This window comes from Ornithorhynchus anatinus, chromosome 1 (genome assembly GCF_004115215.2).
Source record: "Ornithorhynchus anatinus isolate Pmale09 chromosome 1, mOrnAna1.pri.v4, whole genome shotgun sequence".
Classification (NCBI taxonomy): Eukaryota; Metazoa; Chordata; class Mammalia; order Monotremata; family Ornithorhynchidae; genus Ornithorhynchus; species Ornithorhynchus anatinus.
Window position 1 is genome coordinate 144,173,288 of NC_041728.1, and position 71,668 is coordinate 144,244,955.

At 47.3% G+C, this 71,668-nt stretch overlaps 2 protein-coding genes across 3 annotated transcripts in view; one reads left to right on the forward strand and one right to left on the reverse strand.

Moving 5' to 3' along the window:
• Positions 1-441: 441 nt before the first annotated feature.
• On the reverse strand, positions 442-28,797 carry ZMAT3 (zinc finger matrin-type 3). 2 transcript variants are annotated; one of them, XM_029074349.2, is made up of 6 exons: positions 28,479-28,797; positions 20,209-20,534; positions 15,475-15,594; positions 7,404-7,570; positions 7,182-7,282; positions 442-688 (listed from the first exon to the last, which is right to left on the reverse strand). In XM_029074349.2, exons 2-6 carry the CDS (start codon positions 20,476-20,478, stop codon positions 477-479), a joined length of 870 nt encoding a protein of 289 aa, XP_028930182.1. In that variant the 5' UTR covers positions 20,479-20,534; positions 28,479-28,797; the 3' UTR covers positions 442-476. The 2 variants fall into 2 exon arrangements, with proteins under 2 accessions (XP_028930182.1, XP_028930183.1); XM_029074350.2 differs by having other exon boundaries at positions 442-685; positions 28,479-28,791.
• A 27,152-nt stretch (positions 28,798-55,949) lies between these two features.
• PIK3CA (phosphatidylinositol-4,5-bisphosphate 3-kinase catalytic subunit alpha) overlaps positions 55,950-71,668 on the forward strand; it is a 90,855-nt gene continuing 75,136 nt past the window's right edge. Inside the window, exon 1 of the mRNA XM_029060127.1 lies at positions 55,950-56,030. The gene's annotated coding sequence lies outside the window, so the exon portion shown is untranslated. The remainder of the gene's footprint in view (positions 56,031-71,668) is intronic.

Here is a 71,668-nt window from a genome sequence, read left to right on the forward strand (position 1 = left end):
TCATACTTTAGTATCTTGGATTTTGGTAAGAGCAGTACAGTACAGGAAGTAAATTTAAATGATGATTAAAATAAATGGTACGAGCAAGTACAATAACAAATAACTCTTTTCACTTTGTTCTAAAGTGCCTATAGGCTCTGGAGTGTGTGGTTCATAATGAAGGGAGGAATATTTAAAACTCTGCTTAGCTACTTGTTGAGCAATATCAATGGTCACATGCTCTTACTGTACAAACAGCCTGAAACCATTTTTTGAGAACAAAGTGGAATTGAAAATCCAGCCTGATTTACAGGGCACATTACCCTCAGTTTACATTTTAACACCTCACGGTACCATTCAGTTTGCGGGTACTGATTTTAAAGCGGAGGAATGTACTTATATCGAAATGACCACAAAGCAGGGCATAGTCACAGAAGGCAAACAGCAGGCAAGACAAGTTGCTTAACTGAAAACTACAATCAGAGGAATGTAATTCATTATACATAGCCAAGATTTTCCATCTCGCTCCTATACCGCTGTTCAGACACCTTGCTTTTGTGTTGCTTGCTTTCTAAGTGCTGCCGGAATTCCACCTCTTCGCTAGCCCCAACGTTACACATTGAGCAGTAAAACTGGCCGCTCGGTGTAACGCACATTGCAAGATCCCGGGGAATCCGCTGTCGAGAACGAGGATTGAAGTAGGGACCTGCTGAAACAAGAAATAAATAGTAACTACGTTATATTGTTATGACCGATTTAGGGAATATTCAATAGGAACCAAAAAAAATCAGTAAACAATGGAATATTAGTTATTACTATTCATTCATTCAATAGTATTTATTGAGCACTTACTCCGTGCAGAGCAATGTACTAAGCGCTTGGAATGTACAATTCGGCAACAGATAGAGACAATCCCTGCCCAATGACGGGCTCACAGTCTAATCTGTATTTATGAAGTCTATCTAATGTACATCATGGATTCTCACTAAAATCATTTTAAGATGCTGCATGAAATTGTTTGAAAGTACCTAACATTCTAATGCTGGAGAGATAATAAATTTTCCAAATAGCTCTCCAAAAGGTTACATTCGGCCAAAAACAATCCTCGCTCAATTAAGCTTTGAAACATCCAGCGATGTATTAATTTCTTTATTTTTTAAGAATGGCTCAAAGTATTCCTAATTTTAACAACAGACAGTTTGGGAGGCCATGTAACTCTGATATTATAACTACTGAATTTATTAAGTGCTTACTACGTGCTAAGCACTGGGGTAAGATCCTCATTATTGGCTTCAAAGCTCTCCATCACCTTGCCCCTTTTTACCTCACCTCCCTTCTCTCCTCCTTCATCCCAGCCTGCACACTATACTTCTCTGGTGCCGCTAACCTTATCACTGTGTTTCCATCTCGCCTGTCTTGCACCGACCCCTGGCCACATCCTACCTCAGGCCTGGAATGCTCTCTCTCCTCAAATCTGCCAATCACTTTTACCTCTTCAAAGTCCTACTGAAGGCACACCCCCTCCAAGAAGCCTTCCCAGACTAAGTCCCCCTTTTCCTCAGCTCACCCTCCTTTCTGCATTACTTCAACTCGCTCCCTTTTCTCTTGCCCCCCGGCCCCATCCGCATACTTATGTATATATGTAATTATCTGTAATTCTATGTCTTTATGTTGACGCCTGCTTATTTATTTTGATGTCTGTCTCTGACTCTAGACTGTAAGCCTGGTGGGGGCATTTCCCCACTGTACTTCAAGCACTAGGGACAGCTCTCTAGACTGCAAGCTCCTTTTGAAAATGTAAGCATCTTAATATTCATTCATTCATATTTAATGAATGCTTACTGTGTGCGGAGCACTGCATTAAGCAGTTGGGAGAATACAATACAACAATAAATGGACAAATTCCCTGCCCACAACGAGCTTACAGTCTTACAGAGGTGGGGAGAAAGATATTAACACACAAAAAAAATTACAGGTAAGTACATAAGTGCTGTGGGGCTGGGAGAGGGAAGAACAGAGGGAACAGGACAGGGCAATGTAGAAGGGAGTGAAAGAAGAGGAAAGCAGGGAGGGAGGCTTAGTTAGGGAAGGCCTCCTAGAGGAGATGTGATTTCAATAAGGCTTTGAAGAATGGCGAGAGTAACTGTCTGTTGGATTTGAGGAGAAAGGGTGTTCCAGGACAGAGGCAGAACATGGATGAAGGTTCGGTGGCGAGATAGGCGAGTGCGAGGCACAATGAGAAGGTCAGCATCAGAGGAGGGAAGTGTGCAGGCTGGGTTGTAGTAGGAGAGTAGCCAGGTGAGGTAGGAGGGGGCAAGGTGATGGAGTGCTTTAAAGCCAAATATGAGGAGTTTTTTGTTTGACGAGGAGGCAGATGGTCTACTGCTAGAAGTTTCTGAGGAGCGGGTAACATGTCCTAAACGTTTCTGTAGAAAAATTATCTGGGTAGCAGAGTGAAGTATAGACCGGGGTGGGGAGAGACAGGAGGCCGGGGGGTCAGCAAAGAGGCAGATGCAGTATTTACTGAGCACTTACTGTGTGCAGAGCACTGTACTAAGTGCTTCAGTCAAGGCAGGACTGGATAAGTGCTTGGATAAGCATTAGTAGTAGTTTGCATGGAGAGGAAAGAGAAGATTTTAGCAATGTTGGGAGATAGAACCAACAGGATTTGGTGACATATTGAATATGTGGGTAGAATGAGAGATGAGTTGAAGGCAATGCCAAGGTTATTGTGAGATACGCAGGATAGTGGTGTTGTTTTCAGTGATGGGAAAGACCGGGGAGGCCATAATTTGTGTGGGAAGGTAAGGAATTCAGTTTGGGATATGTTTAATTTGAGATTCTGGCATGACATCCAAATAGGTATGTCTTGCAGGCAGGAGGAAATGTGAGATCGCAGGGAAGAAGAGAGGTCGGGGCTGGAGATGCAGATTTGGGAACCATCTGCATAGAGATGGGAATTGAAGCCACAGGAGTGAATGAGTTCTCCAAGGGAGTGGGTGTATAGTTGGAGAATAGAAGAGGATCTAGAACTGAGCCTTGAGGCACCCCCACTGTCAGAGGGTGGGATGCAGTGGAGGAGCCAGCAAAAGAGAATGAGAAGGAGCAGTCAGAGAGACAGGAGAACCTAGAGAGGACAGTGTCAGTGAAGCCAAGGTAGGATAGCGTTTCAAGAAGAAGGGGGTGATCTACAGTGACAAAGGTGGCTGAGAGGGCTAGGTGAATTAGGATTGAGTAGAGGCTATCAGATTTGATGAGAAGGTCATTGGTTAGAAAAGGGGATTTCTGGGGAGTGAAGGGAGCAGAAGCCAGGTTGGAGGAGATCTAGGAGAGGACTGGAGGAGATCTAGGAGAGGAATGGAGGAAAGGAAGTGGAGCGGGTGACTGTAAACAACTCTCTCAAGAAGTTTAGAAAGAAATGGTAGGAGGGCGATGGAGCGATAACTAGAAGGAGCCATGGGGCCAAGGAAGAATTTTTTTAAGACAGGGGTTACATAAACAAGTTTGAAAGCAGTGGGGAAGAGGGCTTTAGAAAGTGAACAGTTGAAGATAGCAGTGAAGGAGGGAAGAAGGGAGAGGGTGAGTGTTTTAAAAAGGTATGAAGGGATGAGGTCAGAAGCACAGGTGTGGGGGGAAGATTTAGAGAGAGATTTCATCTTGAGTTACTATAGGGAATAGCGGGATAGTAGAAGAGGGTGGAAGAGGGGGGATTGGAAAGGAGCGGGGGAGATTTTAGGCTTTCAATTTCGTTGATAATGTAGGTGGTCAGGTAATTAGGGGAAAGAGATGGTGAGGGTGGGGCGAAAGGAGTTGAGAAGGGAGTTAAATGTCTGGAACAGCTGGCGGGAGCAGGGGTTATGGGAGTGAATTAGGAAGGGTAAATATTGTTGTTAGGCAGCTTGAGACAGCCGAATTGAGGCAAATAAGAATGAATTTAAGGTGGATAAAGCTCAGAGGAATGTCTGGATTTCCTCCAACAGCACTGTGCAGCAGAGGGGCACAGGAGCAGAGGAATTGGACTGTGGAGGTGATCCAGGGTTGAGGGTTAGTGGTAGGAGACTAACGGAGGGACAGGGGAGCCAGGGAGTTCAGTTCAGTGGAGGGGGTGGTGTTGAGTATGTCGATATGTGCGTCAGCAGACAGTAGTTTGGGTTTGGAGACCAAATGGGGTAAGGATGTCTACAGAATACTGCAGGGGGTCAAATGAACAGAGGTCTCTGTGGGATAAAAGGACAGATTTGCCTGATGTGGGTGTACGGGAAAGAGAGCAGGCGAGAGGTTGTGGAGGTTGTGGTCAGGTAGAGGAATTTCAGAATTAGTGATGGTGGAGACTGAACAGTTACTGGAGATTGTGTGTCCAAGTTGGTGAGTGTGTGAGGTGGGGTGGAGCAGGAGGTCACTGGAGTAGAGAGATGAGAGGAGGTGAACAGTGGAAGGACCATCGGGGACATCCACATGAATACTGAAGTCCCCAAGGATCAATGCAGGGAGGGAGTATAAGAAAAGGAATGTGAGAAAGGGATCAAAGTGGTTCAGAAAAGTGAAGGTGGGGCTGGGGGGGTGATAGATGACTGTGACTAGTAATTGGAGTGGGTGGTAAAGGCAGACAATACGGGCTTCAAAAGAAGCAAATGAGAGGAATGGTGGGGGGGGTGGGATAGTGCGAAAGTAGTACTGGTCCTGGGAGTCAGAAGGAGCTGGGTTCTAATCCCGGCTCCGCCACTTGTCTGCCATGTGACCTTGGGTAAATCACATCACTTCACTTCTCTGGGCCTCGGTTACCTCATCTGTAAAGAATGAGAAGCAGCGTGGCTCAGTGGAAAGAGCACGGGCTTTGGAGTCAGAGGTCATGAGTTCGAATCCCAGCTCTGCCACTTGTCAGCTGTGTGACTGTGGGCAAGTCACTTCACTTCTCTGTGCCTCAGTTACCTCATCTGGAAAATGGGGATTGACTGTGAGCCCCACGTGGGACATCCTGATTCCCCTCTGTCTACCCCAGAGCTTAGAACAGTGCTCGGCACATAGTAAGCGCTTAACAAATACCAAAATTATTATTATTATTATTAAAATGGGGATTACAACTGTGGGCCCCATTTGGGACATGGACTGTGTCCAACCTGACCAGCTTGTATCTAACCCAGTGCTCAGAACAGTGCCTGGGACATAGTAAGCACTAAACAAATACCATAAAGAAAAAATGGGGGAGTGAGAAGGAAGCTGACTTCTTCCCCTTTCCCAGTGAGTCTGAGGGAGTGAGAGAAGATGAGGCCCCCTCTAGAGAGAGCAGGAGAGGAGACTGTGTCGTCGGGGGAGAGTCAGGTTCAGTGGTGGCGAGGAGAAGCAGCGACTGGGTCAGGAGCAGGTCAATAATGAAGGGAAGATTCCTCATGATGGAATGAGGGGGGTCCTGGCTGAAGCGAGGATGTGTGTGGTGAGGACGGTGTGAGGGATAGGAAGGGGATGAATGGGGTGAGCCAGTGTGGGGGAAGGATGACAGAGATGGGAAGAGGGAGAACGGTGGGGGCGGTGCAAGGGGTGGGGAGGGGTTGGATGGCATTGCACTGAGGTGGGCCGGCCTGTGGGGAAGGGAATGAGGAGGGGTGCTGGGCGAGGAGGACTGAGAAGAGGTATTCAGAAGGAGGGAACTGAAGACAAAGAAAGTCCTGAGCTGCGTGGCAAGTTCCTCTAATAGGGGGCGACTCAGTAGCCTCCAGCTGGGGGGGAATCCACAAGTTTTGAGCTGCAATCAGTGAGTCATTAAAGCTAGAATACACAAAATAATACTCGCAAAGAGAAATCTGAAGCGAAAAAAAGAGAAGCAACGTGATTTAGAGAATAAACGAGATGCAGTTTGAACTAGTGGAAGGGAGCACGACCTGGGAATAAGAGAACCTGGGTTCTAATCCCAGCTCTGCCACTTATCTGCCGTGTGACCCAGGGCAAGTCACTTGACTCCCTCTGTGCCTCAGTTGCCTCATCTGTAAAATGGGGATTTAAATCCTTCTCCCTCCAACTTAGACTGTGAGCCCCTGATTATCCTATATCTACCCCAGTGCTTAGAACACTGCCTGACACATAGTAAAGTGCTTAACAAATACCATAAAAATATATATTTTCAAAGAAAAAACCCCAAAACATAAAATCAAAAAAACTTTCATTCAACTCTTTCTATTCACTAAAAAATTTGACAAACCAAATTCTTTATGGCTTTCTACTACTGTTACGGAAAAATGAAATGATAACCGTGGTATCGGTTATTTACTTACTATGAGTCAAGCCCTGCACTAAATGCTAGGGTCAATCCAAGATAATCAGGTCAGAGAAAGGAGAGTAAAATGCTCAATCCTGCAAATAGGCCCATTTTGACCGCATATAACCAAGGTACCTCCCCTCTCAGGGTCACACCTAGAGAGTTTCCAGTACTCTACCAATCTCGGCTGTGGGAGGCGGAGTCAAGCAGAGCCATACCCTCCCCCAAGAGGCCTTACCAGACTGAGCTCCCCTTCTCCTCTACTCCCTCCACCCCAACCCTTCACCTCTCCGCAGTTAAACCCTCTTTTCCCCCCATTTCCCTCTGCTCCTCTCCCTCTTCCGTCCCATCCCCTCAGCACTGTACTCGTCCGCTCAACTGTATATATTTTCATTACCCTATTTATTTTGTTAATGAAATGAACATCGCCTTGATTCCATTTATTTGCTATTGTTTCAATGAGACGTTCATCCCCTTGATTCTATTTATTGCTATTGTTCTTGTCTGTCCGTCTCCCCCGATTAGACTGTAAGCATGTCAAAGGGCAGGGACTGTCTCTGTTACCGATTTGTACATTCCAAGCGCTTAGAACAGTGCTCTGCACATAGTAAGCGCTCAATAAATACTATTGAATGAATACCCATTCCATTCTTAGCTTGGGCAGTGGCTAGCCAGTGGAAGGCAATCTGCTAAAGTCAAAACTCACCTGTGCTGGGCAGCAGCAATATAGGAGAGAGTCGAGGGTGGAGACTCAAGTTTACCGTGAGGAAGGAGGCAATGGGAAACCACTTCTGTATTTTTACCAAGAAAACTCTACGGATACGCTACCAGAGCGATTGCAGATGGAGGTGGGGTGTCTGAGGAGAGATGTTTCCATGGTACCGCTCTGGGTCGTAGACAACTCGACAGCATAAGACAAAAAAATAAAACAAAAAAAAAAAACCAAGGTTACCTGCATTATTCTGAACCGCATACGGAGTTCTCCTATTCTGCATCATCTTGTATTCATTCCCTTCTTTCCGGGGCCGCCGTTTGCCGACATCCGATGGATCTCTGCAGGTGAAGGAACGTGAGCATAAGAAACACTTCCCGTTAGAAGTCCTCTCTGAAGCCTTTTTCTCTCCAAAAGTTCCACCCGGCACATTAGCCTTATAGAAAGTCGGGCAATACCTACGGGAATGAGTTGCTCTGAGCCTCAGCGAGCCGCAGCCTTTTGGCGTGATTTTTCCCTTGATAGTGAGCCTGGGCCACAGCTGGGGAACTGAACGAGGCGTCACAGAGTTTACAGTAATCGTTCTCTGTGGCCATTATTATTCGGCCTCCCGGCTTGGAAGAGCCCATCTGATATCAAAGAAACAAAAACAACATGATAAATATCCTAATTTACTACAGAGCTTCTGAGAAGGTAATTAGGATCATTTAGCCTAAAAGATAGAGGACCACGGGATGTCACAACGATGGAGACATCTGTATAATGGTCCTAATAGTATTTATTGAGCGCTTACTGGGAGAAGAGCACTGTACTAAGCACTGGGAGAAAATACACAGGTGGGAATTGAACTCGGTCCCTGTCCCTCTTGGGGCTCACAATCTAAAATCTAAGGAGCAGCACGGCGCAGTGGATAGAGCACGAGCCTGGGAGTCAGAAGGTCATGGGTTCTAACCTCCACTCTGCCACTTGTCTGCTGTGTGACCTTAGGCAAGTCACTTAACTTCTCCGTGCCTCAATAACCTCATCTGTAAAATGGGGATTGACACTGTGAGCTCCACATGGGACAGGGAGAGTATCCAACCTGATTTGCTTGTATTCACCCCAGTGTTTAGTACAGTGCCTGGCACATAGCAAGCACCAGATACTATTATTTATTTTTTAACAATGACTTTCTTCGAACTATTATTGCGAATCCCTTTTCAGACCCAGCAATTTGTAATCATCTACCTGTCTCCTTGTAGGTGTACTTCTATAGCAGCTCCTCAGATTTTTCAATAATGCTCTTAGTCTGCTGAGATGGAAGAGTTTCCCAGAGGATTAAAATCATATTCTGACATCAGCTTCCAGAACTTTTATCATGTTCTCTTACACATGCCTCTGTAGAAGAGGTTAAATCTCAAGGGACCTGATTCACAGGTTGCTTTACTCTAATGGTAATGGAAAAAGATTAGTCAAGACCTGTAGAAGATAGCTTCGACTCTGATGGGGCCAGTGTATCATGAAGGAGTAATCAAAAGATTTTAATAAACTTCTTGAATAGCCAGATATGTTTAGCAATAGCCAACATCCAGGTCTCCTAATAATGCTAAATGCTTCTGCACGGTTTACAATAAAAGTACAGCTCTTTAAAGTTTTTCATAATTCTGAATCTGACATGCAAAGAAGATCACATCTGCTCTGCTCTGGTGTAGTTTGAAGCTACATGATTCTGGAAGGACACGGTTAAAGGCATTCTGCAGAACTCGGAATAGGAGGACCCTGGCAGGGATGATGATGATGATGATTATTATTACTATTACTGTTAATTATATTAGGCCATAGGGTAGTTGAAGAACAGAGTCTCTCTCCCATACGAGGCTCACAGTCTAAGTAGGAAGAAGTAATAATGATAATAATGTTGGTATTTGTTAAGCGCTTACTATGTGCCGAGCACTGTTCTAAGCGCTGGTGTAGATAGAGGGTAATCAGGTTGTCCCACTTGAGGCTCACACTCTTCATCCCCATTTTACAGATGAGGTAACCATGATTTCATCCCCATATTGCAGATGAGACAACTGAGGCCCAGAGAAGTTAAGTGACTTGCCCAAAGTCACAGAGCAGACGAGTGGCAGAGCTGGGATAAAAACCCTTGTCCTCTGACTCCCAGGCCCATCTCTTTCCACTAGGCCACGCTGCTTCCCTGATCTTGATGGCAGCAGAGAGTAAAATTTTGGGATAGCTGGCCGGAGACCCTTTCTACAGGAAAATGATGATAAAGACGGAACTTTTGAAATCGTCTGGCATTTTTCCACAATTCCTCATGCCGAGGAGTAGCCATATGGACACCTGAGCAGAATATGCCTTTCCCTCTTGTAGATTTCAGCAGGTAGTCTATCAGTTTGAGGTGTTTTGTGATTCTTCACGGCGCCATCTTCACTAACTTTTAATGAAAACACCACGGAACAGGCTATGACCTATTAGTAAGTACATCATGTTAAGATCTCATTTATAGTGCATAATCCTCACTAGTGGAAGACGTGTCAAGGAAATAGTTTAAGTGTTCATGCTAAGACTTTTCTCTTTGTCAGTGACAAATTTTTTAAATGGTGCTGTGATGATGGGCACGGGTTCAAATGCACTCTTCAGAGATGCTGAAAATGTCACAGAAACTGTTGAATCAATGGTATTTATTAAGTGCTTACTGTGTGCAGAGCACTATACTAAGGGTTTGAGAGTTGGAAGACAGGTTCCCTACGCACAACGAATTTAAAGTCTAAAGTTGAATTGTTGAAGTTTTCTTGCAACAATTTTTCTCTTTGCCAGTGACAAACTCTTCGATGGTTCTGTGATAATGGGTACAGGTTCAAACGCATTCTTCAGAGCGCTCGTTACGGACACGGACCCTGTCTGCTACTTCTGTTGTACTGTACTCTCCCAAGCCCTCAGTACAGTGTCCTGCACAAAGTAAGCTTTCAATAAATACCACTGTGATTGATTGCTGCTGGAAGGTTTTGGTCCGTGGCTGCACAGCCCTGTATCTTGTCAGCCTCAGCTTGTTCTTTCTGCTCCAACACAGACTTTGGTAAACATCCTCGTGTCAGCATCGCAAGGTTGCTAAGCTGCAAGAAAGTCTTTTATGCCAGAGTCTTTCTCGTCCAACAGTCCTAGTATGGTCAGCTAACACTGCCCACTGTCTTCGCCGCTTGGCAGGCAAATCTTGGACCTGATAGTTCACTAGGCACATTTAGCACTGGGACAGGAAAATGGGGCTTCTTGCATGGACCAGGCTTGCTTTGAGTTGACTACAAACCTCTCACTGATGTCTCCATCCTCTAATAAGAACAACTGTGATATTTGTTAAGCGCTTACTATGTGCCAGACACTGTACTAATCGCTGGGGTAACTGGGTTGGATACAGCCCTGTCCCACACAAGGCTCAGTCTTAATCCCCATTTTACAGATGATGGAACTGAAGCACAGAGAAGTGAAGTGACTTGCCCAAGGTCACACAGCAGACAGGTGGCAGAGCCAGGATTAGAACTCAGGTCCTTCTGACTCCCAGGCCCATGCTCTATCCACTAGGCCACACTACTCCTCTAGTTCTCCAGTGTTTGGATTTGGGACTCGAATGGTACATTGCGATGTACTGATTCTAATAATTTCCGAAAAACAGCAATGGGACAAGCAATAACCGGTCCAGTGCTTGGTGAAATGCAGAAGAGCAGGTACATGAGAATCCTTTAGGTCTCACTGTTGCATAATGTTGTAGTCAATAAAGTACCACTGCTTAAATTGCGAGTGCATCTAAAATGTCTCTTATTTGGTAAGTGGAATGTTGTAATAGCAGCATATTAGCTGGGCAAAAACAGATCATTCTTATTTAGCTTTCTCATCTCATATGGCTCAATATTTTCTGTCTGTGTCAGCATTGCTGTCTACAGCATCTTACAGTCTTCCATCAGCTTGTTGGGAATAACCACTGCTGTGATGTGAATGTCAATATCTTTATAGATGCTTTCTTCCCTTCTCATTAGTGTCACTCTAAATCTGGTAATTGTAGAATAGCACTTCTGTTTCAGAAGAAGCCAATAACAGACAATCGCTAATGTCTTGGCAGGATTGGAAGACATGAAAAAAAGCATTTGCCCAATTGTGAAGCCTACAGTTGCAAGCCTTCATTCAAAGGTGGGCAGGAGAAGACTCGCAGAAGAAATGTACCTGACAGCTCTTTCTGGAAACTCTTCTGAATCTCAAGGTCTTGTTTCTCTCAGTCTATTACACTGAATCAGGCAAGAGCAAACAAATCTTATAAAAAAAAAAGAGCAATTCCAATTTGGGGCCAGATCTGGCATTTTTAAGCGACTGTTGGGCTGGGCCTCTGTTTGGTCCAGAATATCATATATTCATAGCACATTCAGTTAATCCAGACATTTGAAGTTTTGGTACAGTCAGTTCTGCTAAAACACAGGTTTTTCATTAAAAAATTTGGATAAAATGCAATTTAAAAACCCGCTTTCCATAATACACATCTACCTGGATTTAACTCATTGGACTAATTGGCGCAAACAATTTTGTTATAGAAAGAAATGATGGCGCATATGCACATGATCTTAGTCAAGGCACGCGATCTCAATCTCGCAGCTGAACCACGTCCTGCATCAGGCCTGGAACTCCTTTCCCCTTCATATCCGAACGATGACCACTCTCCACATCTTCAAAGTCTTACTTATTTGTGGAGGGAAAACATGTCTACTAAGTCTGCTACAGCCTAGGCTCCCAGGCGCTTAGTACAGAGCTCTGCACACAGTAAACACTCGATAAATCAATTCAAAGTCTTAAGAAAATCACATCCCCTTAAAGAAGCTTCCCCAACTAAGTCCTCACTTTCCCTACTCCCTTTCCCTTCTGGGTCACCCTTGCTTTTGGTTTTGTATCCTTTATTCACCACACACCCTCATTCCCATAGCACTATATCTCAGTCTTGTCTATCTTGCTCCCAATCTCTCACCCACATCCTGCCACAGGCCTGGAATGCCCTTCCTCTTCATAGCTGACAAAAGATTACTCTCCCTGCCTTTGAAACCTTATTAATAACAATAATAATGGTATTTGTTAAGTGCTTACTATGTGCCAAGCACTGTTCTAAGAGTTGGAGTAGATACAAGGTAATCAGGTTGTCCCAAATGGGGTTCACAGTCTTCATTCCCATTTTACAGATGAGGGAACTGAGGCACAGAGAAGTGAGGTGGCTTGCTCAAGGTCACACAGCAGACAAGTGGCAGAGCCAGAATTGGAACCCATGATCTCTGACTCCCAATGCTCTTTCCACCGAGCCACACTGCTTCTCTACAATGCACATCTCCTCCATGAGGGTTTCCCTAACCCCTAATTTCCTCTTCCTCTCATTCCCTATGTACTCTTAGACACATATATATGTAACTGTAATTTATTCATTAATATTAATGCTTGTCTCCTCCTCAAGACTGGAAGTTCATTGTGGGCAGGGAATCTGCCGACCACCTCTCCTATATTCTTCCAAAAGCTTAGTACAGTGGTCTGCATAAAGTAAGTGCTCAATAAATAGGATTTATGGATTACGTATATATCCATAATTTAATGTCTGTCTCTTCCTCAAGAATTTCACCTCCTTATGAGCAGGGAATGTTATCTACTGTTAAAGTGCACTCTCCCAAGCACTTAGTACAGTGCTCTGCACACAGGGAGAGCTTAATACTACTGCGTGATTTTTCTTTAACAAATTGAGTGATTTAATTGACTGACTCACGTAGACTTTTTTTTTCATTTTGGTTGCACCGCATGCTGAGTTGCCTTACCTACTGGGTCCACAAGCTGAATTGATTGACAATATTTACTGAGTGCCTGCTGTAGGCAGAGCCCTGAATACACCTAAATAAGAGACTCACCCACTACCTTTGAGGGGCTTTATTCGAGAAGCATGGGAAACACAAGAAGAAATGTGGCTTAGTGGAAAGAGCACAGGCTTGGGAGTCAGCGGAGGTGGGTTCTAATCCCGGATCCACCACTTGTCTGCTGTGTGACCTTGGGCAAGTCACTTAACTTCTCTGTGCCTCAGTAACCTCATCTGTAAAATGGGGATGAAGACTGTGAACCCCGCTTGAGACAACTTGATTACCTTGTATCTAACCCGTTATATCCCGGCTAGACTACTGTGTCAGCCTTCTCTCTGACCTCCCTTCCTCCTCTCTCGCCCCGCTCCGGTCTATTCTTCACTCCACTGCCCGGCTCATCTTCCTGCAGAAACGATCTGGGCATGTCACTCCCCTTCTTAAACAACTCCAGTGGTTGCCTATCGACCTCCGCGCCAAACAAAAACTCCTCACTCTAGGCTTCAAGGCTCTCCATCACCTTGCCCCTTCCTACCTCTCCTCCCTTCTCTCTTTCTACCGCCCACCCCGCACGCTCTGCTCCTCTGCCGCCCACCTCCTCGCCGTCCCTCGGTCTCGCCTATCCCGCCGTCGACCCCGGGTCACGTCCTCCCGCGGTCCTGGAACGCCCTCCCTCCTCACCTCCGCCAAACTGATTCTCTTTCCCTCTTCAAAACCTTACTTAAAAATCACCTCCTCCAAGAGGCCTTCCCAGACTGAGCTCCTCTTCCCCCTCTACTCCCTCTGCCATCCCCCCTTTACCTCTCCGCAGCTAAAGCCTCATTTTCCCCTTTTCCCTCTGCTCCTCCACCTCTCCCTTCCCATCCCCACAGCACTGTACTCGTCCGCTCAACTGTATATATTTTCGTTACCCTATTTATTTTGTTAATGAATTGTACATCGCCTTGATTCTATTTAGTTGCCAGTTTTTACGAGATGTTCTTCCTCTTGACGCTGTTTAGTGCCATTGTTCTTGTCTGTCCGTCTCCCACGATTAGACTGTAAGCCCGTCAAACGGCAGGGACTGTCTCTATCTGTTGCCGACTTGTTCATCCCAAGCGTTTAGTACAGTGCTCTGCACATAGTAAGCGCTCAATAAATACTATTGAATGAATGAATGAATGAATAACCCAGAACAGTGCTTGGCACATAGGAAGCGCTTAGCAAATGCCATAATTATTATTATTCATTTATTCAGTCAAATTATTTATTAACTGAGCGCTTACCGTGTGCAAAGCACTGTACTAAGTGCTTGGGAGAGTACAATATAACAACTGACACATTCCTGCCCACAATGAGCTCACAGTCTAGAAGGGGAGACAGACATTAATATACATAAATACATAAATTACAGATACATACAAATATATACATAAATTCCACCATGGCTCAGTGGAAAGAGCACAGGCTTGGGAGTCAGAGGTCATGGGTTCAAATCCCGGCTCTGCCACTTGTCAGCTGTGTGACTGTGGGCAAGTCATTTTACTTCACTGTGCCTCAGTTATCTCATCTGTAAAATGGGGATTACGACTGTGAGCTTCACGTGGGACAACCTGATTACCCTGGATCTCCCCCAGTGCTCAGAACAGTGCTCTGCACATAGTAAGCGCTTAACAAATACCAACATTATTATCATTATATTCTGTGGGGATGGGAGGAAAGATGAATGAAGAAGCAAATAAGAGCAGTACAGAAGGGAGTGGGAGAAGAGGAGAGGAGGGCTTAGTCAGGGAAGGCTTCTTGGAGGAGAGGTGCCTTCAATACGGCTTTTAAGTGGGGGAGAACAATTATCGGTCCAATATGAGGAGGGAAGGCTTTCCAGGTCAGAGGAAGGATGTGGGCGAAAGATCGGTGACAAGATAGACAAGACTGAGGTACACTGAGAAGATTAGCAGTAGAGAAACAAAGTGTAGAGGCTGGGTTGTAGTAGTCTAATGGAGCAGAGGAGCCAGAAACCACAGTCGTCAAAACCCGAAGTAGAGGAGGAAAAATAGATAAATAAAAGGCAATCTAAGCGAGAATATGCAGACGTGTTAAGGGCGGCTGATGGATGGACGTGACCTAAGGAGATGGGAAGTTGATTAGAACAAGCGTACGGGACAATATGTGTTTTCGGGAAGGCTTTGAAGATGAGGAGAGCTAGGGTCCCTCAGATCTGAAGGAGGACAGAGTTCTAGGCAGAGGAAAGCCATGAGCATGGGCACAGAGGTAGGAACTTCCCATTTCAGTCAGTTACTCGTATTTACTGAGTGCTTGAAAAAGTACAATATAGCAGACACAATCCCTGACCACAACAAGCTTACAGTCTAGAGGTCGGTAGGTCAATCCTATCTATTGAGCACTTACTGTGTGCAGAGCACTGTAGAAAGCACTGGAAGAGTACAATATAACAATACAACAGACACATTCCCTGCCCACAACAAGCTTAGTTAACGAGGAGGAGAAAGTAAGTCAGTCAATCATATTTATTGAGCGCTTACTGTGTGCGGAGCACTGTTCTAAGCACTTGGGAGAGTACAATATAACAGACACATTATCTGCCAACAGCAGGCTTACAGTCCAGAGGCAACCTGAACCTCATTTAATACCACATTTAAAATTGCTTTTTAGAGGGGAGAAACGGTAACGAACCCTTCTGTGTGACTTACCTGAGGAGAAACTGGTACAATCGAAGTAACTGCAGGCTCTACTGAATTATTCATTCTGGCAGGAGCTGGACAACTATTCGCTGCATAGTAGTTTCGAAGTTTCTTACTGTGATTTTTACCCTGGAAATAGAACTCTATGAGTCTCCAGGCAACCTGAAGGTTTTTAATCAATTTAGCCATGAAATCATTTTTTTTTCCCAAAAGCACTGCAGAGAAGTACATATTGCATCCCTGCAACCACTCACATCAAGGGAGAGTCATGCTTTGGTCCTGGCAGTTTTAAATTGAATTTTAAGATGCTGGGATAGAACTGCTTATTCAGACCTCTGAAACAAAAAACTCTGTCCCATGGCCTTGAGTAAAGTCATCACAAAGTATTAAGGAGTTGAATAGGCGGTATCAAACAAAAGCAGTCTGAGAAATGAATTCCCATAGTCATTCTGAAAATGTCACAACCACCCATAAAAACTCCCCCCCATTCCTTCTCATTCACACGTTACTGCCACGGCTTGAATCCCAAGAGCGATACTGTGAAAACCAGAAAAGCTGAAAACTCTAATAAATCTGCATATTTCAAGCAAGAAAGTCAGTCATTAGGCCTCTGTCTGAATAAGCGGAGTGAGCTGAAATCCTTAAGGATTTGAAAAAAAAAAAAAAGACGGAACTTTATTCATGTTTACATGGCATATTTGTAGTTCAAAAATTCAGAAAATTGCTTCCAGAAGTTACTGCTCGAGAAACTTGGTTTGACTCTTCAGGTGTAAATCAGTTTATTAATAATAATAATTACAGTATTTGTTAAGTGCTTACTATGCTTCAAGCACTGGGGTAATCAGGCCAGACACAGTGCCTAACCCACATAGGGCTCCATGGTTGCCCGAGATCACCGACCAAGTTAGGAGCAAAGTGATAGTTTGCCTAATGGGAAAAGAATTTCATATTTTCAACCTTAGATAATTTAGCTTACTATGCTAAATTCTTCTGAAATTCAAAGAGGCGGGTCCTCTACTTTTGAATGGCTCTCTGGACTTTGAATTGATCCATGTCTTCAGCCCCATTTTAAAAATCAAACACTGACTTAGTAACTTACCAAATGGGCAGCATTGAAGAAGCTAAACTGGGGGATTTGGAAGGTCTCTTGATTTTACAGAGTTTTAAATTGTTGACAGAGGGCAAGCATTTTGTTTTAATGAAAACGCTGGGCAAAAGTTGCCTTTTGAAATGTAACCGTTCGTTTTAAATCATGTGTAGGAGGCCACTGCATTCCCTGGTGTGCATTAAAATAGCTATACGGGTCCTAATACCTCAGGTAGTAGATGTCAAGATTGCTGGCTTAAATTTACTTATTTAATCCCTCCACACTTTCTAAATCAAGCCATCCAGTCACCTCAGCAATAATATTACTAGTTTTTTTTTTATTCAGTTGTGTCTGTTGCCTACTCAGTCGTTGATTTACGTCTATCTTCTCTCCAATTAAAAGCTTCTTGAGCACAGGGATGACATTCCTTAAGCACCTAGTACAATATTCTTCTTGAGGTAGGTGCTCAATAAATAGTTGGGCAAAGAAGATTTTAAAAGTAAATATTTTAGATACTAGGGAAAATATTAAATTCATGTCAAAGAACCAACACTTTGGAAAAAAAGGAAGCTAATAACCCTTACCTGTTCATGCATTTGTAGTACAGTGCTCTGCACACAGTAAGCACTTAATAAATATGACTGAATGAATGAATTGACCCTGATTTATCAATCACACACTAAGGGGGTATCGTGAATGCAAACCAGCAGGCTTGTAGTTTATGTTCCTGAGAGGGTGAATTTGCATTTTTTTAATGGGATTTAATAATGGTAATAATAATTATGGCATTTGTTAAGCGCTTACTATGTGCCAAGCACTGTTCTAAGCGCTGGGGAGGATACAAGGTGACCAGGTTGTCCCACGTGGGGCTCACAGTCTTACTCCCCATTTTACAGATGAGGTAACTGAGGCACAGAGAAGTTAAGTGACTTGCCCAAAGTCACATAGCTGACAAGCGGCTAACAAGTGGCTGAACCGTGATTTGAACCCATGACCTCTGACTCTCAAGCCTGTGCTCTTTCCATGGAGCCACGCTGCTTCTCTATTTGTTAAGTGCTTACAGTGCCAGGCACTGTACTAAGCACTGGAGTAGATACAAGCTGATCAAGTTGGACACAGTCCATGTCCCACACGGAGCTCACAGCTGTAATCCCCATTTTACAATGAGGCTCAGAGATGTGAAGTGACTTGACCTAGGTCACAAAGCAGACAAGTGGCAGAGCTGGGATTAGAACCCAGGTCCTCCTGACTCCCAGGCCCATGCTCTATTCACTAGGCCACACTGATTCTCCGATTCACTCAGAAATCATTATGGTTGACAGCTGACGCCCAGAGGGGCTTTGCTGCCTCTCTCCCCTAACCCACTTGAACTTTTTAGACTTCTATGAGGCCATCTGGAGGGGCAGCAAGATGGAAGACCCGATAAACATGCAGCCTACAGACAGATTTTAAGCGGATTTTAAATTAAATTCAAAACTAAAGCCACAATTTCATGTCACTAAAAATAGATAAGTGCATTAAAAATAAAGTCATAACAGGGTGTGCTGGAGCAGAATGACCACTCTAAAACTCTTAAAATAACTAAATACATTCCTGGTTTTCAGTAAATATGGATTATTCCCATATTTGCACAGACCAGTCTCATTCTTACTCCCTGGTCCTCCCAATTTCAACAACGTGGCCAATGTCTATTTTAAAAAGTTTTCGTTTCCTAGAAAAAAATCTTAGTATATCAAGTCTACTCATACTCCTTGCTTTCTTTATGCTCTCTTTATGACCTCCACCTTTCAACTTTCCTATTCTTGTTAACCAGGTTGCTTAGCTCACTGTCCTTAATGCCTGCCTACTAGACTTTCGGTGCTTCCCATTCTAACATCTGTCACCTACTCTCCTTTCCATCTCCTCCTCATCACTTCCATCCCTTATCGGTTCACCTCTTCTCTCCCCTTCATACCTTGTTTTTCTGCAGAATTTGCCTTTCCAGATTTTCTTTCTTTAGGGCTGCTCTATTAAAGCTAGTCTTCTCTTTCCAATTCTGGGTGGTTTTCCCTCATATGTTTTCAAGTCAGAGTATTTAATCTGCAGAGCTCCCAATAACATTAGCGCTCCTTCGATTTCCTATTTCCAAAACCATACTTTAGAGAAACTGTTCCTGTGCATAAACAACTCCACTGCAAGCTCCCTCCTTCCCTCCTGGCCTACCTTAATTTCCTCCCCTGTCCACAGACCACTCTTCCCCTCCCCACCTGCTGATTTTACTTGCTGCTGCTTAGGAGGAGGCTGTTGCGGCTATAAAGGGTAATATCTGTAGAGTACTCTCCCAAGCACTTGGCACAGAGTAAGCACTCAAATACCAATAACTGATTGATTAAATTGATTACTGGCCTTCACCCTCTGTCACTGCACCCTCCAACTTCACATTTACATTCCCTGTTTCAGAACCCTCAGAAATATTAAATTTTTGTACTCCACGCAAACTATCCTGAATTCCCTTCTACTCTCTATTGCATATGAGCTCCTGTGGAGAGAGATAATGTCTACCACATTTATTGTATCTCTCTCCCAAGTATGGTGCTCTGCACACAGTAAGTGCTCAATAAAAATCACTGATTGATTTGGGTTTTTGTTTTTTTTTTTTTTTTTTTACTAGACACTCTGCCTCTTTCTCCCTGCCTCCTCACTTTCAGTTCTATTCCCCACTGGACGTGGAGCCCCAGACAGATTCATGCACATATTAGGTAGCTTTCTCCTTTGACTGTTTCCTTAGAACTCTGAAAAAGCACTACTTTTTATTTTCCTGTCTGGTGTTTTTTCCAAATGCCTTTATTCGCTATATCATGAATACCTCCAGAGAGTGGTGGGAAAGGGTGGAAAGAGGTAGAAAGGAATAAGAGCCATAAGAAGCTGTATTTATGGAGAAGCTCCAAATGAATCAATCAATGGGATTTATTGAGCACTTGTTGGGGCACAGCACTGTACAAATGCATTCTGAGTTTCTCCCTAATTCAGAATGCATTTCTGTCCCCTTCGAGAGATGAGGAACAGTGAGGTAAAAATGTACATGCTACATGCTAACATGTAGGATGCTAGCTGAGGGCAGGGAATGTGTCTGTTTATTGTTAGCTTGTACTCTCCCACGCAATCAGTACAGTGCTCTGTATACTGTAAGCACTCAATAAATATGATTGAATGAATAATGAATGCTAGTTAACTGGTCAACAAGAGCAGACCTAAAACCTATATCCAGGAGAACACGGGGAATTTTTTGCCGACAATCACGTACTTATTACATTTTCTAGACCAAGATCAGAGCTATCTGTGTGGACTTTCTTTAAAACAGAAACTACTCCCAGGAGGAATGACTCAGGTCTTCCTTCAACGGATAGGGAGACATCAAATATCAGTCGATTTATCTGGGAGGTATTTTGAGAGCCGAAGTTACGAACCGGATAGCTATTGACGCAGGCACTCTGTACCCTGTTAACCTAAAGGCCTGTAGGACTCCTAGAAGGTAAGCATCTGAACGGCCAACAAAGTCCCTTTCCAAAGTAGAACATGCCCCGTAGCGGAGGGCAAAACGTGGACCGTCTGAAACTCCCTGTCCCGGAAAAGCAGGATTCTACGCGACAGATCTGCGGGTCCTTCGCTGTCCTTACCTGATAATGAGCCTGGGCCTGCTGGGCCGAGTTCAAGGTGACATTACAGAGTTTACAGAACAAGGGTTTGCATAACCCCTCCAGTGCCGAATCTTGTTCCACAGCCTTTGAGAGTTCTTCTTCCCCGGGGAGAGGCAGAGCGGCCCCCAGTCCCAGAGGTCTCGGCAGGGAGAACGGCAAGGAGGCCGCTGAGCCAGGAGCCACTGACATAGAAGGAGGCGGTGAGAGCTGCTTAGGGGCAGGAAGTCCGGCGGGCTGCAACAGTATCATTGGGCAGGAGGGCCGCGGGCATATCAGGGTGGCAGAAGGAAACCTCGTCTTCAGATCTAAATCAGAAAGACAGGCATTCATTCTGTGGGAGCTATCATCTGAGGAGAAACACCATACGTTGAGCAAGCTGACATTTCGGAGACGGAGTCTAATTCGGCTGCGAATACTATCCAGAAATTCACCTCTCCCGCCCTCGCCTTTCTTCCCCCCTTGATTTCCTCTCCCGCTCTCATCTTTGGGTTTTTTCCCGTACGGCCACCTCTGTCCAGAAAAGGCAAGCCCCACTCCTTTCATCCTCCACAGTGAAAGCTCTGAAGAGACCCACATCTCGGATCCGTTCTTTCTGGCATCACTGTGCGTTACACAACTGATGTTCCACTGTGAGGGGTTTGGGGGCTAGGCTTTATTTTTGCTTGACACGGCTCCATCTATTGCCCTAGGCATATTTGCGACGCTTCATTCAAGACAATTTAAACCACAGGTATTACATGTCCAGAAAGAACTCAGAGGTCATTTAGTAGAAACCTTTGACTCTGGGTGGCATCGGTACCCATTCCACCGTCATGGTATTGGTTCACCGCTGACCACGGGCCAAGCCGTGACCTGAGCACTCGGGTGGATACGAGGTAATCAGGTCATACCTCATCCCTATCCCACATAGGGCTCTAGACTGTTATGGGCCGGGAAGTGTCTGTTATACTAATAATAATAATGATGGTATTTGTTAAGCGCTTACCATGTGCAAAGCACTGTTCTAAGCACTGGGGGGGCTACAAGGTGATCAGGTTGTCCCACATGGGGCTCATAGTCTTCATCCCCATTTTACAGATGAGGTAACGGAGGCACAGAGAAGTTAAGTGACTTGCCCAAAGTCACACAGCTGACAAGTAATGAAGCCAGAATTTGAACCCATGATCTCTGACTCTCAAACCTATGCTCTTTCCACAGAGCCAGGCTGCTTCTCATAATAATAATGCTGGCATTTGTTAAGTGCTTACTATGTGCAGAGCACTGTTCTAAGCACTGGGGTAGATACAGGGTAATCCGGTTGTCCCATGTGAGGCTCACAGTCTTCATCCCCATTTTACAAATGAGGTAAATGAAGCACCAAGAAGTTAAGTGACTTGCCCAAAATCACACAGCTGATAAGTGGTAGAGCCGGGATTAGAACCCATGACCTGACTCCCAAACCCGTGCTCTTTCCATTGAGAGGCACTGCTAAAAATGTTTCACTGCACTCTCCTAAACACTTAGCACATTGCTCTGCACAAAGTAAGCGCTCACTAAATACGAATGACTCACAGTCTAAATAGGAAAGACAACAGGAATTTAATCCTCCCAGGCCCCTGCCTTTTCCATTTAACCTGAAAATAAAACTGAACAATTGCTAATAACTTTACAAAAGAAGTAAACAAGACTCGGGGAAGATCTTCAGAATTCTTATTTTCCCCTCAAAATGACCAAACACTTTGGCCTTGGGGTAGCTTCACTACTTTCACAGTAATTTATTTATTAATGGAGATTAATATCCATCTCCCCCTGTAGACTGGGAGCTCACTGCGGGCAGGGAATGTGTCTGTTGTTATACCTTACTCTCCCAACTGCTCAGGACAGTGCTTTGCACATAGTAAGCGCTCAATAAAAACAATCAAACGAGTGACTGACACCACAAAAATCACATGGGTACAATGTATTTCATCCAAGAATCTGAATGCTATACATAAAAGATCAGGAAGCAAGTGTTTTCTCTCATTGGCAAAAAGAAGGGAAAAAAAAGACAAAGCAGTAGAGGGTCTTGCCCAGAGTGACCCGATAACAGAGCCCGAACTCAGCAGTGATGCTCACAATCCAAGATTCCTTCCACCACAACAGTGGGTCACAACGTGCCAGCGATCCGTTCAGCCTGTCACTTTGGCGTAGTGGACAGAGCACGGGCCTGGGTGTCAGAAGGTCATGGATTCTAATTCCGCTCCACCAGTGGTCTGCTGTGTGACCTCAGGCAAGTCACTTCACTTCTCTGGGCCTCAGTTACCCCATCTGTAAAACGGGGATCGAGACCGTGAGCCCCATGTGGGGCAAGGGACTGTGTCCAACCCGATTTGCTTGGATCCACCCCAGCGCTTAGTACAGTGCCTGGTACATAGTAAGCGCTTAATACCATAATAATATATTTTATTTTTTTACACCCCACCCTCCACCTGCCTGGTCCCTTTCCCCTCACGAACCATACCTAGTGCTGCCATAGCCCAGCAATTTCCACATCTTTGCATCTATTTCCCCCTTTTCATTCAATTGACTGTTCCTTTTCTCTGTCCCTCAGAAAAGTCCCTGCAAGACCAACCCCTTCTCAATTCCCTTCCCACCCCCAACTACCAAACATTTAATGTACATATCTTTAAATTATATTTTCACACTATTCATAAAAAATGAATAATTATTTATGTCTGTCTCCCCCTCTAGACTCTAAGCTCACTGTGGGCAGGGAATGTGACTATTTATTGTTATAGTCTACTCTCCCAAGCAGTTAATACACTGCTCTGCGCACAGTAAGCGCTCAATAAATACAGCTGAACGAATGAATAAGCTCGTTACAGGCAGGAAACGTGTCTGTTAATTCTGCTGTATTGTACTCTCCTGAGTGTTTAGTCCAGTTGCTCTGCACAGAGTAAGCGCTCGAATACCATTGACGGATTGATCGATTACGACCCTGATTTCTCACAATTATGTCTCTCGGCCCTATTTTGGAGACCCCTTTTGTCCATCGAGGTCCGGTGAACCAAGGTGGACCTTCTCAGGCAATGCTTCATCTCAGTTTGGGGAGAAATACTTACAACCTTGCTTTTCTTAGCTTCGAGTGAATTGCTCTTTCATTTCCCAATCTACTATCCAGCCCAGACCTTCTCCACCAGCAGAACAGCCCCTTTCCCTAAAAACGATAACGGAGGTATTCGTAAAGCGCTTACTGTGTGTCAAGCACTATGCTAAGCGCCGGGGGAGATACAATACAAACAGATCAGACACAGTGCCTGTCCCACGGGGGGCTCACAGCAGAAGGCAAAGAGAGAATAAGCAGCGTGGCTCAGTGGAAAGAGCCTGGGTTTGGGAGTCAGAGGTCATGGGTTCTAATCCCAGCTCCACCACTTGCCAGCTGGGTGACTTTGGGCAAGTCACTTAACTTCTCTGAGCCTCAGTTACCTCATCTGTAAAATGGGGATGAAGACTGTGAGCCCCACGTGGGACAACCTGATCACCTTGTATCCCCCAGCGCTTAGAACAGTGCTTTGCACATAGTAAGCGCTTAACAAAAAATGCCATTATTTAATCCCCAACCCAGAGATGAGGAAACTGAGACACCCGGAAGCAAAGTGACTTGGCCAAGGTCACACAACGGGCACGTGGAAGAGCCGGGATTAGACCCCTCAAGTCTCCTGACTCCCATCCTTTTGCTCTTTCTTCTGGGCCCTGCCACTTCCCAAAGCACCTTGACATTTAGACATTCAAAACCCCTGTAAAGGTCAAATCTGCCATTTGGGAATCCGCTGTGTATATTTTTCAAGCTTGATAGACTTACTAAATGGAATAATGGATTTCCAAGGTGAAACTATCCATAGCATTTTCTTTGAGACATAAGAGATTGGTAGTTTGAGTAAAAGGACAAATAGCCAAAATACTGAAGGCAATAAGGTAGTGGCACAGATATTTACGAAGTTGGAGAAAGAAGGGAAAATAACATCAATGATTCCCATTATTTGCTTTCAGCATTTATAATAATGGTAATGCTATGCGCGTCTATGGAAAGAGAATGCGGTCTGAACTGCTGGGAGAGGATTCGATAAAAACATGGATTTGGAATAATAAAACATTAGGTGCTTCCCAACGAGGTTAATCCTTTCAATTAAATCAGGCAGAAACTTAATTGCACAGATGGGTCTCTCATCACACCCTGAAGGCACAGGCAGATGTGGGCTTTTAGAAAGGGACGGCAGAAGAAGCAGGCCACTTTTTTGACATTGTCATGGCTAAATGGGTGCCATCAAAAGAGAACAAAAGCCATCACTGCTAAGTCATGTCGGGGAGAGTTCGAGGCAACTGCAAGATGGAGTGGGAAAGAACTGAGTTCGAAAGGAATCAGGGTCAAAGGGAGAAGGAGGAGTAACTGAATCTACACTCTGCACTTGCTGTGTGCTGAGCAGAGGAACGGCAGTGGTACCTATTACGCACTTACTATGTGTGCGAAGCAGAAAAGTGGCATTAATAGTATTAAGTAAGCACGTACTGTGCGCAGAGCACCATGCTAAACACTGGGAAAGAGCACACAGGTAAAATTAACACTAGAGAAGATGAATTGCGGGAGAAAATGCAATACATTATTCTATAATAATAATAATGTTGGTATTTGTTAAGCCCTTACTATGTGCCAAGCACCGTTCTAAGCGCTGGGGTAGATACAGGGTAATCAGGTTGTCCCACGTGAGGCTCACGGTCTTAATCCCCATTTGACAGATAAGGTAATTGAGGCACATAGAAGTTAAGTGACTTGCCCAAAGCCACACGGCTGACAAGCGGTGGAGCCGGGATTAGAACCCATGACCTTTCATTCAATAGTATTTATTGAGCGCTTACTATGTGCAGAGCACTGTACTAAGCGCTTGGGATGAACAAGTCGGCAACAGATAGAGACAGTCCCTGCCGTTTGATGGGCTTGCAGTCTAACTCCCAAGCCCGGGCTCTTTCCACTGAGCCACGCTGCTTCTCCTATCATTTACTGAGAGTGTGTTTCCTAGAAGTACTTCCATCCCTTTGTGTTTACCAACAAAAAATATATTGCCCAAATAGTGGAATGTGGGTACAGTGTTTAATCAATCAGTGATATTTATAGGACGCTTACTGTGTGCAGGGCACCGTACTAAGCCTTGAAGGAGTGCAATAAAACAGAGTTGGCAGACACGTTCCCTGCCCATGAAGAGCTCCCAGACTAGAGGGGGACAGAGACATTAAAATAAACAAATAAATTAAGGATATGTACCTAAGTGCCGGGCGGCAGCGACACAGGAGCGAGTTGAGGGCGGAGACTCAGGTTTACTGCGTGGACAGGGGCAATGGTAAACCGCTTCCGGATTTTTACCGAGAAAACCCTACAGCTACGCTAACAGAACGACTGCAGATGATAATTATGGTATTTTTTAAGCGTTTACTATGTGCCAAGCACTGTTCTAAGCGCTGAGGTGGGGCATCCCGGGAGAGACGTGTCCACGGCATCGCTAGGGGACGGAGGCGACTCGGCATAAGGCAAGAACTAAGTGCTGCGGGTATGAGGCTACTCTATAATATTAAGACACGGAAGAAATAAAGTAAAATGAAGGCACATGGGTGTCTTGAGGGCAGAAGAGACTTTATTACTGGTTGGGTGGGAAAATGGGGATTGAGACTGTGAGGCCCACGTGGGACGGGGATTGTATCCACCCCAATTTGCTCGTAGTCACCCCGGCACTTAGTACGGTGCCTGGAGCAGAGAGTAAGCGCTTCACAAATACAAGAGCCTTGGGCGGAAGGGTGGGCATCCACGCACAGAACTGTGCCGAGGCTTACCAACTCTGTGACCCTGTACTCTCCCAAGCGCCTACTTTGTACAGTGCTCCGCCCACAGCAAGCACTCGATAAAAACCACTCATTGATTGAGGCCTATTCCTCGCTTTCCTTTCGGAGAAAAGGTCCTCAAGAGGGAAAGGACGGAGAAAAGAAACACACTGAGCAAAAGGGAAGGACGGGGATGGGATTAAGTAGTTAGGACGGCCTATGACGCCATGGGGAGAAGAGAAAGAGGAGGGAGGTGAACAGAAAGGCTGCCCGGTGGGCATTCAGAGACCGCTGAAGAGAAGAAGCAAAAGGTGCCAAGCCCGGAACAGCGGAGGATGGAGCGACCAGAAATTGATGAAGAGGTGTGGTTCCTTGGAGAGCATTTTTCACCTCACGAATCCCACAGGAAAACGGGGCTATGACTCTAGCTACTGAGAATAATAGTAATAATGATAATAATGGTTCTTAATAATAATAATAATGTTGGGATTTGTTAAGCGCTTACTGTGTGCCAAGCACTGTTCTAAGCGCTGGGGTAGATACAAGGTAATCACGTTGTCCCACTTAGGGCTCACAGTCTTCATCCCCATTTGACAGATGAGGTCACTGAGGCACAGAGAAGTTTAGTGACTTGCCCAAGGCCACACAGCTGACAAGCGGCGGAGCCAGGATTAGAACCCATGACCTCTGACTCCCAAGCCCGTGCTCTTTCCACTAAGCCACACTGCTTCTTAAGTGCTTACTATGTGCCAAGCACTGTTCTAAGATACAAGGTTATCATGTTGCATTGGCGTGAGAAGCAGCGTGGCTCAGTGGAAAGAGCCTGGGCTCTTCCCATTAAGCCTAGCAGCTTTAAGCGCTTACTACGTGCCAGGCTCTGTACTAATCGCTGGGGGAGATAGAAGCAAATTGGGTTGGATCCAGTCCCCGGCCTGCACAGGGCTCAAAGTCTTCATCCCCATTTTACCGATGAGGAATCTGAGGCACAGAGAAGTGAAGTGACTTGCCCAAGGCCACACAGCAAACAAGCGGTGGAGTCAGAATTAGAACCCAGGTCCTGCTGACTCCCAGGCCCGGGCTTTATCCACTACACCATGCTGCTTCTCTAAACTCTGTTTGTAGGGGAGAGAGAGGGGGGTTTTTATTTACCTCTGCCCTGGCAGTACCAAAAGACTGTAAGCTTGTTAGGGGCAGGGACAGTATCTGCTTATTCTGTTGCACTGTACCCTCCCAAGCGCTCAGTCCAGTGCTCCGCACATAGTAAGCGCTCAATAAACAACACTGATTGGGAAACTTTAAGAGCACGTTGCATTAGCGTGAGAAGCAGCGTGGCTCAGTGGAAAGAGCCCGGGCTTGGGAGTCAGAGGTCGCGGGTTCTAATCCCGGTTCCGCCACTTGTCTGCTGTGTGACCTTGGGCAAATCACTTCACTTCTCTGTGCCTCAGTGACCTCATCTGTGAAATGGGGACTGAGATTATGAGCCCCATGTGGGACAAACTTGTATTTACCCCAGTGCTCAGAACAGTGCTCTGCGCACAGTAAGCGCTCAATACGATCAGTAAGGAGAAGAATAGAAACCGAGAGGGCCACTGGCGGCCTAGAAGGCGACCAAGCGCTTAGTCCAGAGCTGTGCACACAGTAGGTGCTCGCTAAATAGGACTGAATGACCCTGGCAGCTGGGGGCTGGGGGCGGGGGGCTGAGGATGGAGGCCCCTTGGCATTGGATCAACCCTGCCCAGGTGCTCGGGGGTGGAGGGGAGAGAGGAAGGGGATTGGGGGGAGAGGGGAAAGGAATTGGGGGGGGCGTAAGGAGGGAGAGGGGAAGGGGACAAGGAGGGGGGCAAGGAGGGAGGGGGAAGGGGACAAGGAGGGAGAGGGAAGGGGACAAGGAGGGAGGGAGGAAGGGGACAAGGAGGGAGGGAGGAAGGGGACAAGGAGGGTTGGGGAAGGGGACAAGGGGGAGGCAAGGAGGGAGGGGGAAGGGGACAAGGAGAGGGGAAGGGGACAAGGAGGGAGGGGGAAGGGGACAAGGAGGGAGAGGGAAGGGGACAAGGAGGGAGGGGGAAGGGGACAAGGAGGGAGAGGGAAGGGGACAAGGGGGAGGCAAGGAGGGAGGGGAAAGGGGACAAGGAGGGGAGCAAGTAGGGAGAGGGGAAGGGGACAAGGAGGGAGGGGGGAAGGGGACAAGGAGGGAGGGGGAAGGGGACAAGGAGGGGGACAAGGAGGGAGGGGGAAGAGGGGAGGTGGAGAAAGAGGGGAGGAGGGAAAGGGGAAAGGGAGGGGAGAAAGAGGAGGGGAGGAGAGGGGAAAGAGGGAGAGGGAGGAGGGACTGCCGGCCCGGCCCTGCCCTGCCCTGCCCTGCCCTGCCCTGCCCTGCCCTGCCCCGCCCCGCCCGCCCCCGGCCCGCGCGTCCCCTTCCTTACCGTGGTGTTCCGGAGGTGGGAGCGGGGCCGGGAGCCCGCAGCCCCTTCGCCCCGCCGCGCCCCCCGGGGCATCCCCGGCCGCGACACCCTGCGCTACACGATCACACCCGCCGCCGCCTCCGCCCGCCGCCAGCACCGGGATGCGGAGCAGCGGGAGCAGCGGGAGGACGAGGAGCGGGATGGGGATGGATGACGGGGATGACGGGGATCCGGGCGGGAGCGCGCACGGGGAGGAGCCACCCGGGCACAGCCGTCCTACTGCGCATGAGCCGCGGGTCGCTGGTGGAGACACGGCCGGCGCTCAGCCGTCCCACTGCGCATGAGCGCCAGGGTGCTGGTGGAGACACGGCCTCAGCCCCCCGTCCCACTGCGCATGAGCCGCGGGTGCAGACACGGCCTCAGCCCACCCGTCCTACTGCGCATGAGCGCCAGGATGCTGGGGGAGACGCGGCCTGCGCTCAGCCGTCCCACTGCGCATGAGCGCCAGGGTGGTGGAGACACGGCCTCAGCCCACCCGTCCTACTGCGCATGAGCGCCAGGGTGCTGGTGGAGACGCGGCCTGCGCTCAGCCGTCCTACTGCGCATGCGCCCCGTCGGCGGGACCCGACTGAGCAGAACCAAGGCCTAGTGGCCAAAACGTGGCTCTGGGGGTCAGAGGTCGTGGGTTCTAATCCCGCCTCCGCCATTCCCCTGCTGTGTGACCTATCACCCTATTTATTTTGTTAATGAGATGGACATCACCCTGATTCTATTTATTTCCCATTGTTTTTATGAGATGTTCTTCCCCTTGATTCTATTTATTGCCGTTGTTCTTGTCTGTCTCCCCCGATTAGACTGTGAGCCCGTCAAAGGGCAGGGACTGTCTCTATCTGTCACCGATTTGTCCATTTCAAGCGCTTAGTCCAGTGCTCTGCACATAGTAAGTGCTCAATAAATACTACTGAATGAAGGAATGACCTTGGAGAAATCCCCAAATTTCTCCGTGCTTTAATAATAATATTAGTATTTGTTAAGCGCTTACTATGTGCAGAGCACTGTTCTAAGCGCTGGGGGAGACACAGGGTCATCAGGTGGTCCCACATGAGGCTCACAGTCTTCATCCCCATTTGACAGATGAGGGAGCCGAGGCACAGAGAAGTGAAGTGACTTGCCCACAGTCACACAGCTGACAAGTGGCGGAGCCGGGAGTCGAACCCATGACCTCTGACTCCCAAGATGATGCTTCTCTCATCAGTAATTTTAATTTTAATTACCTCATCGGCAAAATGGAGATTAAGACTCTGAGCCCTATGTGGGAAAGAGACCATATCCACTCTGATTACCTTGTAATCATTCATTCATTCAATCCTATTTATTGAGCACTTATTGTACACGGAGCACCCTACTAAGTACTTGGGAGAGTACAATACAGAGACTATATCCACTCTGATTACCTTGTATTCATTCATGCAATCCTATTTATTGAGCACTTATTGTAAGCAGAGCACTGTACTAAGCACTTGGGAGAGTACAATACAGACACTGTACCCACTCTGATGACCTTGTATTCATTCATCATAATAATAATGTTGGTATTTGTTAAGCGCTTACTATGTGCAGAGCACTTTTCTAAGCTCTGGGGCAGATACAGGGTAATCAGGTTGTCCCACGTGAGGCTCACAGTTAATCCCCATTTTACAGATGAGGTAACTGAGGCACAGAGAAGTGAAGTGACTCGCCCACAGTCACAGAGCTGACAAGTGGCAGAGCAGGATTCGAACCCATGACCTCTGACTCCCAAGCCCAGGCTCTTTCCACTGAGCCATGGTGCTTCTCATTCATTCAATCCTATTTATTGAGCACTTATTGTACGAGGAGCACTGTACTAAGCACTTGGGGAGTACAGTACAGAGACTATATTATTAAAACCATTAAAACCTTATTAAAACCATCGCCCCTGCCCTCCTACCTTCCTTAACTTCTATTTTTAACCACTCAATCTCCAAGGGCTCCTTCCCCTCTGCCTTCAAACACGCCCACGTCTCCCCCATCCTAAAAAAACCCGCTCTTGACCCCACTTCCCCCTCCAGTTATCGTCCTATCTCCCTACTACCCTTCCTTTCCAAAATCCTAGAACGAGTCGTCTACAATCGCTGCTTAGAATTCCTTAACTCCCATTCTCTCCTGGACTCCCTCCAATCTGGCTTCCGTCCCCTCCACTCTACCGAGACTGCTCTCTCTAAGGTCACCCATGACCTCCTTCTTGCCAAATCCAATGGCTCCTACTCCATTCTGATCCTCCTTGACCTCCTTGACCACGCTGCGTGAAGCAGCGTGGCTCAGTGGAAAGAGCACGGGCTTTGGAGTCAGGGCTCATGAGTTCGAATCCCAGCTCTACCACTTGTCAGCTGTGTGACTGTGGGCAAGTCACTTAACTTCTCTGTGCCTCAGTTCCCTCATCTGTAAAATGGGGATTAAGACTGTGAGCCCCACATGGGACAACCTGATTCCCCTATGTCTACCCCAGCGCTTAGAACAGTGCTCGGCACATAGTAAGCGCTTAACAAATACCAACATTATTATTATTATTACTCTCTGCTGCCTTTGACACTGTCGACCATCCTCTCCTCCTCCATACCTTATCTCACCTTGGCTTCACGGACTCTGTCCTCTCCTGGTTCTCCTCTTACCTCTCTGGTCGGTCATTCTCGGTCTCCTTCGCTGGCGCCTCCTCCCCCTCCCATCCTTTAACTGTTGGAGTTCCTCAAGGGTCAGTTCTTGGCCCTCTTCTGTTCTCCATTTACACTCACTCCCTTGGTGAACTCATTCGCTCTCACGGCTTTGACTACCATCTCTACACAGATGACATGCAGATTTACATCTCTGCCCCTGTCCTCTCCCCCTCCCTTCAGGCTCGCATCTCCTCCTGCCTCCAGGATGTCTCCACCTGGATGTCGGCCCGCCACCTAAAACTCAACATGAGCAAGACTGAGCTCCTCACCTTCCCTCCCAAACCCAGTCCTCTCCCAGACTTCTCTATCACAGTCGATGGCACGACCATCCTTCCCGTCTCTCAGGCCCGCAATCTCGGTGTCATCCTTGACTCGTCTCTCTCGTTCACCCCACACATCCTATCCGTTACCGAGACCTGCCGGTTTCACCTTTACAATATCGCCAAGATCCGCCCTTTCCTCTCCACCCAAACGGCTACCTTACTGCTACGGGCTCTCGTTATATCCCGGCTAGACTACTGTGTCAGCCTTCTCTCTGACCTCCCTTCCTCCTCTCTCTCCCCGCTCCAGTCTATTCTTCACTCCGCTGCCCGGCTCATCTTCCTGCAGAAACGATCGTTGCATGTCACTCCCCTTCTTAAACAACTCCAGTGGTTGCCTATCGACCTCCGCTCCAAACAAAAACTCCTCACTCTAGGCTTCGAGGCTCTCCATCACCTTGCCCCTTCCTACCTCTCCTCCCTTCTCTCTTTCTACCGCCCACCCCGCACGCTCCGCTCCTCTGCCGCCCACCTCCTCACCGTCCCTCGGTCTCGCCTATCCCGCCGTCGACCCCTGGGCCACGTCCTCCCGCGGTCCTGGAACGCCCTCCCTCCTCACTTCCGCCAAACTGATTCTCTTTCCCTCTTCAAAACCCTACTTAAAACTCACCTCCTCCATGAGGCCTTCCCAGACTGAGCTCCTCTTCTCCCTCTACTCCCTCTGCCACCCCCCCTTTACCTCTCCGCAGCTTAACCCTCTTTTCCCCCTTTTCCCTCTGCTCCTCCACCTCTCCCTCCCCATCCCCACAGCACTGTACTCGTCTGCTCAACTGTATATATTTTCATTACCCTATTTATTTTGTTAATGAATTGTACATTGCCTTGATTCTATTTAGTTGCCATTGTTTTTACGAGATGTTCTTCCCCTCGACTCTATTTATTGCCATCGTTCTTGTCTGTCCATCTCCCCCGATTAGACTGTAAGCCCGTCAAATGGCAGGGACTGTCTCTATCTGTTGCCAACTTGTTCATCCCAAGCACTTAGTCCAGTGCTCTGCATATAGTAAGCGCTCAATAAATACTATTGAATGAACTATATCCACTCTGATTACCTTGTATTCATACATTCAATCCTATTTATTGAGCACTTATTGTAGGAGGAGCACTGTACTAAGCACTTGGGAGAGTACAATATAGAGACTATATCCACTCTGATTACCTTAATCATTTATTCATTCAATCCTATTTATTGAGCACTTATTGTATACGGAGCACTGTACTAAGCACTTGAGAGTGTACAATACAGAGACTATATCCACTCTACCTTGTATTCATTTATTCAACCCTGTTTATTGAGCACTTATTGTACGAAGGGTACTGTACTAAGCACTTGGGAGAGTACAATACAGAGACTATATCCACTTCGATTACCTTGTATTCAATCATTCAACCCTATTTATTGAGCACTTATTGTACGAGGAGTACTGCACTAAGCACTTGGGGAGTACAATACAGCAATAAAGAGAGACGATCCTTGCCCACAACGGATTTACAGTCTCGGGGTGGTGGGGGCGGGGAGAGACAGACATCAGTACAAATAAACAGACATCAATATAAGTAAATAAAATGGCAGGGATATACATAAATGCTGTGGGGTGGGCAGTCGGAGAAGAACAAACCGAGCAAGTCAGGGCAACGCAGAATGGGGTTGGGACATGAGGAAAAGTAGGACTTAGGCTGCGAAGGCCTCTCCAAGGAGACATGCCTTCAGTATGACTTTGAAAGGGGGAAGAGTCCTTGTCGGATTTGAGGAGGGAGGGCGTTCCAGGCCAGAGGTAGGACGTGGGCCAGGGGTTGGTGGTGGGACAGGCCAGAGTGAAGTGTTTGGCTGGGTTGTAGAAGGAGAGAAGAGAGGTGAGGTAGGAGGGAGTCAAGGTGATGGAGAGATTTGAAGTCAATGGTGAGGAGTTTTTGTTTGATATGGAGGAGGATAGGCAACCACTGGAAATTTTTGAGGAGGGGGGTGACATGTTCTGAACGTTTCTGTAAAAAGATAATGCGGGCAGTGGCGTGAAGTATGGACCGGAGTGGGGAGAGACAGGAGGTTGGGAAGTCAGCAAGGAGGCTGATGGAGTAATCTAGGCATAATAGCATGAGAAACTGTATTAGCGTGGTAGCAGATAGAGAGGAAGGGGCGGATCTTGGCGATGTGAAGGTGAGACCAGCAGGATGTGGTGACGGATTGGATGTGTGGGGTGAATGAGAGAGTAGAGTCAAGGATAACGCCAAGGTTACGGGCCTGTGAGACGGGAAGGGTGGTGGTGATATCTACAGTGATGGGAAAATCTGGGAAAGGACAGGGTTTGGGTGGGAAGATAAGGAGCTCTATTTTGGATGTGTTAAGTTTGAAGCGATGGGAGTAGATCCAAGAAGAGATGTTCTGAAGGCAGGAGGAGATGCGAGCCTGGAAAGAGGGAGAGAGCTCAGGGAAGGAGATGAAGATTTGGGTATATTCCACATAGAGATGATAGTTGCAGCCGTGGGAGCGAGTGAGTTCTCCAAGGAAATGAGTGTAGATGGAGAGCTGAAGGGGACCGAGAACTGAACCTTGAGGGACCCCCACAGTTAGGGGGTGGGAGGGAGAGGAGGAGCCCTCAAAGGAGACTGAGAATGAACGGCCGGAGAGATGAGGAGACCAGGAGAGGATAGAGTCAGTGAAGCCAAAGTTGGATAATGTACCCAAAAGAAAGGGGGTGGTCCACAATGTCAAAGGCAGCTGAGAGATTGCAGAGGATTAGGATGGAGTAGAAGCTGTTGAATTGGGCAAGAAGGAGATCATTGTTGACCTTTCAGAGGGCGCTTTCAGTGGAGTTAAGGGGATGGAAGCCAGATTGGAGGATGTCCAAGACAGAGTCGGAGGAGAGGAATTCGAGGCAGCAAGTATAGATGACTCGCTCCAGGAGTTCGGAGAGGAAAGGTAGGAGGGAGATGGGCCGATAACTGGAGGGGGCTGTGGGGGTCAGGGGAGGGGTTTGGTTTTTTTAGGAGGGGGGAGACGTAGGCATGTTTGAAGGCAGTGGAGAAGAAGCCACTGGAGAGTGAACAGTTGAAGATAGCAGTTAAGGAAGGAAGAATCAAGAGTTTTTATAAAGTGCAAAGGAATGGGGTCCGATGTGCATTTGGAGGGGGGTGGCATCTGAGAGGAGGAAGTAGATCTCCTCTGGAGAAATTGCTGAGAAGGATGGGAAAGCTGAAGAGGGGGCCGAGAGAAGAAGGGACTGAGGAGAGGGAGAGCTCACACCTGATCGGGTTAATTTTCTTAATAAAGTAGATGGCCAGATCACTTGGAGCAAAGGATGGACCCAGAGGGGCAGGGGCTGGAACAACTGGTGAGGGCGATGGGCATGGGTGTCAGTAAGGGAAGAGAAATAGTTGTGTTGGGCAGAGGAGAGGGCAGAGTTAAAGCAAGAAAGGATAAACTTTAAGTGGACAAGTTCAGCCTGATATTTAGATTTCCACCAGCAGCGTTCTGCGGCTCAAGCACAAGAGCAAAGGAGGCGGACAGTGGTGGTGATCCAGGGCTGTGGGTTAGTGGTGTGAGAGCGACGAAGGAGTAGGGGAGTGAGCGAGTTGAGTTCAGTAGAGAGGGTGGTGGTGAGAACATCTATTTGGTCATCAGTAATAATATTAATGTTGGTATTTGTTAAACGCTAACTATGCCGAGCACTGTTCTAAGCACTGGGGTAGATACAGGGTAATCAGGTTGTCCCACGTGAGGCACACAGTCTTAATCCCCATTTTGCAGATGAGGTAACTGAGGCACTGAGAAGTTAAGTGACTTGCCCGAAGTCATACAGCTGACAGGTGGTAGAGCCGGGATTAGAACCCATGACCTCTGACTCCTAAGCCCGTGCTCTTTCTACTAACCCACGCTGCTTCTCTAAGCATCAAGAGTGGGTAGACTGGGTACGGAGGCTAGGTGAGGGTGTGATGTGCTGAGAGAGATGGATGGAGTCAAGAGAGAGGAGGTCTCCATGGGGGGATAGTACAGATTTACAGGGAGGGGGAGTGTGGGAGAGGAGGCAAGTGAGAAGGTTGTGGTCAGAGAGAGGGATTTCAGAGTTGGTGAGGGTAGAGATTGGGCAGTGGTTAGAGATGATGAGATCGAGTCTGTGTCCAAGTCCCACTTATGGCCCCGTGGGCACAAATTCTTTCCCTCTGCTTGGAATTCCTTCCCCCTTCAAAACCACCAGATTATACTAGACTTCAAAGGATGGCATAATGGATAGAGCACAGGCATGGGAAGGTCAGAAGGTCATGGGTTCTAATTCCGGCTCCTCTACTTGTCGGCTGTGTGACTTTGGACAAGTCACTTCACTTCTCTGGGCCTGTTACCTCATCTGCAAAATGTGGATTGAAAGTGCGAGCCCTGCAAAGGACAGGAACTATATCCAACTCGATTTGCTTGTATCCAGCTCAGCGCTTAGTACAGTCCCTGGCACATAGTAAGCACTTCACAAATACCATTGTCATCATCATCATTATTATTATTAGGCCGTAAATTCGTTGTGGGCAGAGCAAGTCACTTAACTTATCTGTGGCTTAGTTCATTCATTCATTCATCCATTCAATTGTATTTATTGAGCACTTAGTGTGTGCAGAGCACTGTACTAAGCACTTGGAAAGTACAATTCGGCAGCAGATAGAGACAATCCCTACCCGACAATGGGCTCGCAGTCTAGAAGAGGTTAGACAGACAACAAACCAAAACAAGTGAACAGTCATCAATAGCATCAAAATAGATCAATAGAATTATAGATATATACACATCATTAGTAAAATAAATAGAATACTAAATATGTACATATATACACAAGTGCTGTGGGGTGGGAGGGTAGAGCAGAGGGAGGGAGTCGGGGCGATGGGGAGGGGAGGAGAAGCAGAGGAAAAGGGGGGCTTAGTCTGGGAAGGCCTCCTGGAGGAGGTGAGCGCTCAGTAGGGCTTTGAAGGGGGGAGGGGAATTACTTTGGTGGATGTGACGAGGGAGGGCATTCCAGGACAGTGTGGTAAGATGTGGGCCAGGGGTCGTCAGAGGGACAGGAGCAAACGAGGGACCATGAGGAGGTGAGCGGCAGAGGAGCGGAGTGTACGGGCTGGGCAGTAGAAAGAGAGAAGGGAGGTGAGGTAGGAGGGGGCAAGGTGATGGAGAGCTTTGAAGCCAAAAGTGAGGAGTTTTTGCTTCATGCGAAGGTTGATAGGCAACCACTAGAGGTTTTTGAGGAAGGGAGTGACATGCCCAGAGCTTTTCTGTAGAAAGATAATCCAGGCAGCAGAGTCAAGTATAGAGTGAAGCGGGGAGAGACAGGAGAATGGGAGTTCAGAGAGGAGGTTGATGCGATAATCCAGTCGGGATATTATGAGAACCTGTGCCAGCAAGGTAGCAGTTTGGATGGAGAGGAAAGGGCGGGTCTTGGCGATGTTGCGAAGGTGAGACCGGCAGGTTTTGGCGACGGATTGAATGTATGGGGTGAAAGAGAGAGCGGAGTCAAGGATGACACCGAGGTTGCGGGCTTGTGAGATGAGAAAGATGGTAGTGTCGTCCACAGTGATGAGGAAGTCAGGGAGAGGACAAGGTTAGGGAGGGAAGATAAGGAGCTCAGTCTTGGACTTGTTGAGAGTACCATATAACAGCATTGGTAGACTTGTTCCCTGTCCACCATGAGTTTACAGTGTAGAAAGGAAGACAGACATTAATGTAACTAATTTGTAAATATGTACATAGGGTCTGTGGAACTGAGAGTGGGGTGAAGGCCAAATGCCCAAAGCGAACAGATCCAAGTGCAAACACATAATCAGTGGCATTAGGGCTGTCTTTTTTCCAGCAGTGGAAATCACAACTTTCATAATCACAGAAAGAAGAATTCAGGCCACTTTAGATCTCACCCAGATCGGTTGACTCTTCACTTTGCAGAAGATGGGAGAAGTACTGGAAAGCTCATGGAAATAGATACTTCCCGTTCTCTCCAGTCTCTCCAGTCTCTCCAGGTAGGAGGGGAGGGAGAGGGAGGGTTGATGATGATGGTGGTATTTAAGTGTTTACTATGTGACAGGTACTGTACTAAGAGATGAGGCACTGTACTAAGGAAGATGGGAGAGAGAAGAAGCAGAAAGAGGAGACAGGAGGCCGACAAAGAAGAGAGATGATAAACTGCAGCTGGATTGTGGACAAGACATGGCTGACTGTGCACCCGTCTCTTTCAGAAGAAGCTCACAAGGTTGGGGGAGGGGAGCGCTATCCAGGGATAGACAGGAAATCCATCTTCCCGTTGCTCTTCCGCCACAGCGAGTCCCAGCTTTAAAAACAACTTTATTATGCATTTATCTTGGAAGACTCAAAATGAGGTCAGAGTAGCCCTAGCTAGCCATCTAGCCATCTAGGTGGAAAAACACGAGAAGCAGCGTGGCTTAGTGGAAAGAGCCTGGGTTTGGAAGTCAGAGGTCTTTTTACCTTTGGAAGTCAGAGTCTGATTACCTTTTATCTACCCCAGCACTCAGAACAGTGCTTGGCACATAGTAAGCATTTAACAAATACCATAATTATCATTTTTATCATTTCCTTCAGTGCCACAACATTGAACTAGTGCCCTAATCCACGTTTTTCTTTTCGCAGAGACTCTGATGATGGGAGTAAAAATAGCAAGGTAACAAAAGCAATTGACTAAAGTTGAGGCTTTTTCTGACCCTAATGCAGTAATTTTTCTTTACTAAATTGCATCGTTCAATTTTCCCATCAATATCAAAATCTATTTACATAGTAGGATTTCAGATCAGGTTCTTCGAATTTTCATTCTAGCCTCATTTCATTTAAAATTAAACAAGACATCCAAGATATTCACTGTTCTCGGGTTTACCATCACTGTCAGAAAACCCTGTTCATTTAGACAATTCCTTGCTTAGTACTTATTCCAGTTCTTTTGTAACAAAGGTTTTTCAAATAAATAAATGAATTTTTATGATCGAATAAACTCTCGACAACATCAAAATTATTCACTAGATGGCAGCAAAGAATTAGCAGGTTAAGTAAAAAAAAATCCATTTTATGAACTAGACAAATCCACAGGGGGAGAAAAATGTATCCAGAAAGGCTAAGAGGTGAGTCTTTGACCTCCTTCAACAACTTCTAAGCAATTTGCAGTTTTATCGTGTATATATATATATATATATATATAAGAATTAAGAATTCCAGGTCCTATGTATTTCAGCACTGTGTGACAGAAGATTTGGTCAGAGTGAGCAGAGACAGACAACCTCAAGTTGGCGGGATGGTCATGCTTGGCTTGTTTTTTTGGTACTTGTTAAATAATAATAATTTTGGTATTTGTTAATTGCTTACTAGGTGTCAAGCACTGTTCTAAGTGCCGGGATAGATACGAGGTAATCAAGTTGTCCCATGTGGGGCTCCCAGTTTCAGACAAGTTGAGGTTCAGAGACGTGAAGTGACTTGCCAAAGGTCACACAGCAGACAAGTGGTGGAGCTGGGATTAGAACCCATGTCTTCTGACTCCCAAGCCTGTGCTCTTGCCACTAGGACATGCTGCTTCTCTAGCACTCCCTATGTGCCAAGCACTGTTCTAAACACTGGGATAGACTCAAGTTAAATGAGGTTGTATACAGTCCCTGACTCTCACGGGCTCACCAGCATAGTTTAGTGGATAGAACATGGGCCTGGGAGTCAGAAGGTCATGGGTTCTAATCTCGGCTCTGCCACTTGTCCATTGTGTGGCCTTGGACAAATCCCCTCACTTCTCTGGGCCTCAGCTACCTCACCTGTAAAATGGGGATTAAGACTGGGAGCCTTACATGGGACAGGGACTGTGTCCAACCCGATGTGCTTGGATCCACTCCAGCGCTTAGTACAGTACCTGGCACATAGTAAGCTCTTAACAAATACCACGATTATTAATTCATTCATTCAATCGTATTTATTGAGCGCTTACTGTGTGCAGAGCACTGTACTGAGTGCTTGGAAAGTACAATTTGGCAACAGATAGAGACAATCCCTACTCAACAACAGGCTCACAGTCTTGAAGGAGGGAGAAAGACAACAAAACCAACCAAGTAGGCAGGCATCAATAGCATCAATATAAATAGAATTATAGATCTATCCACATTAATAAAGTAAATAGAATAAGAAATATGTACATATGTATACAAGTGCTGAGGGGCAGGGAGGGGGGTAGAGCAGAGGGAGGGAGTCGGGGCGATGGGGCGGAGAGGAGGAGCAGAGGAAAAGGGGGGCTCAGTCTGGGAATCATTATTATTTTACAGATGAGGTAATGGAGGCACAGAGAAGTGAAGTGACTTGCTCAAGGTCATGCAGCAGACCAGTGGCAGAGCCAGGATTCGAACCCAGCTCCTCTTACTCCCAGGCCCATGATCTTTCCACTAGGCCACACTGCTTCCCATGGATTTAATAGCCCATCTGATAGTGCGTGAGTACATGCCCCTCTAGACCATGAGCTCACTGTGGGCATGTCTACCAACTCAGTTACAGTGTACTCTCCCAAGTGCTTAGTGCAGGGCTCTGCACACAGCAAACTCTCAATAAATACAACTGATTGATTGACTGACCGGTAGCAACAGCCCCCAGCGGGAGCAAAGCAAAAGTGGGCCAGTTAAGCCACATTGTCACCCGCACTGCTGCCCTCACTGTCTCCCAAGTCCCCCAATTCTCTCCCGGACCCCCTCTAATCTGGCTTCCGTCCCCTTCACTCCACAGAAACCGCCTTCTCAGAAGTCACCGATGACCTCCTTCTTGCCGAATCCAACAGCCTCCACTCCATCCTCATCCTCCTCGACCTCTGAAATGCATTCAACAATGTGGACCACCCCCTTCTCCTGGAAATGTTATCCAACCTTGGCTTCACTGACACTGTCCTCTCCTGGTTCTCCTCTTATCTCTCTTGCCGTTCACTCTCCATCTCCTTCGCGGGCTCCTCTTCTGCCTCCCACCCTCTAACTGTGGGGGTCCCTCAAGGTTCAGTTCTCACTCCCCTTCTCTTCTCCTTCTAAACTCATTCCCTTGGAGAACTCATTCGCTCCCATGGCTTCAGCTACTATCTCTAATATTAATAATAATAATAATGGTATTTGTTAAGGGCTTACTATGTGCCAAGCACTGTTCTAAACGCTGGGGTAGATACAAGGTAGTCAGATTATTCCACTTGGGGCTCACAGTCTTAATCCCCATTTTACAGATGAGGTGACTGAGGCACAGAGAAGTTAAGTGACTTGCCCCAAATCACACAGCTGACAAGGGGCAGAGCCAGGATTTGAACCCATGACCTCTGACTCCCAGGCCCGGGCTCTTTCCACTGAGCCACACTGCTTCCCGTCTAAGCAGATGATACCCAAATCTACATCTCCTCCCCGATCTCTCTCCCTCTCTCCAGGCTCGCATCTCCCCCTGCCTTCAAGACACCCCTGCTTGAATGTCCTCTCGTCACCTCAAACTTAAAATGCCCAAAACAGAGCTATTTATCTTCTCACCCAAATCCTGTCTTCTTCTTGACTTTCCCATCACTGTGGACGGCACCACCATCCTTCCGTCATACTAGCCCATAATCTTGAAGTTATCCTTGATTCCTGTCTCTCATTCAACCCAGATATTCAATCCATCACCAAATCCTGTCGTTCCTATCTTCACAACATTCCTAAATTCAGCCCTTTCCTCTCCATCCAAACTACTACCAAGTTAGTACAATCACTCATCCTATCCCACCTAGATTACTGCATCAGCCTCCTTGCTGACCTCCCAACCTTCTGCCTCTTCCCACTCCAGTCCATACTTCACTCCTGCCTCTTCACACTCCAGTCCATACTTCACTCCACCGCCTGCATTATCTTTCTACCGAAAGGTTCAGGACATGTCACTCCCCTCCTCAAAAATCTCCAGTGGTTGCCTATCCACCTCCATTTCAAACAAAAACTCCTCATCACTGGCTTTAGAGTTCTCCATTATCTTGCCCCCTCCCTCACCTCGCTTCTCTCCTTCTAATAATAATAATAATAATATTGGTATTTGTAAAGTGCTTACTGTGTGCAGAGCACTGTTCTAAGCGCTGGGGTAGACACAGGGTAATTAGGTTGTCCCACGTGGGGCTCACAGTCTTAATCCCCATTTTACAGATGAGTTAACTGAGGTACAGAGAAGTGAAGTGACTTGCCCACAGTCACACAGCTGCCAAGTGGCAGAGGTGGGATTTGAGCCCATGACCTCTGACTCCCAAGCTCTTGCTCTTTCCACTGAGCTACGCTTCTCTCCTTCTACATCCCAGCCCACACACTTCAGTCCTCTGGCTCTAACTTTCTCACTGTGCCTCGATCTCGACTGTCTCGCCGCCAATCACAGGCCCACGCCAGGCCCACGTCCTGCCTCTCGCCCTGGAACACCCTTCCTCCTCAAATCTGCCAGACAATTACTCACACCCGACAAAACCTCACTGAAGACACATCTCCTCCAAGAGACCTTTCCAGACTAAACCCCACTTTTCCTCATCTCCCACTCCCTTCTGTGTCACCCCAACACAAGTGTCTCTTTGCTGTCCCCGTCCCCAGCCCCACAGTCCTTATGTATATATCTGTAATTTTACTTATTGTATTGATGTCTGTCTCCCCCCACCTCTAGACTGTAAGCCCATTGTGAGCAGGGATCGTCTCTCTCTATTGCTGTATTGTACTTCCCAATCACTTAGTACAGTGCTCCGCACAAAATAAGTGCCCAGTAAATGCGATTGAATGAATCAATGAATGTCTGTTTATAATAATAATAATGTCGGTGTTTGTTAAGTGCTTACTATGTGCCAAGCACTCTTCTAAGCACTGGGGGAGATACAAGGTAATCAGGATGTCCCAGGTGGGGCTCACAGTCTTTATCCCCATTTAACAGATGAGGTCACTGAGGCAAAGAGAAGTTAAGTGACTTGGATCTGTGCCCTTTGGGCATTTGGCCTTCACCCCACCCTCAGTTCCAGAGTCCCTGTGTACATGTCTACAAAATAGCTACATTTATGTCTATCTTCCTTTCTAGACTGTAAACTCGCTGTGGACAGGGAACCAGTCTACCAACTCTGTATTCTCCCAAGTGTTTAGTGCAGTGCTCTGCACCCAGTAAGTGTTCAGTAAATACCCTTGACTGGTTGACTGAGTGACTTGAAGATTGACTGGGCATGGGTAAGAAAAGTCAGTAATAATAATAATAATGATGATATTTGTTTATCTGTATTGATGTCTCTCTCGCCGCCCCCACCCAAACTGTGAGCTCGTTGTGGGCAGGGACTGTCACTATTTATTGTTGTATTGTTCGTAGTACTTAATAAACATGACTGAACGACTGAATGGAAACAACAGAAGTCGTTCTCCCTCCAGCTTAGATCGCAAGCTCACCTCCTCCAAGAGGCCTTCCCAGACCATGCTTCCCCTTTTCCCTCTGCTCCCTCTCTGCTCCCCCTTCACCTCCCCTCAGCTAAGCCCCCTTTCCCTCTGCTCCTCCCCCTCTCCCTTCCCCTACCCTCACCACTGTGCTCATTTGTATATATTTTTATTACCCTATTTATTTTTGTTAATGAGGTGTGCATCCCCTTGATTCTATTTATCGTGATTAAGTTGTCTTGTTTTTGTCCGTCTGTCTCGCCCAATTAGACTGTAAGCCCATCAGTGGGCAGGGATGGTCTCTATCTGTTGCCGAATTGTCCATTCCAAGCGCTTAGTACAGTGCTCTGCACAAAGTAAGCGCTCAATAAATACTATTGAATGAATGAATGTGGGACAGGGACTAATTCCAACTTAATTGCCTGGTATCTATCCAGCACTGAGAACAGTGTTTAACACATATTAAGCTCTAGGAAAGAAAAAAAAAAATGGAGTGCAGTCCCTTCGGCCCTCCCTGACCGGATGGGGTCCAGGTCCACCACAACTGAAGTAGCCACTGTTATTGACCAGGTGGTGGCAGTGAGGGATCGTGGAACTGAAAACACAACTAGAGGAGGAAACCAGTCTGTTTCCCGGCTCCTGCTGGACCCTGCTGGACCCTGCTGGACCCTGCTGGACCCTGAGTGGAGCATGGGAAGGATCCAAGGCCTCACCGCTGGAGACCTGGTCTCCTCATTCAATATTGAGTATGATTCGTGGTTGATGCTGCGGAAACATCTTAGTGATGTGACCCGAATCTGAAATCCATCTACATCTCCCCTCTATACAAAGCTTAGACATCCACAACCGACCGTAGCATAGAGAGTGGTTTGTTTTTCCACAGGTGGTTCTGGAGATTTAATATCTAAAAGAGACGATGTTGATCTGGTCAAGTACATGGTAAGTCAAGGCCATTGGAGACATATCAATCGATCGGTGATGTGCATCGTGCGCAGAGCGCTCTGCTAAGCACTTGGAAGAGTCAGAGGTCATGGGTTCGAATGCCGGTTCTGCCACTTGTCAGCTGTGTGACTGTGGGCAAGTCACTTCACTTCTCGGTGCCTCAGTTACCTCATCTGTAAAATAGGGATTAAGACTGTGAGCCTCACGTGGGGCAAACTGATTACCCTGTATCTCCCCTAGCACTTAGAACAGTGCTCTGCACATAGTAAGTGCTTAACAAATACCAACATTATTAAGAGTAGAAAATAACAGAGTGGAAGTTACGTTCCCTGCTCCCTACAAACTTACAGTCCTATAACCAAAGAATTCACAGAAATAACAGAAGGAGAAAGCAAAAAGCCTGCAGCCGAACACGCAGGGGCATACGGTGGGAATGCAATATGTTAGGATTTGCTTGCTTCAGCAGAAAATACTGCGCCGAGGAGGGGAGATTGCAAAGCGGGTTTTGTTTAGGAATGGTAGAGGGAAGACTAGGCTGTCAAGCAGCATTAATGGATGAGAGGAAGGGGACTTGAAGGCTTAGGATGGAAAGAACATTTTAGTTAAGGGGAGGAGCCTGTGAGAAGACTCAGATTCAGAATCCTGACTAAATAGTAGGGATTAAGGAGCATGTTGGCACTGCTGGAGAAAACGGAATTGGTAAGAGGGAAAGACAAATAAATCAGGTAGTGGCCCGGGAAGGAGAAGACTGGAAAGATTTTGCTGCCTGAAAAGATTTAGACCAAAGAGTAATGAGTTTGACCACCACCCACCTTGAGGAGCAGACCTCCTGGATGTGGGATAGGGGTGGGATTGGGGGGGTGGGGAAGGGGGAGGAAGCCAGGCCTCTAGAAAGACTTGACGTGGTGGAATTTTTTCCGCCCCTGAACTGAAGATGGGGAACAGGAAGAAAAGGGTAAATTCTCTTCTGCTTTCTCCTAAAATAGAGGGCAAGAACAGGCTTTAACCGATACACTTTTTGCATATTCTCAAGTGTTCGGGACATAAAGTAGGTGCTTAACAACCGCAAGAATAGCATTATATGATAGTATAGCACTAATATTAATGATGGTGAACCATTAAAAGATTCTGAAAGGTGACAATAAGACATAGCAATGTAATTTCATATTTTTATATCAACCCTAATTAAAATGGATAGGCAGCTTCTAGATATGCTCTTATACAATATATCCATTAATCCGTTAGAGAAGCAGTGTGGCTTAGTGGAAAGAGCCCGGGCTTGGGAGTCAGAGGTTGTGGGTTCTAATCCCGACTCCGCCACTGGTCATCTGTGTGACCTTGGGCAAGTCACTTCACTTCTCTGTGCCTCAGTTACCTCATTTGTAAAATGGGGATGAAGACTGTCAGCCAGCCCCACATGGGACAACCTGATTACCTTGTATCTACCCCAGCGCTTAGAACAGTGCTTGGCACATAGTAGGTGCTAAACATATACCACCATTATTATTATTATTAATCTAGACTAGGCTCATTGTAAGCAGGGAACATGCCTACCAACTCTGATGTTTTGCACTCTCCCAAGCACTTAGTACAGTGCCCTGCACACAGTAAGTGCTCAATTACTACCACTGATTGATCGATTGATTAATAACTAATAATCATTGTTAGGGCAAATACTGAACATTAAGCGATAGATGGATGCAAAGTTATAAGGTGACCCCCAGCTCCTGCTCCACACAAAACTCACAATCTATTGTTTCCCCACTCTACAAATGAAAAAACTGAGGCCCAGAAAGGATAAGTGACTTTCCCAAAGTCATACAGTAGAACAGTGGCAGAGCTGGGACTCATATGATGAGATGTGGACTCCTGGTCCCCATTGTCTTTCACCTAGGCTATTGGGGAGGACCAGTAAACCCAAATCTGGGTCAGGCAATGCGAATCTTGAATTCAAATTTGAGTAACTAATCTCCTAATGTTCTTTCAAAATTATGAAGGTTTATTTTACAGTGAGTGACCTAGTGTTGACTCTCTCTCCTAAGGACAGAAAAAGAGTAAATGAGCTTGAACTGCAATGAAGGTTTTAGGGAAAAAAACCCAAAACATTTCTGAAACAACTGGGAAATTTTTCATCTGGAAAATGGGGATTAAGACTGTGAGCCCCATATGGGACATAGACTATGTCCAACCTGATTAGCTTGTATATATCCCAGTGCTTTGAGTGGGGTCTGGCATATAGCAAGCCCTAAACAAATACAATAAAAAAGATGAAAATCTGTGTTCTACAAGGTCTACGGTTTGCAAAGCAAAACACCGTTAAAAGTTTCTGATTACCTTGTATCTACCCCAGTGCTCCTTAGACAGGGAGGCCTATTTGGAGCAGGAACTGTCAGATGGGATTAGTTTGTAACTATTGAAATCAATTAATACTATTTATTGAGCACTTCTGGTGTGCAGAGCACTGAATTAATTGCTTGGGAGAGTACAGTACAACAGACATAGTAGATACAGTCCCTGCCCACAAGGAGTTTACAATCTAGAGGGGGAGGCGGATATTTAAATACATAAATAAATTACGGATATATGGACATAAGTGCTGTGGGGCTGGGGGTGAGGTGAATATCAGACATAGAGATGTCACAGAAGGGAGAGGGAGAAGGGGGAAAAAGGGCTTACTTGGGGAAGGCATCTTGGAGGAGATGTGATTTAAATAAACCTTTGAGGGTGGGGAGAATAGCAGTCTGTTGAATATGAGGGGAAAGTTGGTCAACGCCAGAGAGAGGATGTGGGCAGGGGTGAGCACAGAGAAAGACAAGAATGAGGTGCAGTGAGTAATTAGACGTTAGAGGAGTTTAGTGTGCAGACTGAGTTGTAGTAGGAAATGAACAAGGTAAGGTAGGAGGGGGTGAGACGATTGATGGTAAGGAGTTTCTGTTGGGCGTGGAGGTTGATGAGCAACCACTGGAGGTTCTTGAGGAGTGGGGAGACGTGGACTGGATGGTTTTTTAGAAAAATGATCTGGGCAGGAGAGTGAAGTATGGGCTGGAGCAGGGAGAGAGACAAGAGGCAGGGAAGTCAGTGAGAAGGCCGAGGCAGTAGTCAAGGCAGGCTATGACACGAGCTTGAATCAGTGAAGTAGCATTTGGGATGGAGGGGAAAAGGCAGATTTTAACCATGTGGGGAAGGTAGAATGGGCAGGATATTGTGACATTTAAAATGTGGGTTAAATGAGAGAGATGAGTCAAGGAGAATGCCAAGGTTGCAGGCTTTCAAGAGGCCTTCCCTGACTAAGCCCGCCTTTCATCGTCTCCCACTCCGTTCTGCGTCAGCCTGCCTTGCTCCCTCTATTCATCCCCCCTCCCAGCCCCAGAGCACTTATGTACATAACTGTAACTGTAACTTATCCTTAATTTCCCCCAGCGCTTAGAACAGTGCTCTGCACATAGTAAGCGCTTAACAAATACCAACATTATTATTATTATTAATTTATTCATATTAAAGTCTGTCTCCCCCTGTAGACTGCAAGCTCACTGTGGGCAGGAAATGTGTCTGTTTATAGTTATATTGTACTCTCCCAAGCACTTAGAATAGTGCTTTTCACACAGTAAGCACTCAATAGATATGATCGATTGAATGAATAATAATGTTGGTATTTGTTAAGCGCTCATTATATGCAGAGCACTGTTCTAAGTGCTGGGGTAGAAACAGGGTAATCAGGTCGTCCCACATGAGGCTCACAGTTAATCCCCATTTTACAGATGAGGTAACTGAGGCACAGAGAAGTTAAGTGACTTGCCCACAGTCACACAGCTGACCAATGGCAGAGTCGGGATTTGAACCCATGACCTCCTCTGACTCCCAAGCCCGGGCTCTTTCCACTGGGCCACGCTGATGAATGAAAGGCTTGTGAGATAGGTGGGATAGTGGTGTTGACTACAGGGACGGGAAAGATAAGAGGGAGGACACGGTTTGGGTGGAAAGTTGAAGAGCTCTGTATCAGACACGTTAAGTTTCAGGTGTTGGTGGGACATTCAAGTGAAGTTGTCCTGAAGGCCGGAGGAAAGGCGAGACTGCAGAGAAGGAGAAAGATCGGGGCTGGAGATGTAGACCGGAGAATCATTTGTATAGAGATGGTAGTTGAAGCCATAGGAGCTAATGAGTTCTCCAAGGCAGTGGTTGTAGTTGGAGAATTGAAAGGACCCAGAGCCGAGCTTTGAAGGACACCCACTGATAGGGAATGGGAGGGAGAGGATGACCCTGGGAATGAGACTGAGAATAAGTGGTCGGAGAGATGGGAGAAGGATCGGAGATGACAGTGTAGGTGAAGCTAAGGCTGGATGAGATTTCAAGGGGAGGGGGGCCTGGTCCGCAGCCTTGAAGGCAAGTGAGAGGTTGAGGAGGACTAGGATGAATTAGAGGGCATTGAATCTGGCAAGAAAAAGGTCATCGTTGACCTTTGGGAGGGCAATTTCTATGGAGCGCAGGGGGCAGAAGCCAGATCGGAGGAAGCCAAGGAGAGAATTGGAGGAGAGGAGGTGGAGGCAGCGAATGTAGATAACCGACTCAAAGAGTTTAGAGAGGAATGGTAGGAGGGAAATGGGCTGACAACTGGAGGGAGCCATGGGGTCAAGGGAGGGATTTTTTTTTAGGTTAGGGGAAACGTGAGCGTGTTTGAAAGCGGTGTGAAAGAAACAATTGGAAAGTGAATGGTTGAAGAGGGCACTCAAGAAGAAAAGAAGAGAGTGGTCAAGAGCTTTGACAAACTGGGAAGGGATGGGTTTAGAGGTGCAGGTGGAGGGGGTAGTTTTTGAGAAGCATTGCAAGAGCTCCTCTTGAAATGCTGCTGGGAAGGTATACTGCTGAGGGTCAGAGAGGGCACAGGAGAAGGGAGGGACTGGAGACAACTTAAGGAGATTTTAAGGGTATCACGTCTGCTAGTTTCAATTTTATCAATAAAGTATGTGGCCAGGTCATTAGGGGAAAGGATGGGGAGGTGGGGGTACAGCGAGTTTGAGGAGGGAGTTAAAGGTCTGGAACAGCTGGCACAGGCAATGGAAATCAGTGAGGATAGAAAAGTAATGTTTCCAGGAGGTGAGAGCCAGATTAAAGACAGTGAGGTTGAATTTGCGATGGACAAGGTTAGGCTGACGTCTGGATCTCCACCCGCAGTGATCGGCTGTTCGAGCATAGGAGCAGAAGAAACTTATTGTGGATGTGATCCAGGGTTGTGGTTTAGATTGGCCGGACAGGGGAATGAGAACGTAGAGTTCAGTGGCCAGGCTGGTGTTGAGTGTGTCGATTTGTGTGTCAAAAAGAAGGTAGCTTTTGTCTGGAGATTAAATGGAGCGTGATGACTGGAGAAAGTTGGAGGAGAATGAAAGATTGGAGGTCTCTTTGGGGGAACAGGTCAGATTTGCAGGAAATATGTGTATGGGAGAGAAGGCAGGTGAGGAGGTTGTGTTCGGATAGAAGAATTTTTGAGTTGGAGGGGCTAGATATGTACAGTGACTAGAGATGATAAATAATAACACTGATAATCATAGTAATAGCGATATTTGTTAAGCATTTACTACGTGCCAGGCACTGTACTAGGTACTGGGATCAGTACAGGCAAATGGGTTTGGACACGGTCTTAAATCCCCATTTTATAGATGAGGTAACTGAGGCACTGAGAAGATAAGTGACTTGCCCAAAGTCACACAGATGACCCGTGGCACAGCCAGGATTAGAACCCATGACCTCTGACTCCTAAGCCTGTGCTCTTTCCACTGAGCCACACTACTAAAGCAGAAATGAGAAGCGAGAAGGAAGTCGACTCCTCCCTCTGTGCCGTTGAGTCTGGAGGAGTGGGAGAAGATGAAGCACCCCCCAATGGTCAGAGCAGCAGGCCACTGTCATCTGGGATGATCTAATAATAACAATAATAATAATAGTAATAATAATGATGATGGTATTTGTTAAGCATTTACTTTATGCCAGGCGCTGTTCTAAGCGCTGGGGTGGATACAAGCAAATCGAGGTGGACACAGTTCCTGTCCCATGTGGGGCTCAGAGTCTCAATCCCCATTTTACAGATGAGGTGACTAAGGACCAGAGAAGTGAAGCGACTTGCCCACGGTCACAGAGCAGACAGGTGGCAGAGAGGGATTCGAACTGATGACCTTCTGACTCCAGGGCCCGTGCTCTATCCACTCTGCCATTAGTGAGGGGAAGGAAGAGCAGTGACTGGATCAAGAACTGGTCAAGGATGAAGAGAAGCTTTACCCCAGTGGAGCGGGGGTTCCACGGGCTAAGGGGAGCGTGGAAGGTGTGAGCGGTGGGGAGGATTTGAATGGAGAGTGAAGATGTGGGTTCCGGGAAGAAAGGACAGGGGTGGGTTGATCGGGGGAGGGGACTGAGGGGGCATGGTGAGGTCCTAGAAGTTAAGGCTCATAGGCGAGGTTGTCGGCAACAATAGTAGAGTGCTTTCGTTACTTGGTACGTACTAAGTGATGATGATGATGATGATGATGATGATGATGGTATTTGTTAAGTTCTTACTAAGTGTCAAGCACTGTTCTAAACGCTGGAGCAATAATAAGAAAAATGATGTTGGTATATGTTAAGTGCTTACTGTGTGCAGGGCATTGTTCTAAGCCCTGGAGTAGATACAGGGTGATCAGATTGTCCCACGTGAGGCTCACAGTTAATCCCCATTTTACAGATGAGGTGACTGAAGCCCAGAGAAGTTAAGTGACTTGCCCATAGTCGATACGAGGTAATCAGGTTGTCCCACATGGGGGTCCCGGTCTTAATGCCCATTTACAGAGGAGCTAACTGAGGTACAGGGAAATGAAGTGACTTATCCAAGGTCACACAGCAGACAAGTGGTAGAGCCGGGATTAGAACCCGTGTCCTCTGACTTCACGAATACCACAAATATTGTTGTTATTACAGTGTGTGGCCCTGCTTAATAAATATTAGCATGGGCCTAGGAGTCAGAAGGACCTGGGTTCCAATGCCGGCTCCACCACATGTTGGCTGTGTGACCTTTGGTGAGTCACTTGGCTTCTCTGGGCCTCAGGTACCTCATCTGTAAAATGGGGATTTAAGCTGGGAGCCCCACGAGGGACAGGGACTTTGTCCAACATGATTTGCCTGTATCCACCCCAGTGTCTGGCCCATAGTAATCACTTAAGTGAACATCGATCACGGTATTTGTTAAGCGTTTACTATGTGCCAAGCACTGTTCTAAGCACTGGGGGAGATACAAGATTACCAGGTTGTCCCACATGGAGCTCACAGTCTTAACACTCATTTGACAGATGAGGTAACTGAAGCTCAGAGAAGTGAAGTGGTTTACCCAAGGTCACGCAGCAGACAAGTGGGATTAGATTCATTCAATAGTATTTATTGAGCGCTTACTATGTGCAGAGCACTGTACTAAGCGCTTGGAATGTACAAATCGGTAACAGATAGAGACAGTCCCTGCCCTTTGACGGGCTTACAGTCTCTACTGCTGCACTTTCCAGCGGAGGCCTCTTCTCCCATTCCCCCAGACTCACTGGAAAAGGAGGAGGTGTCGGCTTCCTTCTCACACCCCAGTGCCGCTTTCGCACTATCCCTCCTCCCCCTTCCCTCTCCTTCCCCTCCTCTGAAGCCCCTATTATCGACCTCTACCACCCCTTCCAGATTCTTGAAGCCATCTACTTCCCCCCGATCCCACCTCCAACTTCTTTAACCATTTTGACCCCTTTCTCACCTTCCTTCTCTCATTTTCCATGCCCACTCTGATCCTCAGAGACTTCGACATCCACATGGTTGGACCCGGTGACTCCTCTCCCGCCCGCCTTCTATCCCTCCTCGACTCTGCTGACCTCCTGCTCCACCATACCTCGCCCACTCACCAACTTGGTCACACCCTCAATCTCATCATCTCCTTCCGCTGCACTATCTCCACCCTCGCCAACTCTGAAATCCCTCTCGCTGACCATAAACTTCTCACCTGCCTCCTCTTTCAGACTCCTCCCCCCGTAAATCTGTAGTACTCCCCCATAGAGACCTCGTCTCTCTCAAAGCATAACTCCCCATCTTGCCTCCCTAGCCACTCTACCCTTTCCGGATGACCAGACTGATGCTCTCAACTCCACCCTCTCTATTCAACTCATCTCACTGGCTCCCCTTTCTCTCCATCACTCTCTCACCACTAACCCACAGCCCTGGATCACCGCCTCTGTCCGCCTCCTTTGCTCTTATGCTCGAGCTGCTGGCGAAAGTCTAAACACCAGGCGACCCTTGTTCACTTTCAATTTATCCTTTCCTGTCTTAATTCTGCCCTCTCCTCTGCCAGGCAAAATTATTTTTCTTCCCTCATTGACACCCATGCCCCATCACCCCCACCAATTGTTCCGGACTTTTAACTCTCTCCTCAGACTCCCTGTTCCTCCCCCTCCTCCATCCCTCACCCTCAACGATCTGGCCACCCACTTCATTACGAAAATTAACACCAACAGGTCTGAGCTCCCCAAAGTCTCTCCCTGCTTCCTTCCCCATCGCTCTCAACCCTCTCACCTACTTTCCCATCCTTCCCAGCAGTATCCTCAGAGGAGATCTCCTCCCTCCTCACAAGTGCCACCCCCTCCACCTGTGCTTCGGACCCCATTCCCTCCCATTTTATAAAAACTATCACTCCTTCCCTCTTTCCCTCCTTAACTTCCATCTTCAACTGCTCATTCTCCAACGGCTTCTTCCCCTCTGCCTTCAAACATGCCCACGTCTCCCCCATCCTAAAAAAACCCCTCTCTTGACCCCTTTGCCCCTTCCAGTTATCACCCTATCTCCCTCCTGCCCTTCCTTTCCAATCTCCTAGAATGAGTCATCTACACTCGCTACCTTCAATTCTTCAACTCCAAATCTCTCCTGAACTCCCTCCAATCTGGCTTCCATCCCCTACACTCCACCTAAACTGCCCTCTCAAAGGTCATCCATGACCTCCTTCTCACCAAATCCAATGGCTTCTACTCTATCCTAATCCTCCTCTACCTCTCAGCTGCCTTTGACACTGTCGACCATCCCCTTATCCTCCACACTTTATCTCACCTTGGCTTCACAGACTCTGTCCTCTCCTTGTTCTCCTCTTATCTCTCTGGCCGGTCATTCTTGGTCTCCTTCGCAGGCTCCTCCTCCCCCTCCCGTCCACTAACTGTAGGGGTTCCTCAAGGGTCAGTTCTTGGCCCTCTTCTGTTCTCCATCTACACTCACTGCCTTGGTGAACTCATTCGCTCCCACGCTTCAACTATCATCACTACGCAGATGACACCCAAATCTACATCTCCTCCCCTGTACTCTCTCTCTCCCTCCCTCCAGGCTCGTATCTCCTCCTGCCTTCAGGTCATCTCTTCTTGTATGTCCTCCTGCCACCGCAAACTTAACATGTCCAAGACTGAGCTCCTTATCTTTCCTCCCAAACCCTGTCCTCTCTCTGACTTTCCCATCACTGTGGACGGCACTACAATCCTTCCCATCTCATAGGCCCACAACCTCCGTGTCATCCTTGACTCTGCTCTCTCATTAATCCCACATGTCCAATCCGTGGCCAAAACCTGCCGGTCTCACCTTCACAACATCGCCAAGATCCGCCTTTTCCTCTCCATCCAAACTGCTTCCTTGCTGGCACAAGCTCTCATCCTATCTCGACTGGATTATTGCATGAGACTCCTCTCTGATCTCCCATCCTCCTGTCTCTCTCTTCAGTCTATATTTCATTCTGCTGCCTGGATTATCTTTCTGCAGAAACACTGTGGAAATGTCACTCCCCTCCTCAAACATCTCCAGTGGTTGCCTATCAACTTCCGTATCAAGCAAAAACTCCTCACTCTTGGCTTCAAAGCTGTCCATCCCTTTGCCCCCTCCTACCTCACCTCCCTTCTCTCCTTCTACAGCCCACCCCACACACTCTGCCAGAAGCAGCGTGGCTCAATGGAAAGAGCACGGGCTTTGGAGTCAGAGGTCATGGGTTCGAACCCCGGCTCTGCCACTTGCCAGCTGTGTGACTTTGGGCAAGTCACTTAACTTCTCGGTGCCTCAGTTCCCTCATCTGTAAAATGGGGATTAAGACTGTGAGCCCCACATGGGACAACCTGATTCCCCTATGTCTACCCCAGCGCTTAGAACAGTGCTCGGCACATAGTAAGCGCCTAACAAATACCAACATTATTAACCTCCTCATTCTTGCCTGTCCCATCGACCCCTGGGCCATGTCCTACCACTGTCCTGGAATGCCCTCCCTTCTCACATCTGCCAAACTAACTCTCATCCCTTCTTCAAAGCCCTACTGAGAGCTCACCTCCTCCAGGAGGCCTTCCCAGACTGAGCCCCCCCTTTCCCTCTGCTCTCCTCCTCTCCCCATCGCCCCGATTCCCTCCCTCTGCTCTACCCCCTTCCCCTCCCCCACAGCACTTGTGTATATTTGTACATATTTGTTATTCTATTTTCTTAATGATATGTATCTATCTATGACTCTATTTATCTATTTTGATAGCAGTGATGCTTGACTATTTGTTTTGTTTTGTTGTCTGTCTCCCCCCTTCTAGACTGTGAGCCCATTGTTGGGCAGCGATCGTCTCTATCTGTTGCTGAACTGTCCATTCCAAGCGCTTAGTCCAGTGCTCTGCATCCAGTAAGCGCTCAATAAATGCGACTGAATGAATGAAAGAACGAATGAACCCACATCCTCGGACCCCCAGCCCGGGCTCTTACCCCTAAGCCACACAGCTTCTCCAATAAGAAGTACCGTTATTATTCTTACTACTATTGGGATTATTATTCATTCATTCAGTTGTATTTACTGAGCGCTTCATATGTGCAGAGCACCGGCCTAAGCGCTTGGAATGTACAATTCCAAGATATTGGAACAGATATTGCAAGAGATAGAGACAATCCATGCCTAATAACGAGCTCGTAGTCTAAACGATGGGGGGAATAAAACCAACATCTTTAAATCGTCCCAATCCAGTCCTCCTCTAGGGATAGTGGAGCAAGGTTCCCTACTCAGCGTGGCTCGGTGGAAAAAACCCGGGCTTGGGAGTCAGAGGATGTGGGTTCTAATCCTGGTTCCACCACTTGTCAGCTGTGCGACTTTGGGCAAGTCACTTCACTTCTCTGGACCTCAGTTCCCTCATCTGTCAAATGGGCATGAAGACTGTGAGCCCCACAGGGGACAATCTGATGACCTTGTATCCCCTCAGCGATTAGAACATAGTAAGCGCAAGTCACAACTTCTCTGTGCCTCAGTTACCTCATCTGTAAAGCGGGGATTAACTGTGAGCCTCACGTGGGACAACCTGAGAACCCTGTATCTCCCCTAGCGCTTAGAACGGTGCTCTGCACATAGTAAGCGCTTAACAAATACCAACATTTATTATTATTATTATTATTCTTTGGGCCTCAGTTCCCTCCTCTGTAAAATGGGGATGAAGACTGTGAGCCCCACGAGGGACAACCTGATGACCCTGTATCTCCCCCAGCGCTTAGAACAGTGCTTTGCATAGAGTAAGCGCTTAACAAATACCAACATTTATTATTATTATTATTATTATTCTCTGGGCCTCAGTTCCCTCCTCTGTAAAATGGGGATGAAGACTGTGAGCCCCACGAGGGACCCCCCGATGACCCTGTGTCTCCCCCAGCGCTTAGAACAGTGCTTTGCCTAGAGTAAGCGCTTAACCAACACCAACATTATTATGATGATTGATTTAACCCGTGGGGAAGGAAAGAGCCATGGGGCGGCTCCTTTAAACGGGGGGGGGGGGAGGGGGCTGGATGAGCGCGCAGGCGCAGTGAGGCCGCAGGCGTCCGCCGGCTCTCCGTCCGTCAATCAGTGCCCCTGCCCCGCCCCTTTTCCTTCCCTCGCGCAGCTTCACTTCCGGTGGGCGAGGCGTTGGCTTCCGGGCCGGGCGCCCCGCCCCCCCCCCCTCCCCTCGGCCGGGTGACCTCCTCAGGGGCGGGCGGGGCCGGGGCGGCGCTCTGTTTACACGATGTGAGCGGAAAGGGAGGCCGAGAGGGCTGATCGGGGAGAGAAGAGGGAGGTTGCGGGGGAGCGGCGGGGGAGCGGCGGGGGGGAGGGGGGGGGTTGGGCGCTCGGAGCTCCGCCGCCCCCGCGCCGCCGGGCCCCACACGGCGCATGCGCGGACGCCTTGCCGCCACCGCCGCCGCGCCAGGACCGGCCGACGGTGAGTAGCCCTCGCCCGCGCCCTCCCAACTTTTCTCCTCTCCTCCTTCCTTCATTCCGCCCCCGCTCCTCCGCGCACAGCACTGTGCTGACCGCTCGCCACACCCCGCCGGCCCGCGGAGCCCCACCCGTCCCCCGCCTCGCCGTCCGGAGGGGGCAGACGGGCAGCAGGCAGAGAAAGCACAGGCTCCCCCCCCCCCCCCCCCCCCCCCGGGCCGGGGACCCTCCCTTACGGAGAAGGCTCGGGCTCGTTAAGCGCTTACTGTGTGCAGAGCACTGTTCTAAGCGCTGGGGGAGATGATAATAATAATCATGTTGGGATTTGTTAAGCTCCTACTATGTGCAGAGCACTGTTCTAAGCGTTGGGGGAGACGGGAATCAGGTTGTTCCACGTGGGGCTCACAGTCTTCATCCCCATTTTACAGAGGAGGGAACTGAGGCCCAGAGAATAATAATAATGTTGGGATTTGTTAAGCGCTTACTGTGTGCAGAGCGCTGTTCTAAGCGCCGGGAGGGAGATACAGGCGAATCAGGTTGTCCCACGTGAGGCTCCCAGGCTAAATCCCCATTTTACAGAGGAGGGAACTGAGGCCCAGAGAATAATAATAATAGTGATGGGATTTGTTAAGCGCTTACTGTGTGCAGAGCAAAGTTCTAAGCGCTGGGGGAGATATAATAATAATGTTGGTATTTAAGTGCTTCCTGTGTGCAGAGCACTGTTCTAAGCGCTGGGGGAGATAATAATAATGTTGGGATTTGTTAAGCGCTTACCGTGTGCAGAGCACTGTTCTAAGCGCTGGGGGAGATACAGGGGAATCAGGTGGTCCCACGTGGGGCTCACAGTCTAAATGCCCATTTTACAGAGGAGGGAACTGAGGCACCCAGAATAATAATAATGATGGGATTTGTTAAGTGCTTACTGTGTGCAGAGCACTGTTCTAAGCGCTGGGGAAGATATAATAATGTTGGTGTTTAAGTGCTTACTGTGTGCAGAGGACTGTTCTGAGAGCTGTGGGAGATAATAATAATGTTGGGATTTGTTAAGCGCTTATTGTGTGCAGAGCACTGTTCTAAGCGCTGGGGGAGATAAAGCGGCATCGGCTTGTCCCACGTGGGGCTCACAGTCTAAATCCCCGTTTTACAGAGGAGGTAAATCATTCTGTTACCGATTTGTACATTCCACGCGCTTAGTACAGTGCTCTGCACATAGTAAGCACTCAATAAATACTATTGAAATAATAATGAATCCCCATTTTACAGTGGAGGGACCTGAGGCACCGAGAGTAATAATAATGTTGGTATTTGTTAAGCACTTACTGTGTGCAGAGCACTGTTCTAAGCGCTGGGGGAGATACAGGGTCCTCAGGTTGTCCCACGTGAGATTCACAGTCTTCATCCCCATTTTACAGATGAGGTATCTGAGACACCGAGAATAATAATACTGTTGGTATTTGTTAAGCACTTACTGTGTGCAGAGCACTGTTCTAAGCGCTGGGGGAGACCCAGGGGCATAAGGTTGTCCCACGTGAGGCTCACAGTCTTCATCCCCATTTTACAGAAGGGGTAACTGAGGCACAGAGAAGCGAAGTGACTTGCCCACAATCGCACAGCTGACAAGTGGCAGAGCCGGGATTCATTCCCGGGCATCGATCAGTGCTTAGCGCATAGTAAGCGCTCAGAAATACCGTCGCTATGTTGCCGAATCGTACGTTCCAAGCAGACCGTTGTACAGTGGGCAGGGATTGTCTCTATCTGTTGCCGAATTGTACATTCCAAGCGCTTAGTGCAGTGCTCTGCACATAGGAAACGCTCAGTAAATACTATCGTTATTGGTAGTGTTCAACCCCGTCGTCCGTGCCCGGGACGAAGGGTAGAGAGGCGGCTAGGCGAGGCCCCAGGGGGGAGGCCCCCTTGGAGAAAATACCCTAATAATAATAATGATGGTATTTGTTAAGGGCTTACTCTATGCTGAGCACTGTTGTAAGCGCTGGAGCCCGGGCTTGGGAGTTAGAGGTCATGGGTTCGAATTCCGGCTCTGCCACTTGTCGTCTGGGTGACCTCGGGCAAGTCACTTGACTTCTCTGCGCCTCAGTTCCCTCATCTGTAAAATGGGGATGAAGGCTGTGAGCCTCACATGGGACAACCTGATTAACCTGTATCTATCCCAGCGCTTAGAACAATGCTCTGCACATAGTAAGCGCTTAACAAATACCAACATTCCAGGGTACTCAGATTGTCCCACATGGGGCTCGCATTTTTTAATCCCCATTTTTACAGATGAGGGAACTGAGGCCCAGAGAAGTCAAGTGACTTGCCCCAGGTCACCCAGCAGACAAGTGGCAGAGCCGGGATTAGAACCCACGACCTTGGACTCCCAAACCCGGGCCCTTGCCACTGAGCCACACTGCCCCGATGCTTATCTGCCGGGTGACCTGGGGCAAGTCAGTCCACTTCCCTGGGCCTCAATTTCCCCTTCTCCAGAAAACGGGGACCGAGACGGTGAGCCCCACGTGGGACCGGCCCCGTTGGCTTAGACGCCCCTCCCCTTTCCCCCCAGTGCTCAGCACAGTGCTTGGCACGTAGGAAGCGCTTCACAAAGCCCAAAAGGATCATTAATGATTAAAATGGGCCAGGGCCGCAGTGGGCCACTTGCATCAGTCGAGCTGGCCCAGCCCTGGGCTGCTGTTGCTGCTGAATCGTTGCCAATTGGGCCTTTCCAAGCGTTTAGTACAGTGCCCTGCACACGGTCCGTGCTCAATAAATGCCCTGGATTGGATGAATGTATGAATGAATGAATGAATGAATGCTGCTTGTTTTGTTCCTGCAAGCGGCCGGGGTGGGGACTAGGGAGGAATAATAATACGGTAGGAAAAGCAAGACAATGTCTCTGCCTCTCATTTCAGCCCCAACTTCTGAAATTCGGCCGGAGCGGTTGGAAATGTCTTATTTTTTTTTCTTGCGATACCTAGGAGGTGCTTGCCACCGACCAAGTTTCTCACCGTCTTTATCTGCCAATCTGTTAGAGGACAGTTGGGTTAGCCCAAACACAGTCATCTGAACCGGGGGGGTTGAACTTGAACCCGGCTCTTTTGCCTTCCCCTGGGAAGTTTCTTTAATCCAGCCGCTACTGTGTAAAGACCTTTTAAGCTCTGGATTTCTTCTCCTCCTTGCAGAGGCTTTAGAAATTGAGGGCAGATTGGGTGAGGCAGTGGTGAGCCTGTAAGATCTCCAGCGAAAACGTGGCATGACACGAAGGCTTCTGGCCAGCTGTAAATTAGCGCCAATCACAACTCTCTGCCCGTGTGTGGGATTTCCAGTTCGGTTTGAAAAATACCTTCTCTCCCTCAACTCTTGTTTTGGAAGTAGGGGGGGAAATAGCTGTGGCACGACGTTGGAATGTCTATGCTTCGGCTACGAATAAATCCCATTGATTCATGGTTAAAAAACCAACTTTTCGCTTTAAAGGCCTTTGACTTTTCAGACATAATTTATGAGGTTTTTTCTTTTCCCCCCCTCTATGATGTTTTTCTACAAATGCCTATGCCTTTGTTTTATCACAGAGGTATCGAAGCCACAGATGAGGTTGGCTGACACCGTTATGGTTGTCTGTGGTGCTAGTCCCCGGTAGTTCAAAAAAAGTCAGTTCCTTTGTATATTCTTAGAAGTGAGTTAAAAGTGGTTGTGTAGTTCCCAACGTGTGCAGGATCGAGGCCTCTTCGGTTGCGTGTCATTTTCCATCAGCGTTATTTTCCTTTTCGACCGTCCCCGGTGTCGGCTTTATTTTTCAGTCGACAAGGGGAAAAAAAAAATTCCCTACTGGAAATCACCGTACTTATAAACATTATTCAGATCCTATGAAAACTGTTTAAATGACACAAACGGAGTAGTAAGTTCCCCCGCACCGGCGACGCACTCTGCTAGAGGGAAAAACAAGAATGAACAGATGGAGCTTGCACTAGACCTTGAAAATATGTGAAATCGGGCTTGGTCAAGTAAAAGGGAGATTCCGGTTCCAGAACCGAGGGTCTTTTACAGGGGAATGTTGTATATTTTTTTAGCCGTCGGAGCTCCAGGTTTAGAGATTGCCAGTTAGGTGTATCACCCAGGTGTTTAAAAAGATCCCCGCGGGTCACCGGAGGCAGTCAGAAACAAACTCTGCCCAATAAATCAGAAATGATTGAGGTGTTAAAATGGAACCTTATTCACATGCATTACCAGCAGAGACAGTTGAGGAAAACAATGTTTTACAGTCTTCACCGGAGCTATTTATTAGTAATTGCGTTATTGGCGGTATTGCGTGTGGTTATTTGCAGTCATCAATGAACCATGCTAATGATGCCAACCACTGGCGGCTGGAAAATTCCTCATAGGAACTGTTTAGAAAGAGACTTTCACATCCCTCCCCTCCTATCTGTTCCTTCATCTCCTTCCCACTCTTCTGCATGTATGTCGCGCTTCCCTTATACGGCTGCAAGCAGTGCTTTGCGTTCAGTAGGCATTAAGTAAATACTTTCGATGATGATGATGAAAAGTATAGTTGTGCTGACTCCGAAGTCCGGGAGGCAGAAAATAAATCAGTGAAATAGCCTGAGAATCCATCTTGGGTTCTTCATTTCCAAATATGATCGTGAAACCTCCGAAAGTTTGTCTTCTCTAGTCTTGTAGACAGTGCTGTTAAATCGATAGAACGGAATAGCTTAGCTTTTGCCGTGGATCTCCCTTCAGGGAATTATTCAGAGTACTATTATTGACTTGGTTTTAAAGGAGGTTTTGAAGTCTTTCTTCTATATTAAGCAGTTTGGGGCTTAAGGCACTCACCCCCTAGGTGGAGTGTGATTATTTGGATTATGTTATAATGCACTCTTCGAATTTATAGTTATGAAAACAGCCGCAGTTCTGGTATGGCAAAATGTTTCTAATTTTCTTCATTGGTTAAATGGGAATTTATAATACCTGTTATCTCTCTCCCAGAAATGATAGGATTCTGGTCATCTTACATTTTTCATGCAGGTACCATGTGAAATAGTATTCAACGTATGAGTATTGAATAAAGATCCGTATTCGAGTACAAGCATGTCATTCCATGTTTTCTCCAACCTTTTCTGACTACCAGAAAACAAAGCTGAAGTCCGTTTTATAGAATGTAAATGAGTGTGATTAGGGAGTCTGATCCATGTTTTTTAAAAAAATAATTTTGTAGGAGTTAAAAAAACGTATCCTGAAAACGCATGGGACAGAAGAAGTTATTTACATAATTATTTTTCAGAATGAAATTAACGTGGTGGTTCCTCTGAGGAATCATCCGAGAGGGAAGAATTTTCATAGTCATTGCTTCATTGCCAAATGCTATTTGAATCTTGGGGAAAAAATAACTGTCTTTTTTTGCCATTCATAAAATAGTACTTTAAGCAGTCTGAAATGCCCTTCCATGGGAGATGGTGATTGGATTATTTTTTTTTTTTGTCAGTCCCACTAGTGGTTATCAGATTTTGGAAATGTTTCTTTCTTGTTTGTTGTTTGGCCACTTTTTGGGTGGTGGTGGTTTTTTTTAAGGAAATTTAGCATAGTCATCGGGGCCTGAGGGAAGCTGGAAAGATTGTGTAGTGCAGTAGTTTCCGACTGGTGGGTCAGAGCAAAGTGTCATGCATTCAGTCGTATTTATTGAGCACTCACTCACTGTGTGCAGAAGCAGTGTATTAAGCACGTGGAAAGTGCAGTTCAGCGACAAAGAGAGTCAATCCATGCCCACAGCAGGCTCACAGTCTAGAAGAGGGGGAGACAGCCATCAAAACAAGTAAACAGGTGTCAATATAGATGAATAGAATTCATAGATACACATCAAAACAAGTAAACAGGCATTAATTATAAATAGAGTTATAGATATCTACATATATACACAAATACTATGGGGCAGGGAGGGGGGATAGAGCAGAGGGATCGAGTTGGGGCGATGTGGGGGGAGCTGAGGATAAGGGGGGCTTATTAGGCTGGGAAGCCCTCCCGGAAGAGGTGAGCCTTCAGTAGGGCTTTGAAGGGGGGAAATGTGATTGGTGGATTTGGGGAGGGAGGACATCACTTTGTCTGCGATGAGCCCTGTAGGGGGACTGTCAAACAGGCTTATTTGTGGTAGGTGACGTGCTTTATTAATGGAAGCAGTCAGAAGGATCTGGGTTCTAATCCTAGCTCCGCCACTCGCCTGCTGCGTGCCTTGGGCACATCACTTCTCTGAGCCTCAGTTACCTCATCTGGAAAATGGGGATTAAGACTGTGAGCCCCATGTGGGACCTGGACTATGCCCAACCTAATTGGTTTGACTCTACCCCAGCGCTTAGGGCAGCACATAGGAAGTGCTGAAGAAATACCAGAATTATTATTAATTTTTAATACTTGCCTGGCCCATAGGAAGCACTTACCATAAAAAAAAAACAAGCAAATCAGTGAAACACAGCAGGGGAAAGCATTTAAGTAGATACGGGACTAGGATGAGGATGGTGAACAGCAGTCAGATGATACCTTTGGGGACGTAGCACTGTACCTCTCCCTTCATTCTTGCTCTGTCCTCACCCAATTACAGTTTCATCTTCATTCCCTCCCCTTTCTGGAACTTTCTCTGTTAAGTATCCACGGGATTTTCCCCAAACCAAGGAAGTTTTCTTCGCACTTAGGCACTCACACACATTGCCCCCCTCCCCGCGCTGCGCTTGTGTCCTTCTCTTTACCCTCCCTGGCTTTCTCCTAGCAGTAATTTCTGTAATTACCTGTAATTGGTGTCTGTCCCTCCTATGAGATTTTAAGTTTCTCCAAGGAAAGGATCGTGTCTATTAACCCTATTGTCCCCTCTCAAGGGTTCTGTTCAGTGGCCTGCACAGAGCGAAGTGCTCAATTAGTACTGTGGATTAACTGATCTGGGGCCTCTCTTGATTAACTTCCACCTTTCAGAGTGCTTCTAGGAATGGTGGCCCAGCGTGGCACTGGTCACTTGGATCCCGGCAGAGAGAGCACCGGGTGCTGCCGAGTCAGGGCCGCCCAGAAATGCAGCGGGCCACCGGCCTGGAAGAGGGACAGGCGCCGGGGTCGGGGCCGAGCCCCCTTTCCCGTTCACGGGGCCCTTTTCTGTCTTGGCCTCTGACCCGTTGCCAATCCGTGCCCGCGCCGCAAGTGCCGAAACCATTTGGACCTTCTGGGTCCAAAGCTGTCCCAGAGCCATACCTCTCAAGGCAGGGAATGTATCTGTTTATTGTTACAATGTACTCTCCCAAGCGCTTAGTAGAGTGTTCCGCGCACAATAAGCGTTCAATAAATGCGATGGACCGACTGACTCTCTGTGCTCTTTTGGAGCACCAGATCCATTGGGCGTTGGCCCCACGTCAGCACCAGACCGGGCCCTGCCATAGTTGTAGATCCGAGAGACAGACCTACATAGTTGTAGATCCCCGAGAGACAGGGATCGGCCCTGCTCTGGGCCAGCCCGGGAGAGTGGTGTCCTCTCCGGGTTGAGGCCTGCAGCTCCCTGAAGGCTGAAATGGTGCTAAGCCGTGGGCCCGGGCACTAAGATGGCGAAGCTGGTGTGTCCTGGCTGGAGAGGCTCTCCCACCCACAGGATAAGGGCTGGGATGAGCCTCAGAGATGGCATTGCTTATCGAGTTCCTCCAAGTCAATTATTTTCAATTGGCTCTACCCCCTCGCTTTTACCGGTGGTTGATCTGCGCACAGTAAATGCTCAGGAAATACCATCAATAGAGTGTTTGATGGAGGATTGACAGTTTGGCCCCTTTAAGCCCTCTCGGTTGATTTGGCGGAAGCCTCCCACAGTGAGTTTGTTGGAATGGAGTCCTGGGGGTGGGAGGAGGAAACAAATGCACACCAAGGCAGTCATTCAGTCGTATTTATTCGATCGTATTTATTGAGCGATTACTGTGCAGAGCACTCTACAAAGCGCTTGGGAAGTACAATTCGGCAACCGATAGAGACAGTCCCTACCCAACGGACTAACAATCTAGACGGGGAAGACAGACAACAAAACAAAACAAGGAGACAGGCATCAATAGCATCAAAATACATAAAAAGAATTATATGTATATACACATCATTAATAACTAGAATAATAAATATGTACAAGTACTGTGGGGCGGGGAGGGGGGTAGAGCAGAGGGAGTCGGAGCGAAAGGGAAGGAAGGAGGAGCAGAGGAAAAGGGGGGGCTCAGTCTGGGAAGCTCTCCTGGAAGAGGTGAACTTTCAGTCGGTTGGTTTGTTTAAAAAGTGCCCATAACTACAATTTATTAGTTAAATTCACCACACTGCTGGTGGGCATGAAACAAGAGTACACGTTTTGGTTTTGTTGACACTCTGCAAGGGGTATATTTTTGTTGAATTTATTGTAGGGGAAGAGGGTGAGGTGATACTATGTTTACAAAAAAATCAGCATCTAATTGACTTTTGCTTCGATTCTTCAGTCTCTGTTCAGGCGACTCAACAATCCATTGCACTCGTTGCGACGAGCGTTTAGACTGTAAACTAGTCCCATCAATGTCAGTGGCATTTATTGAGCGCTTACTGTGTGCAGAGAGGAAAAAAAAGAGTGCTAAGTACACTAAGGGCTTGGGAGAGTCCCGTACCACGGAGTCAGTTGACACGTTTGCCGTCCGCAAAGCTAGTCTCTAGACTTAAATTGTCCTCGTTAATCTCCGAAGTCATTTGATAGGTTAGATTATCAGGTGGGCAGCAGTTGTCTGCCAACTCCGTTGAGGTGTATACTCCCGAGCATATAGCACAGTGCTCTGCACACATAAGAGCTCAGTAAATACCATCGATTGATGGTGTGTTTTTTCCCCTGTGTACCTTATGTACTAGTGAAGAAAGTCGGATAAGACCATTGGCAGGAGCATGAGGCAGGCCCGGGGTTGGAGGTCTAAGGGCCAGCTGAACTAAGGCTGGATGGGAATCAAAGTTTGCTGGCAGAGATAAAAAATAGAGAGTCAGGAGCCTAGAGAGCCGGTCAATGAATGGCATTCATTGAACCACCCGACCGTATACCGAGCACATCAGAAGCAGAGGACGTGTCCCCGCCCTCAGAGGGGTCAGGGTATAATGGAAATTGAGCAAAGGGATGAAAGGCGTGGCTGAGGGAAAGCAAAGAGAAGTAGGTGCCAGAGGTGGATTCAGGTTGGGGCGAAAGGCACAGACAAGTGGGGGTGGCGGGCAAACCGCCAGAGCAGAATCCAGCCGGGCCGTGGAGCACCACGTTGGCTGGACACTTTGCCGGGAGGCTAACCTCTGACCGAGGGAGGTTGCGGAGGCACCAGGGGAGAAGAGAGACAATCTCTCATAATATCTCGACTGAATTACTGATCAGCCTCCTTTCATTCATTCATTAGTATTTATTGAACGCTTACTATGTGCAGAGCACTGTACTCAGCGCTTGGAATGTACAAATTGGCAACAGATAGAGACAGTCTTTGCCCTTTGACGGGCTTACAGTCTAATCGGGGGAGAAAGGCAGACAATAATAATGTTGGTATTTGTTAAGCGCTTACTATGTGCAGAGCACTGTTCCAAGCGCTGGGGTAGATAGAGGATAATCGGCTTGTCCCACATGAGGCCCACAGTCTTAATCCCCATTTTAAAGACGAGGCAACTGAGGCACAGAGAAGTGAAGTGACTCACCCACAGTCACACAGCTGACAAGTGGCAGAGCCGGGACTCGAACCCATGACCTCTGACTCCAAAGCCCGGGCTCTTTCCACTGAGCCACGCTGCTTCCCCAAGAACAATGGCAATAAATAGAGTCAAGGGGAAGAACATCTCATAAAACCAATGGCTAATAAATAGAATCAGGGTGATATACATCTCATTAAACAAAATAAATAGGATGATGAAGATATATATGGTTGAGCGGACGACTACGGTGCTGAAGGGGTGCTCTCCCCACTTCAGTCTGTACTTCAGTCCGCTGCCCGGATTATCTTTCTGCAGAAAGGCTCTGGGCATGTCACTCCCCTTCTCAAAAATCTCCAGTGGTTTCCTGTCAACCTTCATATGAAGCAAAAACTCCTCACTCTTGGCTTCAAAGCTCTTCCTCAACTTGCCCCCTTCTACCTCACCTCCCTTCTCCCCTCTCACAGCCCAGCCCGCACACTCCACTCCTCTGCAGCTAGCCTCCTCACGGTGCTCTTTCCCGCCTGTCCCGCCGTCGACCCCTGGCCCACGTCCTACCACTGACCTGGGATACCCTCCCTCCTCACATCTGCCAAACTAACTCTCTTCCCCCTTCGAAGCTCTACTGAGAGCTCACCTACTCCAGGAGGCCTTCCCAGATTGAGCCCTTCCTTTCCCTCTGCTCCTCCTCCCCTCCTCATCGCCCCTACCCCCTTCCTCCGCTCTACCCCCTTCCCCTCCCCACAGCACTTGTATATATTTGTACATATTTACTGCTCTATTCACTTTATTAATGATGTGCATTTATCTGTGGTTCTATTTATTTTGATGGAAGTGATGCCCGTCTACTTGTTTTGTGGTCTTTCTCCCCCTTCTAGACCGTGAGCCCGTTGTTGGGTAGGGATTGTTTCTATCTGTTGCCAAATTTTACTTCCTAAGCGCTTAGTATAGTGTTCTGCACGCAGTAAGCGCTCAATAAATACGATTGAATGAATGAATAGAAACTAAATCACCTTAAATGCTTCACAACGCCTTGGCTAGATACTCAGTCTAAATCTCTCCGTTGACCTAAGCCAAGAATTTTGAGATGGCTCAGTTTTGGTTCCGCTCCGGATGCCCGGCACCCTGATCTGAGGATTTGCCAGCACACAGAACAGATGGTTCACGCACAATGCACCCATCTCCCCTTCCCCTTGTTTCCGGCCAAGTTACGGAGGGAAGAAGGGCGGATGGGTCCCCAGACGAAGGACTGAGCTTGTCTCTCCCCTGATTTTCCAGTAAGACCGGAGATGAGACTCCACCCCATCTAAAAGACCTTCAGAGAAGGGAATCCCATAGCCTGCTTTGGATAATCCATTCGCATGTTTAACAGTCCTCCAGAAAATGTTTCCTTATCTCTCCAAGGCCCCACATGCTGTAATTCAGGCCTGTTTACCCTTGTTCTGTCTTTAGTGAAAGTGGAGAAAAATTGATCACTATCCTCTTTCTTCCCCTAAGCAGCGGGTGGCTAGCCACCTGGGGATTTCCCTGAGCCCAAAGATAGACAGGCAGATAGAGATGTAATCAATAGGCCAGAGGTTGACAGAAAATACCCAAGTATAGGAAATGCTCGGTGCCTCGGTACAGAGAAATGCCAAAGGGAAAACTCGATGGAAGTGTCCCATTTTTTAACTCGTTTTTCAAAAATGCTGGAATTCCCACTTTTTTCCATTTGTCTTGAAGAAAACTGTGATTGTTTCCCCCTGATTTTCAGGCTTAAAAGTATTTTAGATCCCCAGCACCTCCTATTTCCCTCCTCTGTTATTTATTGTAATGTTTCTCTGACTACACGGTAAACTCCTTGAGGGCAGGAATCGTATCTACTAACCGTATTGAATTGTACTCTCCCAAGTGCTTAGAACAGTGCTTGGCACACAGTAAGCACTCAGCAAATCACAGTAATTTAGTAGATTCGGCCTACGTAAAAAGGTTCAATACCTTGCAAGAACTCACTTTGGTGGCAAATTTGAGATATCTCTTACGTAGACAGGATGCTCATGAAGCTAGTCATTCCTTCCACACTGGACGTGTCTTTTGCTTTTTTGGCCCATGTTCATCCCAAATGCTTTTCCAACTCCAAATCTTTTTTCAGTTGCCTCATTTAACATCTTGAGAACATTCAAAAAACTTCTGGCCCATACCCTCAGTTCTCCTTTAGTTCTCATTTCTCAGTTATAGCCAAAATGCCCAAGCTTTCGATGTGCATTTTGGTTAGAATGCCATCAGGAGATTAGGGAGTGTTTTCCAGTAACGCAGAGCTGTTTGGTAATGATGTAGAGTGGTATTGGAAGACATGAGAGTGAGTTGGGTGTGCTCGTGTTATTACAGCTTCCCTTTGTACAATCGAGGGTCCACCACCCTACCCACATTTCCCAGGTCGTCAGTCAGTAAATTGTATTTGTTGAGCACTACTCTGTACAGAGCATTGTACTAAGCGCTTTGGAGACTACAGCATAGGTCATCATGCTTAGACTTACCAGATTTGGCATCTCATGTTCGCTCCACCCCCAACCCACAGTGCTTATATACATATCTTTAAATTATACATTGTAAATTATTTGTTCACATTATTGTACATCTCCCCCTTCTAGACTGTGAGCCCATTGTTGGATAGGGATTGTCTCCATCTGTTGCCGAATTGTACTTTCTAAGCGCTTAGTATAGTGCTCTGCACACAGTAAACACTCAGTAAATATGAATGAATGAATGACTCTAAGCTCATTGTGGGCAGGGCAACGTATCTGCTAACTGTGTTGTATTTTGCTGTCCCAAGTGCTTATTACAGTGCCCTGTGTATAATAAGTGCTCAATTTATACGATCGAGTGATTCATTGATCTCACCTCCCAGATCCCATCCCAAACCAGAGACAGACACTGAGAGACCTAGCCCGAGTCTGTGAGAAACTCCTGAGGAAGAGGAGGGGACCACAGAGTGTCTTTGCTCCCGCCACCGCCCCTGGTCTCTGGCTCTGCTGGGCAGGGCTAACAGCATCTGACACAAGTCCCCAAATAGTAAAAGTCAAAAGACATTGGTCTGGAGGCAAAGATCGGGGAGACCGAGGGCTGAGAGGGAGAGGGAACAGGAAGGGCACGGGCCGGGAATCGGGAAGTTGATGTCAGTCAGTCGATGGTACTTACTGAGCGCTTACTGTGCGCAGAGCACTGTACTCAGTGCTCGGGGGAGTGCAGAATAACAATACAACAGACACATTCTCTGCCCCCAATGAGCTGACAGCCTAGAGGGGAAGACGGACATTAATATAAATAAATTGCAGTTATGTACAGTTGGTATGGTTATCTCCAACTTAACTTACGTGCTTGACATCCCCAAATCATGACCTGTGTTGTAAACTGAAATAGGATACACCTTCAGAGACTTCGGAAGTGTCTGAGAAGCAGCGTGGCTCAGTGGAAAGAGCCTGGGCTTTGGAGTCAGAGGTCATGAGTTCAAATCCCGGCTCTGCCACTTGCCAGCTGTGTGACTGTGGGCAAGTCGCTTCACTTCTCTGTGCCTCAGTTACCTCATCTGTAAAATGGGGATGAAGTCTGTGAGCCCCACGTGGGACAACCTGATTCCCCTGTGTCTACCCCAGCGCTTAGAACAGTGCTCTGCACATAGTAAGCGCTTAACAAATACCATCATTATTATTATTATTAAGTGTGTCTGTCTTGGGACACTTAGTTGTAAGATAAGGATGTGCATCGACGTCTCCAAAATGATTTGATACTTTAAATTACCGAGTGGGAGGGAATGTGTCTACCAACCCTGTACTGCAACCTCCTAAGCATTTAGTACAGTGCTCTGCACACCGTAAGTGCCTAATAAATACCACAGATTGATTGGTAGTTTGTGTCATAAAACGTCGGTCAACCTAGACTAGAAACAAAATGTCCTCCTCATTTCTTTCTGCTCACTACTGAAGGCGGGAGGGTTAAAACACCAGTCTATAATGGTGTTTTTGCAGTTTTGAATTAGGCCTGCTTCTGATTTATCTTGGGTCTCGAGGGAGTGAATGCTACTTCATTTTTCAGATTCTCCAGTTTACCGCTAGCTTCGGAAATCTCCGACTCTTTTTTCGAGAGCAGCTGCTACAGCTGTTCTAAGTATGCAAGATTCTAGAGCACATTGTCAGCTGCGAAGTAGGATAAACAGGAAAACTGGAATACGGCCTCTTAAATTTCATTACATATGAGATCAAACTATTCATGTCACTGGGACGGTGCCTGTGGTTTAGTCAACTCAGTTCCAGACCACAGTACTAAAGCAACAAAGCAGCTTTCTAATTATATTCAATTTCTGGAAATCTTACCTGAAAATCTGTTGAGTTGAAGATATGCAATCTAGATTTCCCACAGTCCTCCCTCCCCCCGATACCTTCTCTTGGGGCTTCTGAAGATGGTATCAAATAGTCTTACCCCACAATATTATGTACGTGGGAGGACCATAGCTTTTTGCGGGGGGGGGGGGGGGGGGGGTGGCTTAGACTATCTGAAACCTTACACTTTCTTTCCCTCTAAGTTGCAGTTGCTGAATTGCCCCTTTGCCTGTTTTGGCAAGCTCTCCTGCGCTTAGAACAGTGCTCGGAACATAGTAAGCACTTAACAAATGCCGTCATTATTCTTTTTATTATTCTTTAGCGTCTGATGATTGGAATGTCGGAAGCACCAGGGGGAGTTTAGAACATACTTCAGCTTCCTATATTGAGATACGCCAAAGACTATCTCCTCTACAAATCACCATATGGTTAAGGAGCTCGACATAGTTTAAAACCACATTTTCTTAAATCACCCTACAGAACACTACCCAACTTGCTTCTGAAAGTCCTTATTTTGCACTAGAGTATCGGCCCTCAGGGACAGGGATTGTGGCTCTGGCTTCTGTTTCCCCCTCCCCCCAGGCGTTCAGTACAGTGCATTCTGCCAAATGGGCACTCAGTAAATATCATGACTATTATTAGCCATGTCCGTTACCAAGACCTGCTGGTTTCACCTTTACAGTATCGCCAAGATCCGCCCTTTCCTCTCCACCCAAATGGCTACCTTACTGCTACGGGCTCTCGTTATATCCCGGCTAGACTACTGTGTCAGCCTTCTCTCTGATCTCCCTTCCTCCTCTCTCACCCCGCTCCAGTCTATTCTTCACTCTGCTGCCTGGCTCATCTTCCTGCAGAAACGATCTGGGCCTGTCACTTCCCTTCTTAAACACCTCCAGTGGTTGCCTATCAACCTTCGCTCCAAACAAAAACTCCTCACTCTAGGCTTCAAGGCTCTCCATCACCTTGCCCCTTCCTACCTCTCCTCCCTTCTCTCTTTCTACCGCCCACCCCGCACGCTCCGCTCCTCTGCCGCCCACCTCCTCACCATCCCTCGGTCTCGCCTATCCCGCCGTCGACCCCTGGGTCACGTCCTCTCGCGGTCCCGGAACGCCCTCCCTCCTCACCTCCGCCAAACTGATTCTCTTCCCCTCTTCAAAACCCTACTTAAAACTCACCTCCTCCAAGAGGCCTTCCCAGACCGAGCTCCCCTTCTCCCTCTACTCCCTCTACCACCCCCCTTCACCTCTCCGCAGCTTAACCCTCTTTTCCCCCCATCTCCCTCTGCTCCTCCCCCTCTACCTTCCCATCCCCTCAGCACTGTACTCGTCTGCTCAACTGTATATATTTTCATTACCCTATTCATTTTGTTAATGAAATGTACATCGCCTTGATTCTATTTAGTTGCCATTGTTTTCGAGATGTTCTTCCCCTTGACTCTATTTATTGCCATCGTTCTCGTCTGTCTGTCTCCCCCCGATTAGACTGTAAGCCCGTCAAAGGGCAGGGACTGTCTCTATCTGTTGCCGACTTGTTCATTCCAAGCGCTTAGTACAGTGCTCTGCACATAGTAACTGCTCAACAAATACTATTGAATGAATGAATATTAGCCTTACTCGATTAATCCTATCAC

Coding starts and splice junctions, on each gene's coding strand:
- ZMAT3 (XM_029074349.2), bottom strand. CDS start 20,478: ATGATACTGTTGCAGCCCGCCGGACTTCCTGCCCCTAAGCAGCTCTCA. Junction 7,571..15,474: donor TTGTACCAGTTTCTCCTCAG/GTAAGTCACACA, acceptor CTTTGATATCAG/ATGGGCTCTTCCAAGCCGGG. Junction 7,283..7,403: donor GCTCAGAGCAACTCATTCCC/GTAGGTATTGCC, acceptor CTTCACCTGCAG/AGATCCATCGGATGTCGGCA.